Here is a 72,089-nt window from a genome sequence, read left to right on the forward strand (position 1 = left end):
TGGCTGCTGCTGATAAACAAATGACAGTGTCCCCTGAATGGCTCTGTGTACTGCCCAAAGCAGATTTCTGATTTTTTTTTTCCCTGCCTGCCCCATTTGGCCAGTGAAAAAGATTTAGCTGGAGTGGAGTTATTTCCCTCTTAACCAAATCCTTTTGGTGTTTTGAAAACTTTCCAAGTGAGAAAATAAACCCTCTTACTGAGCTTTGAGTCAGGTGCTCAAAACACAAGATAAACGTCGCTGCCTGGAAATAGGTTGCCTGCTTGCCGCTGCGCTGGGATGCTTAACCCTTCCTCAGACCACCCTGGCCCTTGGAGAGCTGCCCCGAGCTTTTCATTTGGCTTCCTCGGACCCAGGCCAAGCTGAGGGGACATTATTCCCTGAACAGTTGAGGGCGATCTGAATGTCAGAGCTTCCTCCGAACCATCTGTGTTGACTTCCCTCCTTGTTTGAGGGTCAGTATGTGGATTTCGCCATCTCTGTCTCTAATGGTAGATGATGGTTTTATTCCTGCCACCCCCTCTCCTTCAGCACAACTGACTAATCAATATGTCTATTTGCCATTTTAAAACAATGTACTTGATGTTAAAAGTTCCTGTTTTGGGTCCTTGGTGGAGGGATGGGGACACCAACTCACCTACTGAACTTTCGATCCCAAATCGCTCCTGTCTAAAAGAAATGCAGGGACGAAAATGTAGCAGAGACTGAAGGAATGGTTGGCCAGTGACTGGTTCAACTTGGGATCCACCCCGTGAGTGGGTACCAATTCCTGACATTATTACTGATATTTTGTTGTGCTTGCAGACCGGACCCTAGCCTGGCTGTCCTCTGAGAGGCTCCACCAGCAGCTGACTGAGACAGATGCAGACACTGACGGCCAAGCATTGGACTGAAGTCAGGGATCCCTATGGAAGAGTTAGGGGGAGGACTGAAGGAACTGAAGGGGAGGGCAACCCCATAGGAAGAACAATTCACCTGGACCCTGTAAGCTCCCAGAGACTGAGCCACCAACCAAAGAGTATACATGGGCTGGTCCTAGGCCCCCCAGCACATATGTAGCAGAGGGCTGCCTCGTCTGGCCTCAGTGGGAAAAGATGCACCTAATCCTGTAGAGACTTGATGCCCCAGAGTGTGGGGATTGGGGGGGGCACCCTCTCAGAGGCAAGGGGGAGAGAGGGCGGGGGAAGAACTCTTCGAGGGTGGACAGGGAGTGCGGGCAACATTTGAGATGTAAATTAAATAACATAATTCTTTCAGAAAGCTCCTGTTTTCTGAACAAAACCATGCGTACATAAGTGAGAAAAGAATACTGCTTATAAGTGAACACCATTCATGTTACTCCCCCTAACAGTCCATGACACTGGGGTTATCGTTAACAGTCTCTGCTTTACAGAAGAGGGTGACACTCAAAGATACTGTGTATAAACTGCCTAAAATCTCATGGCTTGAAAGTGGCAGGCAAGATTTTGAGGTCTGTCTGCCTGGAGGCTGAGCCCCTAATCGGGCCTGACAGGTGCTGGGGCTGGCATCCCCTAGGCTCACCCACGCTGTAACTTTGGATGCCAGCCTTCCCTGACTGAATGCTCTAGGCTGGGGTTTCTAACACATCATCCATGCCCAGGCCTTGAATGGAGGCCAAGATCTTAGTGGCAGGTTGCCATAAGTAAGAGGTTCAGTTATCCAAAAACTGGGTACTCAGACTTCCTGGAGCTACAAGCCTCCCCACTAACCTAGTTAGAGAGGTGACTGAAACGCGCTAAGGAGAATGGTTATCTTTAATCATGCTTAGAAACCGACTATGTTTTTTGGATACTCATCCGAAGTCTTGGGATTCGTTGATTCTTTCCGGAAGTTGGGGCTGGAGATAAGGGAAGAGGGTAATCAATCAAATGGCTCAGAGCAAAGGAAGGTCACGATTCACCTGAAGAACCGAAGTGTTGGAATCCTGGTGTCTGTCTGCGATTTGGGTCATTTTTCTTACACATCTTCTGACACCTGAAGCGTCTGTTTGCAGTTGTTGACATGGGTCTCAGGGAGGAGTGTTCTGTAACTAAGGGCTAGGCTATCTCTGAGGGAAGGACTAGAGGCTGGACCATCATCTCAAGTGAGGCCATGCAGAACTGAAGGCAAGAGATGGAGATGGACGGGTAGATGTGTGAAGGGGACCTTTCCTCCTCATTGAGAGGAGGGGACAAGTTAACCTCAGAGCAAATGCTAGCCGTGTCCTCGGAGGAAGCAGCCACAGGATTTGATCGGCCCTGGTAATTCTTGGTGTTTTTCAGCGAGAGGACTGAAAATGTTAGATATCATTAAGGGCCTCCGAAACTTGGGCTTGGAGAGGTGGCTCTGTGGTTAAGAGTGTGTATTGCTTTCTTGCAGAGGATCCCTGCAAGGGTTCCCGGCACCCACCTCAGGCAGATCATGACTACGCACAACTCCAGTGTCTGTGGCAGGGAAACTGAGATAAAGATAGAGAATGAACTATGAATTAGTTCTAGTGTTGTTCCTCAAGAAAGGTCCACTTTTTTTTTTTATTTTGTATAAAACCTCTTGCTGACCTGGAATTTGACAGGTAAGCTAGACTTGTTGGTCAGTAACCCCACCCCCCAGCCCAAGGATCTGGCTGCCTTCCTCTCCCTAGCACTGGAATTACAAGCACAAGCTACTATGCCAGACGGTTTTAAAATGTAGGTCTTAGCAAACCCAACTCAGGTGCTAATTCTAGCAAGACAGGCACTCTGCCTGCTGTGCTGTCTCCCACCCCTCCCTCTTCTCTTCACTGCCATTTGCTGGAAGTCTGGGTTATATGGGCTAATGGGAGAGAAGGAGGGAGCCACTCCCCACCAAGGGAAGCTTCTGTGTCCTCGCCCGACTTGAGAATGAGCAGTTCCCTCGTGCTGTGTATAGTTCTGATGTAGGAGCCTTAGAAATACCTGATTACTTGAGACTTGACTTTACTTGATGGGGTTGGAATTTCCCACCCATTTTAGCATGGTTAGGTAAGGACTTTGGTTTTATCCTCCATCTTTTTTATATTAGACGGGGGTGGGGGTGATGCTTTCTCTTACCCTGGGAGTGTTAGAAAATTAAGCTCCTGCTGTCATTAAAGCAATGGGTGGGTTCTGTTTGTTTGTACTCCGCTGGTAAAGGCACTTGGGTACATCTTGACAGACATTGATGAATAAAGATACATTGAACCTGGAAATTGAGGAAAAATATGGGGCAGGTTGAGATTAATTAGGAAAATGCTTCCAGAGTTTAAGCCTTAAACATCTAGGAGTGCATTTTGGAAAAGTTGCCTGAAAAGTGCGGGGGTCCCATTTAATCCTGAAGGGGTGCCTCAATGTCAACACCATACCAGACATAGAAATATGAATAGTTATATAAATATTGAGTGCTTTCTGTATTTCAGGCACGGTGCTCAGAACTTCAGGCGAGAGTATCGTTTATTAGAATTATTACAGGTCAATGATAACAGGTTACCACACACTCAGTGTGCTTTTACCATTTACTATACGTTCATGTGTTTTCCTGTAAACATTCCAATGTTGATGGGGTTGGTGATATAAACCCGAGACTTATTCAAAGGTCAGGCAACCTGTGAAAAGTTTCACCAGAGAGAAGTAGCCACCCCAGATTTGAAAGCTAGGAGTGACGTGGGTGCTTCCTTGCCTCTCTTGGTGCTAGCAGGTTAGATCTGATGGATATGTGTGCTAAAGAGAATTGGGCATCTCAGTATTGATCACCACTTTTGTGGAGATGTGAGGCAGAGACATGACAGCGGCCTTTCTTCATTGAACTGGCACAAGCTATTAGCAGCAGATGAAGCTTGAAGACAGAGGGTAGTACACTGGAGGTGAGAGTCAGATTTGAATCCAGGTTTATCAGGTTGTAAGGCTTATGCTGTAGCCACTATGTACTGCTGTGTTCTCCGTAGGAGACCCTTGTTTATCTACATGAATATCCTGCTGTCTCACTCTCCACAGGGACCCCTACGAACCCACATGAGTATCCTGAGTGAGGGAGTAGGAAACATACAGTTAGAAAATACACTGCAAGTAAATGGTGTGTGCAAACGTGTCTTGTAGGTCTGCACTAACTCTATCCAAACAACGGTTCAGACTAACTGCCAAGTTATTTCAAGGAAATTCTCTCCCAACACCACCAACTGGGGACTGAACCCAGGGTCTCTTGCCTGCTAGGGAAATACTGTCACTGACCTATAATCCCAGACTGAAATGAAATTCTCTTAACTGGAAAATCACTCACAACCATTGGATGCACACGTTAAGACCAGGCATGTATGTACAGAAGGACCAATGTAAATTCTGTGAGCTGCAGTGTGTCAGAGATCCGCTCTGTACAGAGAATTTGATGAAGCGGGGTCTGGAAAAGGATCTATTGTTTTTGCTTTAAAAAGATCATGCATAACCTAAGTCTTGGGTTTCAGCATAACGGTGCTGAGACTGACTGGGGATTTAAGAATCAGTATTCACATGTCTACGCTATTGAACCACATTTCCCCCTAAACAGAGCTAATGGAAGCCTCCATCCAAGTATACTCTTCAGATATATTTTTTTAATTTTGTGCTTCTGAATTATCGCTCTTACTCTGACAGTCTCTTTCACATGTGTTAAATGTACCTCAGAACCAGGAAGGCCAAACACACCCCTTAGCATCCCAGCAGTTTTCAAAGAGTTAACGCTTTAAGAACAAGACATCAAGATCTGCCTAGACTTCTGCTTTCTACTGCCTTGGGATTTTGCTTGTTCAACAGGCACTGGGTACTCAAAGACTGAATGGGCCACCTACAAGGGATAGCCTGGGGTTCTCAGATCAGCATCTTTATCCCGATTTTGCCCACAAATCAGGGAGTTTGATCCTATAGTTATCAAACAGATCGGAAGCAGTGGTGTAAGGGGAAATCCATGTAACTGCTACAGTTACTTGCTGAGGCTCAGAAAGAAAAAAACTATAAAATGTAGAAGCAAATGTTCTAAGAGCACCGAGGGCTGAGGTCGGTTCCCGGGTTCAAGAGCAGTGTTCATGCTCAGATAGATACCTCACAGGAACCGGAAGGCATGCACCCCGTCCTCCTGTTGTCTTCCCCACGAGGTAGTCAATCCCGCGGTACCTGGAAAATGGCTGGCATTTCTTTTTCTAAGGTAGAGAAAGTAGTGAAGGACATTTGAGAAAGATCCTCCAGCATAGACAGGAGGTCAGTGCTAAGTTGAGATTCCTCATGGATCATTGGAATTTATTTCCTGTGAATGCTCAAATTCCACTGTTTTGCTCCAAGATTTATTCCGAGACAGAAAAAAAAATTGAAAGAAATATTGTTTGCTCATGACCATAGGTGTGTGTATGTACAAACATATGTTAGTGACTCAACATATGTGCATGTATGTAGAGGCACGCAGCAGTACATAGTGTTCGTAAGAGGCTATGGCACATCTATAATCAGGAGAGCTTTAAAACTACCGTGGTTCAGAAACTGCCTAGGCCTTGGCCTCTGCTACTGCTTATCATTTGGGCTGTTTGTCATAGTTTCTCTCTACATACAAGGAAAGGCTTTCCATACTTAATGTCAAGCACTGTTTGCCAAAAGTTTGAAAAAGTTATGTGGATTTTGAAGCTTGTCTTTGTGGTGAGTAGCCCAGACTTGGGATTTGGGACTAAGAGGCAAAGCCATGATCATATTACTAATACGTTTAGCACCTGGGCCAGTTACAAAGCACGTCTTTTATCTGGAAGTACACCTGAGTAACATAGCTTGAAGTTCGGTGCGTTTCTTATTTACAACAATTAACTTCTTAATACTGTTTATCTGTGTGTGTGTGTGTGTATGTGTGTGTGTGTATGTGTGTGTATGTGTGTGTATGTGTGTGTGTCTGTGTGTTTGTGTGTGTGTATGTATGTGTGTATGTGTGTATGTGTGTGTGTATGTGTATGTGTGTGTGTATGTGTGTGTATATGTGTTTGTGTGTGTGCGTGCATGCATGTGTGTGTGTGTGTGTGTGTGTGTGTGTTGGGGAGGAGGAGTTTCCATTCATCTTGTGGTAAGCTCTCAAGCCTACTTGTCAGCGGTCACATGATGTCACTTCAAAAATTCCTCGACTTCTCATGATTTTCTAATTAGTGTTGAACTCTAAAGACCTGGCTAATCTCAGATTTACTTTTTCAAAAAAGTGAGAGTTTGAGAAGGGCTGTGAACTTCCCAGTGAATTGTTTCAGGAGGCTCACAATGTCTGGCTGTCTTTCCATTAGTGCCCTTAAAATTGATGGATCAAATCAAGGTTGTCAACCTCTAATTCATTCATCATAAAATTTCTCACCAACATTTAACCTATGCTTGGAGAAGCCATTGATCATTGCCTAAAATAGACTCATTGCTTCACTGGGTATTCCAAAATAGAAATTTTCTAATTCCACTAATTCTTATGCAGTTTTTTTCTTTTTTTCTTTTCGCTGAAATCCCATAAAAAGTACTTATCTTTGTCAAGTAACTGGAAACCCTAAAATATGTTTAATAGAGGAGAGGAAGGGTAGCTATCCTAAAAAGACAATGCTTTTTTACAACAGAAGCTGGGCCTGGCTTCAGAAGGTTCTAGAGCCTAGAAGAACCTCCCTTAGGATTAGGAGGAGGAGGAGGGACTTATGCCAGATTGAAGAAGGATTCCCATTGGAAGATGGACTGAGAAGACAGACAGGAGTCTAGGGGAAGGGTACCAGTTTCAGCTGATTTCAGTCTACTCCAGGATGCTAGTGCAGAACAGCCCTGAGGATGATGGGAACACAGTGGGTCATGCTCGTAGGCTGGCCACATGGATGACAGCGAAGGAGGGGGAGGAGGGAGAGGAGGAGTAATGTCTCTGGGAATGAGGGAGTCTGGGGTCTCTACCCAAGCAGAAAGGTAACTGAGGCAGATGTGGTTAGACTCCTCGCAGGAAGTCTTCAGGGCATTCAGAGTAACTCATGAAGGGCCTGGGTTTGGATGACAAAGCATTTTGCCATCCGCCCTGGAGTCCCACCTCTGTCTCAGCCTGTCTAACACAACTGACTCCAGATGGTCCGTATTAGAAAGCACACCCTTTTCTGTGGCAGAACATTCTTCTGGACCCATTCCTGCTTTCCAAAGGAACCTAGCCTTGATAAAAGGCAAAACAGACTACACAGTGTATTCACCGAGACTTCAAATGGTACCCAGTCAATGGAGCCCCGACCCTGTTTTGGCCACATCTGACCCTACTCTCATCTCAGTGGTAAAAGATTTCCAAAGGCAGAGTTGAAGGAGTTCTTTTGTGCGGCACCCTCTGGACCAGGATGACTGAAATGTGGAAGCTCGAAGACTTGCCCCACGAGGGCCCTGCCCACCCTGCTAGCCCCTGCCCCCCAACTCCTTTCCCCTTGGGACCCCAGACATAATGTCTCCTTCTATATTTAGGAATTGACTGCTAACAATCATTACCACCGCAGCCCATTAAACGAAAATTCCTTTTACTGCCGCGTTCCTTACACTAAAGAGCACTACGAATTATTTTTAGACTTAAAAAATAGCAGTTTGCTGGTGCCTGCCATCCAATTTGTAACAGATTTCCAGAGATTAACACTTGCTAGGCTTTTTGGCCACATTTAATCACAAAAGTAATTCTGCATTCCATCAGTATACTGAGCTCCGGGGATAAAAATAGCCGCGCAATCTGGTTTGGTGAGGCTGGGCCACCAGTCTTCGCTTCCCAGTTGCTGTTTTAATGTTAAGAATTGCTGGCCTTTTCTAAGCCCCGCTTGCCAGGCAGCACCCGGGAACGGCTGATGTATCTGACATCTGACGGGCTGTTAGACCCAGCAAGACCCTCATCCCATTACGAAACAAATCCTTCCAAGGAGCAAATGAAGAGAGTGGTTGCGTCTGATTATCTGGCCAGATTTTAGAGCCTATCACCCGTAGAATGCAGGCTGTTTGGGGGTGGGGGGCAGGGGAGACCTTCGATAAAAAAAGTGTTTCAGGGGGGCGGTAGATGACAATACTATAGCCACTGTGGATCTGACTCTTACTTTATGTGGAGGGGCCACTAATTAATTCCCAAAGAGGGCAAGGAATTCCAGTAGGAAGTGCCACTCCATGGGACACCTGGACTTGCTATGGTTTTCTGTTGGAACCCAGCTCTGTAGATGGGGGAATAGGATGCTGCGGGGAGTCACAGGAAATAACCTGAACGTGCACCCGTCATCCCATGAGCGGTGTTTCTACCTCGAGAAGAAAGTGTGAGTCCAGGATCTCCAAGTCCCAGTGGAGGATATTCAGGAAGTGCCCACGCTGTCTCAGAGAGAAGCAGGCCGGGGTTGGGGTGGGGTCTGTCATTCATCTGCTTTTGAGGAGACATCAGTCGTCAGGGCTGCCATCTTGTTCGTCGTCCCTCTTGTGTTATTCCATAGATGAAGGTTCTGGTGGCAACGCTTCTTAACTTGTCTGTAATGCACAGCTCTCCTTTAGCTGTCAGCCACTACCTGCTGTGTTTACGGATCGTTTTAAAAACACACATGCATATGAACACATGCTTATATGCACGCACGCACGCACGCACAACGCACGAACAACGCACGCACGACATATGCATGCATTCGCATGTTTTGGCTGCTCCAAAGAAGAGCGAGTAATCCAAGCTCCCTGATACAATGGTAGGCTTTCCTTCTGATGGTGTCTTCAGGGCACCCTCTACCTTTCCTTCCAACCTTCTATCCCGCTGTCTTCATGAGCATGATCCCTGACTCTTCTGACTTCGTAGGAAATGTATTTTATTCTATTTATTTAAAAAATGAAAAATAAGCTTTATTATAAAAAACACTTGCAAGTAAAATTCACACATCCAAATCAACCCGACTCAAAGTCTTGACATCTCAGCGAACATCAGCGTAGGAGCTTAACGTTGGATTTTACACGTTCACTATCCGATATACTTCTATGCACTTACCTAGCACCAAAAGTGTAAAGTCCGTGACAGAGTTAAAACTAGAAAAACAATTACCTTTATATCCTCTTTCATAGCTCAGGTGACCTGCAATCAGCCCTTCCTCGTGTATTTTTTTTTCAGAGACCAATTATATAACATCTCACATTGATGAACATGAATTTTTTGAAAAATCATGCATTTTAGAGTTGGAGGTAGGGTGGGGAACTTAATGGTCATTAACATGTACCCAAATATAATGGGAGAAGCCCTGAGATGAGCAGGAAGGTAGAAAAAAGATTCATATAGATATATAGATATAGATATAGATATAGATATAGATATAGATATAGATATATAGATATATAGATATATAGATATATAGATATATAGATATATAGATATATAGATATATAGATATATAGATATATAGATATATAGATATATAGATATATAGATATATTCAATATTCAAGTATGAGTAGAGGACAAGATTGAGAAGTCCCAAAACATACCATATACATATCTCAGAGATGTTTGAAGCAACAAGCTGAATATGTTTAACCCACTATTTTCCCAGATAATTGGTATTAACCCCCCACAAAGTGTCACTTGGAAATGCTGGTTCTGTTAAATCTGTTTTGAAACCAAGAAAACTGAGGCTCAAGAGTCACACTGACTTGGCTAAGGGCCGCCGCTCAGTACTAAACACAATGCTGGGGTCCTAGTTTGCACTCCTAACTGGATTAATGCTACGGCCCAGGTGGTCCAGTGTCAACTCCATGACAGACACATCGACAGACCCTGCAGAAGAAGGAATTCTGGTTTCCTTGAATCTCCTAAAGAAAGCAAAGAATATCAAAGCAGCCAATTCAAGCCTCTTTTCCTCACTGCCCCCATTTAGTGTCAGCTTATAGACTATAAAACTGAAATCAAACCCACAAAACCTCCCCATTTCCAGTCCAGGAAGCTAGATTGCTCCGCTGGTCTCCTAGCATACCCTACCTCTCTGAATGGTGTCACTGGTCTTTCTAGAAGTCCTTGCAATCTTCTCTGGGATGTTTCTGATAAAGTATCTGTTTTATTACTGTTTTGAGCATGTGTTAAAATGCCAGAACCACCTGTTTGGCAATGGTAAGCTGTCCTTAGAGCTGTGTGGAGGACTGAAGCACTAGGGCAAACTTAGGCAAATGGAGAAGGCAGAGTAAGGGTGTCTTAATAAGGATTTCACTGCTGTGAACAGACACCATGACCAAGGCATCTTTTATAAGGACAACATTTAATTGGGGCTGGCTTACAGGCTTAGAGGTTCAGCCCATTATCATCAAGGCAGGAGCATGGCAGCATCCAGGAAGGCCTGGTGCAGGAGGAGCTGAGAGTTCTACATATTCAATCTGAAGGCTTCTGGGAGAAGACTGACTTCCAGGCATCTAGGACAAGGGTTTTAAAGCCCACACCCACAATGACACACCTACTCCAAAAGGCCACTTTGTGCCAAAAGACCACTCCTCATTGTGGACCAAGCATACACAAAACATCGCAAAAGGTGAATCTTCTCAGTGACTAATCAGGTCTCACCATGCATTTGTTTCTTGGTACAGTATTCTCCATAAGGATGAAATATAAATAATTCTGTGGTTTCTTGTTTTTTTTAAACCAAAAACAATTATTTTTTACATTTTTGTTCTTAATTATGTCAGAAGTTTTAAAAGTGTTCATTATTTTAAAGATTGTATTATTAATTACGTGTGTATGTGTGTAGAGGTTGGGTATGTGCACATGACTGTAGGTGCCTTCAGAGGCCAGAAGAGGGCACTGAGTTCCCTGGAACTGGAGCCATAGGTAACTGTGAGCTACCTCATATGGGTACTGGGAACTGAACTCAGGTCCTCTGCAATCACAATACTCAGTCTTAAGCACTGAGCCATCCATCCAATCACTCATCATCCATGCATCTGACTATCCAATCTATACATCTATCTAATCATCTAACTACCTTCCTACCTACCTATCCATCCATTCATCCAACTATCCTTCTATCTGTCTATCCATCCATCCATCCATCCATCCATCCATCCATCCACCCAACCACCTATCAGGCCATCCATCCATCCATCCATCTACTCATTCATCCATCCATCAATCCATATCCACCCAACCACCCAACCACCCAACCACCTATCAGGCCATCCATCCATCCATCCATCCATCCATCCATCCATCCATCCATCCATCAATCCATCCACCCAACCAACCACCTATCAGGCCAGCCAGCCATCCATCCATCCATCCATCCATCCATCCATCCATCCATCAATCCATCCACCCAACCAACCACCTATCAGGCCATCCATCCATCCATCCATCCATCCATCCATCCATCTATCAATCCATCCACCCAACCAACCACCTATCAGGCCATCCATCCATCCATCCATCTATCAATCCATCCACCCAACCAACCACCTATCAGGCCAGCCATCCATCCATCCATCCATCCATCCATCCATCCATCCATCCACCCAATCAACCACCTATCAGGCCATCCATCCATCCATCCATCCATTCATCCATCCATCTATAATCTATCTACCTAGTGTGTACATGTGTTCCACACATGTGAGTGTAGGTATGTGTGTGTTGAGTGTATGTGTCGATGTCAGAGAACAACATTTTGCCATCGTTCTCTCCTGTCACCTTTACGTGGATTCTGGGATTAAATTCAGGCATTAAGCCTATGTAGCACGCATTTTACTCACTGAGATATCTCAACTGTTTCTGTCTCATAATTAAAAAAAAATATTCTAAGTATTCTTTTTGCATCAAATAGAGGCCATTACAGAAAGCCTCGCTGCTTGAAATGGAAAACTGACCATGGGGCACCCAGCACCACACACACAGCTCACATGGATGCGTCTCTGACATAGACCTTATACCTAAGGCTCAGGGACCATTGTGGGTGAGGAGGTGGAAAGATTGTAAGAACCTGAGGACTAGGAAGTCGGCTGCGAGATAGTATCTTATATCAATGACAGGGAAGCTGGATCTTTGAAATCTCAACAATATGGCTTGCCTGCACAACAGCTGAAATGCGCTGACACCAATTGGCAGCCGTCGTGGATGACAGAAATCTCACAAGGCTCCATCAGGACATGAAGAGCTACAGACAGTTAATGACTGCTGCTGAGGGGAGACTCAGTCTTCAGGGATGAGCCCTGAATAGGTTATCTAAGTCAGCCCTCAACACATATACCTATAGGTTAGTTACATTTATGTATTTATATGTATGTATACATGTAACAACAAGAATTTAAAAAATAAAAAAGAATGTTTTCAAAAGGAAAACTCCCTTCTACCTCCTTCCTCTTCTTTCTCCCCCTCCACCTCCTCTTCCTCCTATTCTTCCTTTCCCTCCATAGTAAGGCAGGATCTTCCCTGGCTGGCCTGCTACTTCCTATGTAGACAAGGATAGCCTTAAACTCATGTAGATCTCAGGCGAGCCTTAAACTCAGAGCGCTTCCTGCCTCTACCTCCAAGTGCTGTGGCTGCCACACGTCTCAGCTGTGTTGCTTCTCTTCAGGATACTGCACAGATCTGACATGGTTTCATGGGGTGTCCTAGGGTTATTTGTTTTCTAAAAACAAGGACATTATGTGCTAGTTAGATTTTTTTTTCCAATTTGACACGAACTGGAGTCATCAGGAAAGAGAAAATGTTTCTACCCGATTGGCCTGTGAGCAAGTAATTGGGAGCAAATTCTTGATCCACGGTTGATGTGGGAGGACCTAGCCCACTATGGGTGGGGCCAGTTCTGGACAAGTAGTTCTGGTGGTATAAGAAAGCAGATTGAGCAAGTCTTGGGCCAGCAAACCAGCAAGCAGCATTTGTCTGTTGTCTCTTCTATAGTTCCTGCCTCCAGGTTTCTGCATTGTATTCCTGTCCAGTTTCCCATTCATGACAGACTGTAGGCTATAAGACGAAATGCTTACACTATCCTTTCCAAGTTACTTTTGGCTATGGTGTTTATCACAGCAGCAGAAGTAAACTAATACAAGCTCTGAGGTAAGCAATGCCGTTGTCCCTAACTAGACACCCCCGAGGCAGGAACTGCCCGAGTTTCTCTGTGGCAACACACAAGCAGGGGCAATGCTTTGCAGACATTTTAGGTGGGCCAGTACTCTTTGTAGACCTTAGGTGTTCAAACCCAGTGTGAGCCCAGTGTGATTTGGGTCCGAACACTCATTCAACACTCCAGAAACTGATAGTGAGGCGTTTTATGTTCCTCCCTGGTGAGGGGTGTTTAACCTCTTACCCTTTGAACCTCCTGAAATTTGGAAAATGGAAAACTTCCTAAAACAATGACTTGAGGCAAGCCCAAGGGTTGAGAAGGGCAGAGGGTGAGGAGGCCTGGTTACGGTGAGGTGGTTTCAGTGCACTGAGGTAGCAAGGGAGACGGCTCGCAAGCTTCCTGCTCCCAGATCTATGCCTTGCTCACTTATAGGGGATCCATTATGAGTGAAGTGTATCGCGTGCAATAAGGAGTCAATCTGAAATCGCTCCAAATTATTTGTTTCAAGGTTATGGGATGTCACCTAAGGCAATCTTAGAAGTAATCTCCTCGAAGAGTGACTGAGACGTTTAATCCCAGCAAAGTATAAAGGAAAGAAAGAAAGAAAGAAAAAACTCTTAAGTGATTCCACGCTGTCCTTTTCCTATTTAAAATGTTCCTTGCAGTCATGGTGACTAAGTGTATTGTGGCCTGGAAGAAATTCTGACTGGATAAAGGACATTAGGCAAAACCTAGGGAAATGTGGATGAAGCAATGGAGTAGGGTGCATGGTGTTGGTCCATTGGCTGTGGTAAATGTGCTGTACTAACAACGCGCGGTTTTAATGATGAGGGGAGCTAGGCATGGAGTATATGGGAACTCCCAGAGCCATCTTAATGGCTTCCCTAAAGCTGAAACTATTCTAAAATCAAAACATTATCTGGGAAGATACTTTGCTGCAGATGAAGGCAGCTTTGTGGAGCTAGTGAGAGACCAGCATGAAACTGTCATCAGAGCCGTGTCTCAAAGATGACAAATAGGTCCCCATTGCTGCTGCAGAGAGACATCAGATCAAACCCTCATGGGCAGTGGTTTGTAGAGGATGAACAGTCTGGCAGTTTTCCTGTTTGGAGCGCCTGGGAAGAACTGTGGCCTCAGACGTGGTCTCCTCAAAACTTCTCCCTTTGGCCTCCCTAACACCCAATCTCCCTTACAGGAACGGACACATCAAAGCTCTCACTGGCCTGTGCCTTTCGAGAAGTAGCCCTGACTCTCAGGTTCCACACCTGGTAATTCCATTCCCCTCACAGCCAGCAGCACATCAGAAATGACAGTCATTTATAGTAACATATTTTTCTAATAGGGAAATGTCAAAGATGTCACTGACTGACAATTTGCATAGTGAAGAGCTGACAGAATGTTTGACTCAGACCCTAAATGTGTCACTCTCCACAGCCATCTGCTAACAAAGCCCACTGCCACATTTATGCTTCAGGCTACTTCAGGAAGGATCAAAGATGGCTGCTGTCTGGGAGGAGTCAGGCTCAGATCTCGCCAGAGTGCCTGTCCAGAGAGAGACTTTGGCCAGTGCTTTAAGGTCTCTTTCCAGTTAGAACTGTGTTGATGAAAGATGTAGTTGTTCACAGAAGAGCACAGAACACAAACGGGCATGCACACTCTGACTTTCAGACACACGTAGGCTCTCAGTCATGGCTCACGGGAACGCAAAGTGGTAGAGAAAGCTTAGAAGACAGATTGGCAGAGTCAACAAACTCATTCCCCCACTATTATCACGTGACCTGGCTGCACTACTCCTTGGCATCGTCCACATGAGCTGGAAGCTCGGGTCCACACAAAAGACTGCACACAGAACTTTATTCATACTCGTCCCAACAAAGGGGGAAAACGTCCACAAGATTCCCTCTGTGATAAGTTTGAATGAAAACGGCCCCTTAGGCTCATAGGGAGTGGCGCTGTTAGGAGGTGTGGCCTTGGTGGAGGAGGTGTGGCGCTTTTGGAGGAAGTATATCACTGTGGGGGCAGGCTTTGAAGTCTCAAATAGTTAAGCCAGATCCAGTATGACATTTCCTTCCTGTTGTCTGTGAATATGCACTACCGTGAGTTAACCCGGACAGAAGTGATGGACTGTGGGTAGTAACCACGTACCAATGAACATCCGGCTACTGCAATGACTATACTGCTCTGTAGGCTGATGTCAAAGGCATGGAATTCCTGGTACTTTTTGCTCTATCTTGTTGTCAACCTAAATTCATTTAGATAGTGAGTCTATTTGTTAAGTGTTCCTCCAGGATGCAAGGCTCGTACCACAGTTGAACCCACTCGCTCTCTTTATAACTGGGGTATGACAAAAGCTTAGGAGAACTTGTCTGCCGAATCTTTCAACTGTATTTCTACATTTACTCATCCCTCCTGCTTCATCGTTGATTGCCTCCCTACTCTTGAGCATCTCTCCTGTTTCTAGCCCCGGATGTGCCTCCTTGGGTCCGATGGTAGATGGGTCCTTCAACATTCTTCTCAAACATGTTTGCCACTTTCCTGACTCCTCTGCTTCCGGTTCTTCTGGTTACCCTTGTTTCAACAAACCCATAACCTGGTGTCCTATCCCTGTCAGTGACCCTCTCTGTACCTAGAAAGCTCTTCTCAAGGCTGACATAAAGGATGCCTTCCTATAGTTTGCAGCCCAGAGGTAATCTGCTCTCTCAAGCTCCGAACAACTTGTGTTTGGATCTTCACTAGGGAGCCTCAGAGTCACTAAGTTGATGATTGTGAAGAGCTTAGAGAATAGAAACTCTCAAGCCAAAGCCCAGAGTGGCATGTTGCCTGCTCAGGGCCACCTGGAGACATCAGCGTAGACATAACACAGAAGCATGCCCAAGCTGTACATTCACTGTGCAAAAATGTCTTCTCTTCCCCTCTGTAACATATTGTTAAACTGAACTATCAGGCATAGCAGATAAACCTGAAAGCATTAAGTGTTTTAAACATAACATTCAAAAAGGACAAGAAGCAAAATACAGGCGTGAGCTTTCTCGCTGTAGAAGACGCTCTCTTTGCCCAGTCAGCCATATCTTCAGGAAAACTCATCTCCAGTGAGTTTTCCTGAAGACATGGCTGACTGTTGTTTTCAAGGCCTTTCCAAAGTCAGCTGTGATGGTCATAGTTCTTGCACGTCTGTTTTATTCTTGTCCTTCTCTTACAAGTAATGGCACCAAGGAGGCTGTGGGTACCATTTTTCCATAAGCCTGGCGAGGTGCCATCAGGGACTCACCCACCTGTGGGAGTGGGCACAAGAGCACAGTGCAAAGGCCTGACTCATGGTTCGCTCTGTCATGTTGCCAATGCCAAGACAATGCATGCCTTTATCTGTGGTTCCCGACCTTCCTAATGCTGCAACCCTTTAATACAGCTCCTAACATTGTGGGCGGCACCCAACCGTAAGATTATTTTTGTTGCTACTTCCTTACTGTAAATTTGCATCCGTTATGAATCAGAATATGAATCTCTGCTATGTGGGATATCTGATATATGACACACAAAGGGGTTGCAGCCCACAGGTTGAGAAACGCTGGAGAGATAAATCCTGTGGTAGCGTATCCGCTTCACTAACTGGGCTCTACCATCAGGGTTGGTTGCCACAGGCAGCTTTGATTTGAAGAGCAAAAGGAGATTAACAAAGAATTCTCTTTCTGGTCCTTTTTCTGTACTTTACCAGTTTTTACTTAGTAGTTACAAACAGATGTTTGGCTTGGGGCTGGAAGAATTATTCTAAGACACAATAATGGCTCTTCATTCTCTTCTGTCACAGACTTGCCAAGCTCTACCTTAAGCACCTGGGATCATTCATGTCCCTGCCCAGCCCTGTGTGGGCCAGCCTCAGTAGGAAAACTCTCTGTTGAGCCTACAGGTTTAGAAGTTAACATCGGGAGAAGGCACTGTTGGCTAATTGATAGGAGTCATTCATGAAGCTAAGGCTGATGTTCTCAAGAAACTCAGTGAGCCATTCTGGCTACCAGGAATCTCAGAGTGTTCAGGCAGACATGGTGAATAAGTCAGCCCAGCTCCTCTCTGCCATTTCTCCGGGTTTCCTATCTTTCTGCTTCCTTCCCAGGCTCCCAATTCCTCATTTTTAATCCAGTGCCACCTCACCCAAGATGTGTGTGTTCATGTTTCTTAAGCAAGGTTCATTCATGCTTAATGAATAAACCAGGAGAGGCTGAAGGAGGGTCGCTCACACAGTGAGGGAGACCTTCGTTCCAGTATCTACCCTGCCAATGGCCAGGGGAATGGCATTTAAATTGGGGATTTAATGAATGTTGCAGAGTCTGGTTCATCCATTCACAAAGTACAAGAATAATCACACTTCAGAGTTGTGAGGGGGGACATGGTTCACACGTCCCTAGCCTTGGATATGTGGAGAAGACAGTTGCTACTGAGAGTCTACCTGAAGTTTTACACTATGTGTGTATAATTTCACATCACATTTTCTCATTGAACATCCTAATATTACTATTTCCCCCATTCTTAAAAGTCCTCTGTATGCATTTTAAAATGCTAAAAGATAGCATTCAAGGACATATACTGAAATTACATAATTCTTTCCATATTATTGGACCTGAAGTTCCCTCCTTCCTTCCTACCCTCCCTTCTTCCTTTCTTTCCTTCTTCCTTCCCCCAATCCTTCTTACTATAAGGATGATCATCTCTGAGGACACGGGCTCATCTGCTTTAAGGTGCACTAACGTCATCCTTAGGCATGGAACTTCTGTGACAAAGGGTTTGGGCCTTTTTTTTTTTTGTTCTTTTTTTCGGAGCTGGGGACCGAACCCAGGGTCTTGTGCTTCCTAGGCAAGCGCTCTACCACTGAGCTAAATCCCCAACCCCGGTTTGGGCCTTTCTTAAGTATCTCGATACATAGTGCAGCATCCTAGAAAGTCCACCCACGGACTGCTCATATAGCATCTACCTCCTGGCAGCGAGAGTGGACATCACAGGTTGCCTATCCACAAGCCTTGCTCCTTCTTGTCTCCTGTCAGAGCCTTGTCTTGATTAGGCGCCCATGCCTTCTTTGGGAATAAATCGTGAGTGAGGTGAACATCTCACAAAACCCTGGGTGATGAGAGGAGCTGTTCGGTTCATGGATTATTTTTTCCTTAATTCTTGAAAAGAGTCAAACAAGAAAAAGTGTCCACTCTTTCATTGGACAGTGCCATGTCTACATAGGTAACCTTGAACCACGTCAACACAAAGGCAAAACTAGTGAGGGAAGACCATAAAGACCATGTCATTGTTGAACCTTTGAATTAACTAACCCGGAAGCTGCCCTTTTTCCCTGAGACTCTGTTTTCTGTGAAATGATATATTCTACTGGTTGCTTAAGAAATTTGGCTTTGACAGTGTTGTCACAGCACCCTTAAGTGTTATAATTGGGACAACAGCTTTACAAGTATTAAAAATCCTTTCCCGAATTAATTCTCTTACACACAGGCACACGCAAACACACACACACACACAGAGAGAGAGAGAGAGAGAGAGAGAGAGAGAGAGAGAGAGAGAGAGAGAGAGAATGCCATCTTAATTTGACTTCAATTTGATGCTCTTTTATCTAATGATAAAAGTTGATATGTATTATTCATTTGCTTCTTAATAATTTGCATTCTCCTTTCCGAAAGTATCTGGAAAGACCTTTAAAGATTAGTTCTCCTCAGGAGAGGGTCATGCTGCAGGACCGAGCTGACTGGTGTGGAATGAAGGCATGGCTCGGGCCACAATGGAAACGAGTCTGAAAGGCACGAGGACGCCTCCTGCTTGCTTGCAGGCAGAGCTGTCTTGTACTCCATGAAATGGGGCTTCGTTACGTTTGAATGTGAGCTGTCTCCTCCACTGAACACTTGGCCCACAGTCGGTGGTGCTGTCTGGGGAGATGGAAGCAAGTCTGGGATACAGGGCTTAGTTGGGAAAAGGAAATAGGTCACCGATGCGTACGTCTGATGCTCCCTTCTGGCTCTACTTCTTGTCCATCTTGAGATGACACCGCCCCTCCTCCCACACTCCCAGAGCTGGGAACCCACACCCACAGGGTCCGAGTCACTCTGGACTGAATCCTTTGAAACCTTGAAGAAAATAAACGAATCTTTTTAAAGTTGTTCTCTTATTTATTTTAGTCACAGCAATGCAAAATAACTAAAAGGAGCTGATGCCCCCCAAATATGTTTGTTTGTAGAGAGCTAAACATTGGAAGGCTTTTTGTCAACAAGGAGAGTGGTCAGTAGGCAAAGGCTGAGCTGTGAGAGTAAAGGAAATGATGTGGGGCATTGACCAGAGAAGACTACTCAGATACAGCTTTAAGCCAATAGGAAGTCATTAGGCAGCGAGTATATACTGGCTTCTCGGGATCCCAGTGTAGTCCTGAGTCTTTCTCGGAGTGAGGTTTTTAAGCACAAAACCATGTTCTGGGTTGATATACTTCAGTTATCAAGAACGGTTTAGCCAGAAGCAGAACTACAGAAGCCAAAACAAAACAAAACAAAACACAAGGTTACTACATTTAAAGGCTTTCCAGGAACTATAGACTTTAATGGTTTGGGTCTTTTTGTTTTGGCAGATGGTGCTGTCTATGTGCTGAGTTTTATGGCCCGGATGTCACTGCCATCCTGGGGTCAATTGGGCTGAGGTCTGCCCCCAACCCTCCTCACCCCATTACGGGAAAAGTGAAGGGAAAGATACATGCTTGCTGTAAGAAGGGCCTTACTCAGGACCAATCTCTGTCACCCTGGCTTTCTCAGTTTCATTTACTGAGCTCCCAGCCAATCCCCTGCCTCATCCAGCACACCTACAGCTCTACTCTAGCATAAAAAATATCTCATTAGCCTTTCCAGATAGAGAAATGTCTCCAGTCACTCCAGTTCTTGAAATAAACAATGGAGCACTTGACGTGAACTGGAGCAAGAGCCTCTGCTCTTCCTGGAAGAAGGGAACAGTTGAAAGGGAGTCACTGTCTTTCTGTTAGCACCCTGGAAAGCCACAGCACACAGAATCATCCGCAGGAAGTTAGCACATAATGGCCACATAACTAGAAATCCAAATGGCTTGGCTTCTAATGGGAGGCTTTCAGTATTACAAGTAGTCAAGGAAGTCAAGCTGAACTGAGAATTTCTGGGGACAAAGTCTTGCCAGCAAGCATGTGCGCCATACACTGGCAAAGAGGTTTTCTGGAAGATTTATTAACTTTATGGTCAAAACTCTTCAGCTTCTATCAAAGTCTTGTTCTAAGCTATTATAGATTAACAGATCAATAGTTAATAGCATAGCTAGCCGAGTTTAAAGCCAAATAACTCATACCCCAAAACAATTGGATTTTACTCATTTATAATTTGGAGGCACTCGTGCAGACAAGTGGTGTTGGTTTAGCTAATCTGTCTATCTGAGGACTTCAGCTGGAGCTGACCTGCCTTCTTTAAGCCACAGACACCAGCAGCAGAGTGGCTCATTAATCACAGCTTGCTTCTCTTTGCTTGTGGTGAATCTTGTGTTCCTCAGGTCCCCTCATTAATGGCACCTCTTCATGGGATTAAATCGCCCCAGGTAGTGGTGCACTTAACATACCAAAAGATAAAACCACAGAGCCTGTAACATAGCTGTGACCAGGAAAACACTCTAATTCAAATGACAGGGTTAAAATAATAAAGAGAGAACATTTTCAAATAAGTCGAAGGCTGTTGGAGAGTTTCCGGTGCCCTGTTGGTGAGGGCCATCTGGTCGACCTCACGCGCCCTAGGAGTGGTGCCCACCATTTGGTGATTTAAAGCGATTATGGTGCTTTAATACAAAGGTGAGCTGTGTTGGGATGAGGAGGATAGAAGGAAACAAGCCATGTGTGCTTCTGGCTGCCTACTCTTTATGTGCAAAATTATAAAATAAACAGTATCCAAAATGATCTTTGATCTGACCTCAAAGAGATCTCTCTCTCAGCCTTGAATTCTAAGAGCCACACTGGAAAGAATTAGGGAATGGCTTGGGCTCCTGTGAGAAGGACGTAGGAGAAGGAGGTAAAACTGCCTGAGGATTTCACTCAGACTGTCCTATGCGGTCAGCAAGTGTTCCACCACTAAGTCACCCTGCTAACTCAATACATAGTCGATCCTTCATTATTTCCTTTGCAGGGGTTTGGGGGTACAGCTAGAATGGAGGAAGGGCTTAAGTTAGTCCCTAGCGAATCCTTCTGCTCCTTTGACAGAAGAATAAATATCTTGGCTTTAAAGTATGGAAAGTTAATCCCAGGACTCAGAAGGCTGAGTCAGGAGGAAGGATGTTCAGGGTGAGTCCTGAGTTCAACTCCAGCCTGGGACTGAAGAGTGAGAACCTTTCTTAAAAGAGAACAACAAAAACTTAACCATCGATAGAGTTTGAACTAATGGCGTATCGGCAGTATATCAAATTTAAAAATGAATAGAAAAAAACCAGAATCACGTTCCACACATACCACGGAAGGAAGCAGACCTGTGCTCGGGCGGGAAAGGATATGTTATAGCTTAAGTTTTAAAATGTCATTGTGTAATATACCAAAAGGGACAACTTAAATAACAAAACAATGGTAATATTGGATTATAATACTACTATAATCAATAAAACAAAGGGAAATCGCCATTGAAATATGAATATTATATGAATAGTAAGGATAAATGAGGAAAAAAGACAAAACAGCTTTTTCTTACCGAAAAGAATTCCAATTAATAGCTGTGGAATGGATGAGGGAAAGGCAAAAGCGCTACCAGGCTTGCATCCCCATAACCATGGTAGGCAACTTCCACCATCCATGAAGGGTCATAGGTGGTCAAGACCACAGCAAGGAGGCATCCCCTGGCATGCTTCAAGTCTGCCCTCAGGTGTCTGTCAGGTATGCAAGATAAATCCAGTCACTCTGAAGTGGAGAGACATGCAGACGCCCCCTTCACCGAGTGATCAAAAAATCTCCCCCTTAATGAGGCGCGCTGACATCAAGCATTGAGAACCAACACAACACCGTTTCCGTGACTCTTCCCCTCAAAAACACATCATTTCAACTTGACCGTGACAGAGGGGCAAACACAATTTCAGACACACGCACACACTGCAAACTTGAGACAGGAGAAAATCAGTAACTGAGATCCCAACATGGCATTTTAGACTGGATTTTGGAGTGTCGGAAGGATGCTGGCCAGAGCTGGCGACTGACCGACCGACAGAACAAGCACACCACTTAATGACTACCACAGGGCAGTGTTAACCATCGTCATTGTGACACTCTCCCTGCAGGGAGTGTAAATTGTTCTATCAGGGAAAGGTGGGTGAAGAGGGTAAATGCAAGACTCCGTGCTACGTTTGCTCAGCTTTTCGTATCTTAGCTTTTGTAATTGCCTGAAAGTTTCAAAATAAAAATGTTTTAAAATGAAGATATTTCACAAAGGTGCACACATGGGTGCGGGTACACACACACACACACATACACACACACACTCTCTCTCTCTCACTCTCTCTCTCTCTCTCTCTCTCTCTCTCTCTCTCTCTCTCTCTCTGAATATCAGTGTCATCTGGGAGAAAATTGAATGATGCCCCTGAGGTCATTTCTCACAGAGTAACACCCATTACTTTCCCTTTAAACGGGACATTTGTTTTCCTGGTGTGTCTCATCCCTTTCCCCTTCTTATTGCACTGCACGACCATATGTCATCACTGTGTATTATAAACGTGTGTTATGACTGAGCTATGAGCCTGGTTTCAGAAGCATATGCGTTTGTAGTTGCTGCTTTGATCAAAACCCTGGCCCCGTACTCACCTGCTGGTCTCTATGCTTTTCCTGCATTTCATTTCCACGATTGCTCAAGCTGTTACCCCTGTCTAACTGGACTTCCTGCCTCTACCTGTGTTCTCCCTTTCCAGTCTTCCTTCCCTCTAGGAAGTAACTTAGACCCTTCCTTCACTATAGCTGTCTCTATCCACTGAGTTCCTCTCTCTCTTTGTGTGGGGCCAAAAAGCTCCATTTCTCACCAGTCACGTAGTGAACTGTGACTGAATCAATCACACATTATCTTAAGTTCTGCAGACACTCTGTCAGCAAATACCTCATCTTCAGTCATCAGTGATCTTTCATGCCTGGAGGAAAGCAAACAGGAAAACCGGTAGCTAGGATTGAAACGATGTTCCTTCAGTGGAAGGATTCTCGAGGAACACGCATGTAAGTCTTGAAGGGAAGATGAGGGCAGCCTTGGGGGCGTTGGAAGCAGAGAAGGGCCTTCACTGGTGGGAGAAACATAATCAAAGACCTAGCCTACAAAGAAAAGCTGTGATCAGCTTTTGCTGCAGGAGTCTGCCAGGTGGAAGGAGCCCATGCCTCATGCAGTATCCATGTTTCTGTGTGTCTTGTTTCTTTAACTCACATATCAATTCCTAGACGAGTGTAGATACATAGGAGCACCACAGAAATGGACTCCAGTTGTATTCTAAATAGGAAATGTCAGGGAGGGTTGTGTCTATTATGAGCTGCATGACCTTGGAGACATTGTTTAGTGGGTTTTGTCTCAGCCCCTTCCTAGGTAAAACACTGAACTACACTACACAGGGGGGAAGGACACCGACATTAAGAACGGACTCTGAGCAGTGGCAGCCAACACTGGATTCCGACCATGGTCCCGGCTGACCAGGCTCTTTCTACACTTAACAAGCGAGGAAAACGAAGTTAAGAGTAGTTAAGCCTCTTGTCAAAAGGGTCCGTGAGGTCGCACAGGGTCAAGTGAACAATACATATTCAGTCTTTTGTTTAAAACTAATTATGTCACTTCCAAGAGCATGAGAACATGAGAGCAAACATGTGGCCCTGCTCAGCCCTGGGCTCCTCATAGGCAGAGAGGTATGAGAAAACTCAGGCTGTAAGGCCAGCCTTGACGGTGTTTCCAAGCTAGGAGAGTGTGTTGGAAAGAGCCCACGTGCAGGAAAGCATCACCTTAGGGATGAAAGGGGAAATAGCGGACAAGTACGTACCCCTCTGCTGTTCCATCGATGGCAGAGAAATGGCAGAGCCCTGGCACCTACCCGGTAAAGTCAGGAAGCTCAGAAGTGGACAGAAGAAGCCCAACAAATGCATCCCAATTAGTAACCGCATCAGCTAATATTTTGGGAAATATATAATGTATGCTCAGCAGGATGCTCCCTTTCAGCTATGCCCAAGTAAGAAAAGAGAAGGCAGGGAGAGGGTCTGCGTTGATCTGCGCACTGACTTTGTCTCCGGTGCCCTGCTCTGGGCGCCTGCTCTGAGTTTGCTCAGGAGCAGTTTTCCCTGGGCTGCTGAGAAGTCTACCCGGGAAGCCAGATGCTCTCACAATGAGTGTGTGTTTCCAGTTTTCGTGTGGATATGGGATTCTCACACACTTGGAAAACGGCATCTTGGCTAAACAAAAGGACAAGCCAAGGCTCCCCGGCGTTACCTCCAGAGCCGCTGCACAGCTTTGGTAAACTGAATTCTCGTCAGTTCTGTGGGAGGTGAATTAACAAATCCATAAGTGCTTATTTGGTCGTTATTACCTCTCTTTTAGCAGGAGTTAGTGTGGACGGCAGTGGGATCCTTTATGGAGATGAAAGACTTCCTGAGCCTCCCAGAATGAGGCCTCTTAGGCCTCAGGGATGACGTAATAATGGGACGCACCCTTGACAGATTTACTGTTCCGGGGACCCTCCCAACCACCAAGGGACTCTGAGGAGTACAAAAGGAGTTTCTCTACCATCACAGAAGGCTTGGAGTATGAGATGACCAAAAATGGGCGCCTTGATCCATTACTCAGAGGACATTTTTTCTATCAAAGAATTAGCCCGAAAGATGTCCTTCTTTAAGCCAGGGTGTTGGCTGTGGCCTAAAGGAAACATCTCACTAGATTAGGTTATGCCCTTTTTATTTTGAGTAAAAAGAATTTTTTGTCTTGTTTTTTGAGACAGGGTTTCTTTATGTAGCCTTGGCTGTCCCACTCGTTCTGTAGACCAGGCTGGCCTTTAACTCACCGAGATCCACCTGCTGGAATTAAAGATGTGTGCCACCACCCCCTAGAAAGAAAGTTTATCTCAGAAGCGTGAGTAAAACCCCTAGAAGTAGGTCAGCTACGAGAATAGTTCCCCAACCCTGTGAACAGATATTTGGTGGGAATCCTGCCCAGATGGCATCCACGAAGGCTGTGTCAGACAGTGCAGCATGTTGGGGATGGGGAGGTGCCGAGTCTGAGAGTTGGTCCCCACTAGATACAGTTCTTCTTCCTTTCAGTAACAGAATTAAGAATGTGGCTGTTGGCTAAATGCTCATTGCCCACCCCCACTCTGCTTTACCTCAGCCTACAAGGGAGTTTGGGAGTTTTGTGTTTTAAATAAAAGCTTTATTAAAATATAATTAATTTAAGAAAGAAATCATCCCTTAAAAATGTGTGCTTCAAAACAACGTACAGCTTATTTGAAATCGAGTAGCCAATACCGTAACCACTTTTAGGATATCTTTTTTTTTCTTTTTTCTTTTTTTCGGAGCTGGGGACCGAACCCAGGGCCTTGTGCTTGCTAGGCAAGCGCTCTACCACTGAGCTAAATCCCCAACCCCCACTTTTAGGATATCTTTATCACTGTGTATCTTCACCGGTACTCCGTAGTTCCTTTCAAACCTAAATTCTAGGCAACTACAAATTCCCTTTCTTCTAGAGTGTATACATCTCCCTACTCTGGTCAGTTCATGTCAGTGGACACTTACAAATGCGGTCTGTTATGACTGGTTTCCCTGACTGAGCATAATGTCCTCACAGTCTATTTGCATCATAGCAGAAGTCATTTGTCATGTGGTTTTATAGCTGAATAATAAATATCATATCATAATATACATGTTTTAGTTTATGCACTAATAAGCTGCCTAGACGCTGAAATTGTTTCAAATACTTGGCTCTTGTGAATAGTGAATGCCGTTACAAGCATCTATGCTGTCAACACTTTCGAGTAATTACGTTACTATAGACATATACAAATATATATTATGAAAGCACAACCCTCATGATTGGGATTAGTTTCTCAGAGTTGGGGAGATGGCTCAAAGGGTAACACAGTTTTCCACAAGCACGAAGACCTCATTTCACACTCACGGAGCCTATCTAAAGCCAGACATAGTAGTGTGCATCTCTGACCTCACTGTTCCCAGGGCAAGATGGAAGGCGGGGGCGGAGGTGGTGGGAGGCTCCTAAGAAACCCGAAGATGGGCTCTTCTCGTGTGCGCAGCAAAATGGCGGAACTGAGACTCCATTCCACACTAGGTGGAAATCGAGAAGGGACACCAGAGTTTTGCCTTTGACCTTGACACATTCTGTGGCGCGTACGTGTGCACATGCCCATATGAAGTCATCAGAGGCTTAGTTCATCATCCCCCACGTCTAAGGACAAGAAGTCATTGTCTTTGAGCCAGAAAGTGGCCCACACTGCTGAGTCTGCTAGCTGTGCAGTCTCAAGTTACTAAGCATTCAGAACAATGAGAAATAAGTCTCTGTTTCTAAAATGCCAATCGGTTTGTGGCATTTTATAACCACCCCAATGGATGAAGCCTCGCAACATCCCATGAGTTCCGCATGCTGTGTTCACCTCTAAGTCATGCTTGAGAACCACAAGCATTTACCTTCTGGCTTCCTTTTTAATCCATTGGCTCTTTAGGGATGTGCTATTTAATTTCGACATTGCGAATTCCCAAAATATGCTTCTGCTATTAATATGTAATTTATTCCACTGCACAAAAAGGCATCGTAGGATATCAATCTTTTTTACTTTATTGAAACTTCAGTTACAGTTTAACATGCGTTTTATCGGAGGGAATGCTGCGTGCTCAGTTAAAATTAGTGTGTGTGGGGGTGGCCGCTCTTTGGTGGAGTATCCTAGAGGTGCCTATGGGTTTTCCTTTTTTGTAGTGTTGGGATCTTTACTTTCCACATTGGACTTTTGTCTCTCCATTATTAGATGTGGACTATTCTACAATTTCAAACTGCTCTAGCTGAGTGATCAATTTCTTCCTTAGTTCTATTAATTTTTATGTCATGTATGAGTCTCTGTTGACAGGGTCATTCATGCATAGTTAGAATTGCTATGGCATCCTCATGGAACCACCACCTCAGCATAAGAACGTGTCCTTTATCTACAGCCCCAACCAACTTGCTTCAAGTCTGTCTTTCAGTGAGTGGGGGTCACTGGTCCCCGCATTTTAGGCCTGTTTATCTTTGACTCTACAGAACGTCTTTACGCTGTAACTCAAGCTCAATCTACTGTCTCCACCTACTGCTTCTTTTCATGGCTACGATTGCTGTGGGAACGGCCATTTTCACAGCACTCTATACCTCTGGAGAAGAGAGGGGGAAGAGGGGAAGACGATGGTACAGTTTGCTCTAGCCTTCGAGCTCTGTTCAGCTCCTCCAAACACTGTGTTTGGTTAATTACCAGAGTTCTGAAAAGGGCGTTTTAACTATCTTGTCAGCTCTTTGCCTGCCTTTATGGAAGACAGTTTATCCGAAGGTCCATATTCCATCGTGGGGAGTATTTACCCAGAATCTGAACATTAACAAGACCCCTGGGTATTTCTAGGTACGAGTAAGACCGGGAAATTGTGGGTATCATTTTCTCTATGTTTTTCAGATACCTTCATTAGAGGTTATCAAGCGGCTATGAAATTTCAATATTACATTGTGCTTAATATGCAAAGTCTGTAACATATTAACATGTAGAACAGTCTGTAATGTTCAAAAAAATACCTCAAATCTCTGTCCTAATGTTCAGTTCTGAAAATGTGTATGTGAGCCTTGAGATTTTTACTTGTTTATTACTTATTAGCGAGAGCTCACACCTGCTCTTGCTTGCCCAAATCCTCTGGCCAGACATGAGAACCAATTCCAGCACAAAATGTCCTCCACAGGCTCATGTGTTTGGACCCTTGGCCCTGCATGGTGGTGCTGTTTGGGAAAGCTATGGAACCTTTAGGATGCGGGACCTCACTGGAAGAAATAGATCTCTGTGAACTGGCTTCCAGGGTCTGTATCTTGGCCTGAACTGCTGATAGAATGTGACAAGCTGGCCTCATGCTCCGGCCACCATGCCTTCCCCATTAAGATGGAGTTATTTCCCTGGAACTGTAAGCCACTCCCCTGCCTCACCCCTCCAAAAATCTTTCTTCTCTAAGTTGCTTTTGTCTGGTCTTTTTCCACACCAATAGAAACAAACCTAGTACATATAGTCACTCCTCGGTGTCATGGGATATTGGTTCCAAGACCCCTACAGGTACCAAACTGTGAGAGTGCCCAAGTCCCTCATATAAAGTAATGTAGCAATGCGTGTGACTAACATACATCCTTCCCTATATGTTAAATCGCCCATAGGTGACTTACCCTACCTCACGCAATGCAGATGCTGCACAACTCATCTTTCTGCCTTGTTTACTGAGCAAGGTGTGTGTGTCCCTCAGGGCAGACGACTCTTTCCCACGTATTTTCAGTCTTCGATGGATCGACTCACGTGTGTGGAATCTACAGCCACAGAGGGTTGCCTGTGCTGCCCCCCCTGACCTGAGGGCGGTCTGTTTTCTGTGATAAAGTGTTCTAAACCAGCTCTTTCTGCGGTCTGTTGAAACCAGGTCTTTCAGCTCTTTCTCCGAAAGCTGTTGTGTTTCAAAGGACGGCGCACAAAGGGGAGAGCACATCCCCTGGGGCTGTTGCTGCTGACCTCTGCGTGATTTGGGGTGTGAAGAGGAATGAACGGAGCACTCAGTGGAAGCGCAGCCGGGTCTCTCCCTCCCTTATCCTGGCCTCTCAGTTTAGCATCTTTCTTTACACTTCTTCCCTTGTCTTGTGTAGCAGGCCTTACTGTTAGCCAGTGCATAGGACTTTCTGCTTTGGACCCAAATGTGTGTTCTTTTCCTAGAAATCCTTATTCTTTCTGGTCCTGCCCATCTTCTCCATCATGAAACTTTCACCCTGCCTATCCTTGTATTCTGCATGGTTTTAGATGACTCAGTACTCTTCCAGTCAGGTCCTGAGTTCAAATCCCAGCAACCACATGGTGGCTCACAACCATCTGTAATGAGATCCGATGCCCTCTTCTGGTGTGTCTGAAGACAGCTACAGTGTACTTATATATAATAACTAAATAAAAATTTTTTTAAAAAAAGAACTAACTTCATTTGACCCTTCATGTCCTAAAGCCACATGTCCAAGGGCTCTCTTACCATTAGGGGAAAGCACGCCACCCCCCAGTGGAAAAATTATGCTTTTGACCAAAAAAAATATTTCTCTGTGCTGAGGTCTTCAAAGCTAGCAAAACAAAATGTTAATCATTATGTGCCCGAGAAGGAAAAGAAGCTAGAAAGTAGCTATTCTGGGCAAGAGATGGGCAGGCATGGCTCAGGCTGGAAAACATCAGCTTGGATCTAACATATCGATTAAACACAGCTCAGTGCCTTCCGCTGGCAAGAATCAAAGCATGAGGCTAAACACTAAATTAGCCGTGTGCCTGCACCTCACAGCGGAGCGAAAATGAGGCAGTTGTTTTTTCTTTTCTCCCCTCCCCGCTTTTTCCATAGCCTCTCCTCACCTGCCAGGGAGGGAAAAAAATTCAAAGCAAAGCGAGAGAAAATATGCTTCCTGGTGTTTGAGGGAGGTCCGAGATGCATTTAAAAATTGATTTATGCTTTGATCGTGCTCGAAGCTTCATTATTCCAAGTACTGGTATGAAAGACTGTTCTGATCTTGCAGACTCGTTAGGGCGCAGACAGCAGCCACAGATGAGGTGCCTTTTCCTGCACAACCCGACCCGCCGGCTGATTTGTCTGCTTCCGTTTTCATTCCCCTGTCATTGATTTATTAATGATGTCTTACTTATCTGTGGCTCTCTTACAGGGTGGGCTTCCGATGGCACTGTCTAAAGAAAGATGGCCCATCCCTTCCCCCAGCATCAAAAAAACCCAGCCTCTCTCCTCCCATGTTCTTTATCATGGTTCCAGAGGTTTAGAGACTTTAATCATTTAGGAACTGAAATAACATCCACAACTTGTGGAGTTCTGTGGCCAATTTGTCTCTGGCACGCGATATTCAACTGCTTTTCCTCGCTAAGGAAAGGGCCATGCCTCTTGGTGTTGCCCCGTTGCTCTGTGGGCAGTAAGTGAGTTGGCTGCAGGCCCAGGGCAAACTCTAGGTGGCTGCGGGCAGACAGCTCGGGACCAGGAAAGCACAGCTCAGCAGGGCTCGGCACAGCTCAGCATAGCCCAGAGAATGCGCATAGGTATAGCATGGGGTTATTAACAATTGAGTTGCTCAGAGAGGCAGGAGGGGCCTTTAGTACCAAGTACCAAAGAAGGGGAAGGCAAAGAATTGAAGTTCCTCCGGAACAATCTGCAGAACCCTCATGGGGTTGTCTACATCAAAGAGCCTGTTTTGTAGTTCTCAGTTGTTAGTTTCCCAAAACTCCATACATGTTGGCAGGTGTGTGGAACGATGGATATCTTGGCCTCTCTTGAAGGACTCAAGCACTCACTCCCCAAATCTTCCCAAAGCGAACAGTTCTAGTTAAGTCCTTGTCTGGGACTAGCTCAGGGCTAAAGACTGACTGACAGTCATCTCATTAAGTTCACACCTTTTTCTGAGGGCAGCCTTTATTAGACGGCCCTTGGATACCTAGTCCTCTCCTTTCAACCTGAGATTCCCCCACAGGGCCATGCCTTCCTTGGATCTACCTATGGGATTAGTGGGGTTCTTGCTTCTCTTCAATCTAAGTTTATTACTCTCTGTCTGACTGTTTCTGAGGTGGATGCCAAGAGTACCCTCACCTCGCAGTGTGCTTTCTGTAAATCTTTACCTCAAAGCATGCGTCCTCTGGAAGCAAACGGTCAGCCACAGCAAGTGATAAGTCACAAAGAAAGTACGACTGGCAGAAGCCAGAAGCTTTGCTTCACTGAAGAGATTCCATGCACAGCTAGCAGACAGAAGAACTGAGCAACAGGCCAAGGGCAGAACTCTAGACCTGAGAGAACTCAGAGAAGGTTGAGTCCTCAACCTGACTGGTTTGCCAGGGATGAAGTGGAACCTTGCTGGCTGAGATAGGAATATCTGAGCGGATGGACTTAATTCCCAGAGCCTTCCAGACAGATGTCCCAGGGCCCACAGGTATTGTTCTTTCCGTCCTGGTGAGTGCTGGTTCTTTTCTCTTGGCAGGAAGTATTGCGGTTGTCTCTGCCCTGTAAGGTTGCCCGTGCTTTCTCCCTAAAATTCACAAATCCCCTCCCGGTCAACAGACAAAAGAAGAGAATCAGAGAATCGTATCGCAGTTAAGTTGGTTGAATGAGTGCTGGGTTTACTTAAAGGAGAGATGGCTATTCTCTGAGGGAGCTGAAGGACTCGGCTAACTACACAAGCAGAGCCAACATGCCACATCTAGGACTATACCCTGAGAGTACTGAGTAATGGGTATGGGAAGTAAGACCTGGGCAAGGAAGAGTTCATCATCTTGTGTTATATGTATGGCACATTGACAAGGACCTTGGGATAGCACTCTAAACGCTGCTAGAATCTGTTGACTCTTGAAGCTTGAAGAAACCCATGGCTCCCACTATGCAGAATGGAAATGCCATAACTACCATAAGAGATCCTGGTAGATGAGACCAAAGGAGCAAGGACGCTAAAGTGGATGAGTCTGTGAGGCCATGAGGCCTGAGATATGTTGCCTCCAGAACTCGGCTACTCATGAACTGGAAATAGGGAGATACCAAACATTTTAGGAACTGTTGGATGAAGAGGCTGAGCTGGTGTTGCTACTGAGGGAGCAGAGGAGTTAGAGGGTTGAGTCCACAGAAGCCAGGAAATAAGTGAGAAGCAATAGGTCCAACTCTCACTGTGTCTACTAGGTACATGGATCCCTAAGTGATCTATTTTCAGACAGAGGGTATGTATATCATTGGAATGGACATAAGCACTGATCGGGAAGACAGTCATGTTCGTTCCTTACCTAGGAGGCCATCTCTGAATATAAGGCTGAATGGGGAAATGTCGTCCCTCCCCACTGGTCAAGACAGAAACAAAGCAGAGAACTCTACGGCACTATTATTCAGAGTTCTCCACAGAGAAAGAACAAATCCTACATATATATAGATGTTGGAGCAAAGGATGGTTAGGGAAATAGGCTTGTGTGAGAATAGAGGCTGGGAAGTCCTGTGATAGGCAGCCTGTAAGCAGGGGAACCAGGGAAGCCAGTAACACGGATCAATCCAAGTTTAAAGAATTTAAATCCAGAGAAGCGGGTGAAATCTCAACTCTCAAGCTACAGACCTGATTAGCAACTGGAATATCACTGGAACACATCCCAGAAGTCAACAGCCAAAGACCTAGACTTCTGATGTTTAAGAGAGAGAAGGTAGAAAATCCACGTTCACTCTCTTCTGTATCTGGTCCTCCCTCATTGCATTCAGGCTAGTGAATCAAATACCAATCATGAGAGTAGTAGAGGGAAGGGGAACCATAATCAGGATATGTTATGTGATTTTAAAGATCTGTTTTCTTTTTTAAATTTTAACTTTTTGTTGATTCTTTGTGAATTTCACATCATGCACCCCAATCGCACTCATCTCCTGGTTCCTTCATACCCACCCTCTGCCCTTGCAAACTCCCCCACAACAGAAAAAAATCTTGCTGAGAAAGCTGTGGTGTGTCACAGTACATCCCACAGTATTCCCCTTTGTCCACATTCTTCACTTGCAAATGTTGGTTGCAATGAGTCATTGGTCTGGTTCGAGGCCTCTGGCTTCTGCTGCACTATCAATATGGGACCTTCCTTGGGACTCCTCTCAGACATCCTGTTGTTGCCCTGTGTCGTGGAGGTCCTGCAGCTTTGGATCTGTAGGGCCTGCCCCTTCACATGCCCCGGCAGTTCACAGATGGGTAGCTGTTGGGGTGGGCCAACTCAGGGCCCTGCATCTGGCCTGGATGACAGCTGAGCTGCTCAGCCCATCAGCCCTTCTACACGCACGCTAGCAGGGCCAGCTATCGCAATGTTCAGGCAAGGTACAGAGCCTGCTCTCCTGAGTATCAGACACGGGGATGGGTAAGCTCTCCAATTCTTATGCCCCTGGCTCACACACAACCCCCACAACCAGGGCCAGCTCTACTGTGCTACACAGGTAAGGGGCAGGGCCTGCTCTCCCAAGTGTTGCAGCCTCTGAGGAGCAGAGCCAGCTCTCACACTGTTGTAACCTCGGGGCCAGTTCCCCTGCCTTGCATAGGTGGTGAGGGGTGAGGGGAAATTAGATTTTCAATAAAAGAAAAAAATACCAATCATGTTTAGTCAACTTCCTATCATAGTGTCAAGATCAACTTACAAGGAAGAAAGGTTTCTATTGGTTCATGGATTTGACCTTATCACTCTGGGCTCTGTGGTGAAGACGTCTTAGTTCTCAGAGGACAATGCACCCACAAGACAAGCATCCCACTCAACCTGTAGCTGTGACTCCCATCTGAGATCTGCAGGCTTTCTCCGCCATGTGTGCAGTCAACATGTAAGGAGGGAGTAACAGACTCTGGTCAGCAGGAACTAGGAGGGCTGCCGTCACGACACAGGGCAGGAAGCATGTATGGTACCCAGATGATCTGCTTAGACCCAGCTTGACCTAACTGCCTAACCCCAAGCAGTGTCTGTGGCTTTAGAGAGAGGGTCATGATGACCTCCAGCTGTTCAGGGATGAGTACCCATCGGGTAAAGCAGCTAAGCCAGCAGCTGCTGTCTAAAGGGTCCCTAGAAAGGGAGAAGAAAGGAAGGGAGGAGGCTGATTATGCCCTAAGACAAGCCTCAGTGACAGGTTTGCAGTTTATACCACTAATTTTTGTGTTAGATGTGAGAATGGGCCCACATGCCTGTAATCCCAGTACTCAACAAAAGTAGAACGCAGGAGAATTACTTCAACTCTGAGGCCTCCTTTGCATGGTGAGTCTCCAAAATACCATCTCCCAGGAAAAAAAGGCCCTTCAGTATACAGAGAAGTTACTTATAGGATATGGTCTATGAGACAGAGGATCAGAACACTGTGATAGTTGGGTCTTGTCAACTGGACACAAACCTAGGCACATCTTGGAAGAGAGAATCTCAGTGGAGTAGATGCTTGGGGGTTAGGGGTAGGGGCATTTTCTTGATTGGTGACTGATGTGGGAGGGCCCACTGTGGGCGAAGCCACCCTGAGGCAGGTGGTCCTGAGTTATATAAGAAAGCAAGTTGAGCAAGGCATGGAGAGCAAGCCAGTAAGAAGTGCTCTTCCGTGGTCTCTGCATCAGTTCCTACTCCCAGGTCCTTCGCTGACGTCCCTCAGTGATAGAGTAGGGCCTGGGGCTATAAGGTGTAATAAACCCTTTCCTCCCCAAGTGGCTTTGGGTCAGTATTTAGTCACAGCAGTGGAAACCCAACTAAGACAAGGACCAAAGAGGGTGCAGTAGGACACCACCCAGATTCTCTCCAATAAAGCTAATGGCCTCACTTTCTCTGCATTAGCGCCCAACTGATCTAATCTCTGACTCCCTCCAGAACCCTTAGACCAAGGCCGTCTTCTGCTGCAGTCCACATACATTCCTTTCCTTCTGGGTGGCAGGCTAGCATTCCTCCACTAAGGGGCATCCTCCCCACTAAGAGACACCATGGATAGTAAAGTCCTGAGGTGCACACATGCTTCTTGTTTTCCCAATTCTGCACTTTAAGGGGGACTTCCTGGAAACCCAGTGGTTTAGCTCTCCCATCCCTTTAGTCCCAATATCTAAGATGTCCATCTTATTTGTGTCTCATTTTTCTCAACAGTGCAGCACTGAAAGCTTAAAATTTCTTGCTCCTAACCCATACTGGCTTACAAAGAAATTCTACTAGGAAGAGAGAGCTTGGAAACACACTCCCAGGTCTTAGCATGGCTGCAGACACCCAACTGGGTTATTACATTATGATGTGAGGCCAGCGATCCTTGTATATTTGTATGTACTTGAGGACCTTTAAAAATCAGATCATCGCCGCATGGTGGTGGTGCACGCCTTTAAGTCCAGCATTTGGGAGGTAGAAGCAGGCAGATCTCTGAGTTCCAAACCAGTCTGGTCTAGAGAGCGAGTTCCAGGACAGCCAGAGCTGTGCAGAGAAATGCTGCCTTGAATAAAAAACAAAAACAAAACAAACACTAAATTAAACTAAAACAAAACCCCATGAGATCATTTCACATGAAATGCACACTCGACTCAAGAAAGGCGAGGTCGAATTGAAGTACACACTGGGAAACAGTGGCTCAGCTTGAGCGATCCAGCTAACAGGTATCGTCAGTTCTCCTGGTGTGAAAATGGACCTCTCTGAGTCGGTGTGCTGCCAGTAAACTTCCCAAGTTTCGGTTTGGAAGGAGCTAATGTGACTGGCGCACTGTGTCCTGAAATCCCTGGAGTCTCTGGAGCATCTCTGACTCAAGGGATAGGAAAACTGAGAGAGCTCTAGGCAGTTGCTTATTTCAAACGTAGTCAGGCTGGGCTGGAGAATGGCTCAGCGGTTAGGAGCACTGACTGCTCTTCCAGAGGTCCTGAGTTCAAATCCCAGTAACCACATGGTGGCTCACTACCATCTATAATAGGATCCGACACCCTCTTCTGGTGTATCTAAAGACCAGGAGTAGTGTTCTCTCTGGGGTGGTCTGTGTGAGGCTGGCTGATGGTTTCTCTCTGGTGTACACCTTTGCTGTGCCTTAGGTGTCATGAAACTCCCTCCCTCTGTATTCACCCACCTATAGGATGTAATCAGAGTCGACAACTTCCTTTAAGAAGAGGAGCTAAGAAAATAAAAGTTCTGTAAACTTTGGGCGGTTTCATGGATATGCACACACTAACTACTTTTGGAAGGTCATTCTAAGTGGAATCCTTTTGGATCCAAATTGAAACACAAAGCTCGTCCGTTACAAGTCTGACCTCATTTGTCTGTGGTTGAATTAATTTTCTTCCTCTTGCCTTGACCTTTCCAGCAGCTGGGTGACTAGAATAGTTCACATCCGGTATAGTGGTAGTGGTGAGGACCCAGCACAGGGCTCACTAAGCTGATGTCACAACGACACCAGAGTTTACCCGTCTTCAGAGGTTCTAGGAGAGAAACCCATTCCCTTTCGGAGCTTGTAGAGCTCCCTCATCCCTCGCCTGTTCCCATCTTCAGTCACCAATGGCTGGTTGTACGTTTCTCACATTACACCTCTGGCGTTGACTGACTCGTCGGTTCTTTCATGACTAAGCTCCCTGAGGCAGATAGCAGGATCACCTATATCAAGATCAGCACCCATGGACCTAGAGAGCTGGTTCTGTTGCTCTTTCAGAGGACCAGCATTCAACTCCTCCACCCACATAATCACCTCAAACTCCAGCTTCTTCTGGCCCCCTCGGGAACCTCCCTACACATAGTACCTAAATGAAAATAAAATGAATCTTTGAAAAAGAATTCCTCAATCATAGGTAGACAGGCCTGTTACCACATAAAGTAACAAGTCTGTAGGTTCCTGGGAGTCGGATGAGGTCATTTAGGGGAAGGACAGCCCTGCTCTGCTTAGCACAATGACATTAAAGCACAAATACTTGCAAAGTCTCCCATTGCCACCAGTCTGATAAATCAAAGGTTAATGCTCGTAGAAGCTTTAGAGATCAGTCGAGATTATTGTAGGGGAACTTTGCAAACCTCCACTACTACATCGCTTCATCATGAACACTACCCCCTAATTTCTTGAGGAAAGAAAAGGTGTTTTGGATTCAAGACACAGAGGACTACATCACTGTGTCCTTTACTCTGACAAGGAAAAAGGATTCTTCCCCTAATGTCACCATGCAGGTATCTTGATCAAGTTAATTTTCTCCACAGATTAAAGAATTAAAAGATAGGAACCATGTCAGATTGCTTGCAGAGCACAGAGAGAACCACAATCCACTTTCCCCCTGGAGGGTTGGAGTTTTAAGTTTTTGGGGGTGGCTTGGGATAGGCCCACAACTTGAGGTAACTATGTTAAGGCCTTGAACCTATCTGGTCAGCCAGAGAGAGGGAGACAGACTTGTTGGAGGGAGGAAAAGCCCATGCAGCCTTCATCTCAGGTCATGAGGGTGAGGAAGAAACTGGAAGTTTACCCTCTTTGCTTTCTGTCTGTAGCTCCTCCCCCTATCTTTCTGTCAGGGATCAGTCTGTCCGTCAAGCACCTCCATGTGCCCTGAGCCTTGTTGAAGACAAAGCTCCCAGCTCCCCCTTTGCTCTGTGTGGTGATGCTTCGTCAGAGATGTTGTTGCTGTGTTCAGATTCGCAGTACACCTCACTACTCCAACTAGCCAACGTGCTGTGTGCAGCAGCTGCCCGTGTGTTAGAAAATCCCGAGTTTCCTGAGGGGGAATCAGGACCGAATTCAGCTACACCAGCTCCTCCTCCTCTTCCTCTTCCTCCTCTTCCTCCTCCTCCTCCTCTTCCTCCTCCTCCTTCTTCTTCTCTCTCTCTCTCTCTCTCTCTCTCTCTCTCTCTCTCTCTCTCTCTCTCTCTCTCTCTGCCAACACAGCTGCAGCCTGGCTCCTCCATCTAGAAACCTGGCAGTCATCCCAGCTGGAAGCTACCTGCCAACACCATTGTGAAGACCAGCCAGAGAAGGGAAGAGCAGGAGGGCAAAGGCTGAAGGGGTGGAGATGGGGAGGGGGGACGGGGAGAGAGAGAGAGGAAGATGCACCTCTCACTAACCTGCCTCAGTCCCCTCCAGGTCTCCATGCATCCCGGAGTGATGACATCCTTGTATTTAGCAGCCAGCACAATCTTGCTTGGAAAAGACCAATGACATGTTAAGCATGCTTTCCCCAAGAGGTTTTAAACTCTAGAATTCTCCTCCTCTTCCTCTTCCTCCTCCTCCCCCCTCCTCCTTCCCCTCCTCCTCCTCTTCCTCCTCCCTCTCCTCCTCCTTCCCCTCCTCCTCCTCTTCCTCCTCCCTCTCCTCCTCCTCCCTTTCCCCCTCCTCTTCCTCTCCCTCCTCCTCCTCCCCTTCCTCCTCCTCCTCCCTTTCCCCCTCCTCTCCCTCTCTCTCCTCCTCCTCCCCCCTCCTCCTTCCCCTCCTCCTCATCTTCTTCCCCCCTCTTCCTCCCCTCCCCCTCCCCTCCTCCCTTCTCCCTCCCCTCCCCCTCCTCTACTTCTTTCTCTTTACTTTGGGATTTTTCAGAACTGGAAAAATCCCCACCAGCTAGAATGATGCAGCAATCAAGTTGGTATTCTTGTGTCTTTTTAGCCTCACATTCACTGTTAAATTCCACGCCTTCTCCCACCTCTACAGTGAGCTGTATAGCTCTCTGCCAACTCTTCTGTGATGGGGACTTCATGTTAATGTCAAATTTTACAGTCTTCTGACAAGACAGTGACTATAATTTTATGAAGATGCATGATGAAAGGTGTCTGTGTTTTGCAGGCCTCAGGTAACTATGCATCTTGTTCACCACAAAGGTTTCTTTGTGAAATCCAGTGAAGACAGAGTGTGCGTGGTTCCAATACCTGCCAGGAGGCCTGGGATGAGCGAAGGCGGTGCTGGTTGTGGGTGTGAGCTTTGTGCAACACTTTGATGCCTTACAGGGTCAACGGTGCAGAGGAACGGACAATACAGGACAGAAAGAGGGACCAAACTTGCCTGGGTGCGTTTGTGTGCCTCGCTGAGCCTTTCTGAGTGTGTAGAGTCCTCAGAAGGGCAAGGTTGGTGCTGACAGCAGATCACCCACAGAAAAATCACCCTGCTGAGACCTCACTTTCGTGGGTCAGAAAACAAAGTGAGCTGTTTTGCAAGCCAGGACTCTAGCTCCACTCTTTTGGTTCATATTACAAGCCATTCAAGGTAGAGTGACCCCTGGGGCGGCTGGAGCTAACAGGAAAACTAAACAGACAAGCCACTGACCTAGACGGGCAGCCTACCGAAGGGTCTCTCTGGGGAGAGGGGATTCAGCTTCTCCGCTGTCCCACAAATAAGTCAGGGACTAATGAGAAGATGTAGAGAGAGAGAACTGGTTAGCAACACAGTTCAAACTATGAGACCTGCATCTGAACAGCTAGCTAGCTGGCGGGAAAACACTGGAAGCATCTCTCTCCTCCCAATCCCAGAGAAGAGGCATTAACCTTTTGGTTGGAAAGTCAAGAGAGGGTGAGGGGTCCCGGAGTGCCTGGGGTCCTGCAGAACTTGGTGCAGAGACAGTTCAGCAGCCAGGGAGGAAGGTTTCATTACTTCTCTGGAGATCTGAGCCACTGCACCCTGGCTGGAAGCCATCACCAAGAACTTCAAAGGAGGATGGGTGTGCTGCCCACAGAGGTGCCTGCAGTCCCAGCTGCTGGAGAGGCCGAGACTGGACTACTGCTGGAGCCTAGGAGTTGGAGGTCAACTTGGGCAACATCGTGAAACCTGTCATAAACAGCACATGACAATGAGAAGGTCCTGGGTGGCTTGTAAGAGTTTTGGAGCCACGGGGAAGAAGCGCTGGTGAGAGGACTCTGGGGGTAAACTGATCCTTTGGTTTTTTCCCCACCATCAAGGTGACTACTTGAGACCTCCAGGTCTTTCTTCCCTAAATGGAGGGGAGATTGCTTGTGCTGCAAGTCTACTGTGCGCCGGCTACGAGCTTGGCACTTTAAAGCGAAATCTTCCTTCCCCTTCGGTGTAATGGAACACAATGCGTTGTTTTTGTGAGCAGATGATCAAAGAGTGGAGATGTACCACCTGCAGCGGGTAAGGGAAGCCCTGGAGAGATTCCAAAGGAAGCGCAAGCGAGCGGCTATTCGAGGAGGCTATCCATACATATGGGGAAGCGCTTTAGGGGTTTTAAGGGATTAGGACTTTAAGAAGTGTACAGCTGGGCACGCTCAGCCGAAGACCAAGAAGCAAAAACAGCAATGACATTTTAGGGCATGCCTTGCTCAAGGACACAGAATGTATGTTTGAAAGGTCACAGTTTTAGACGGGAACATGGCTGGCCATCAGAGAGATGGTGGACGGGAATGTCTTTGAGCGTGTTCACCTTTCTCCAAGAAGTTTTAGCTGAAATGAAAAGAAACAGTACTTTGAAGATGAAGTACCATTAGACCTTCCCTCTTGAGTTGACTGCCTCTCTTAGCAGCTACCATCACAACGTGGTGGTTTGGGGACGGTGTTATCATTCAAGACTTATGGATGAGGAGCCATATCAGTTCCCCAGTAAAGGGTGGGTGCACATGGGGTCAGCTGGTGCCTTTCCCTCCAGGCACAGCGCAGTGGGACTTTCAAAGTTTCTTATGTATGGGTAGGCGCCAGTGCCGTGTACTCAAATAGACCCACTGTATTCTCTCTGAGTCCTCCCCATCACACTTATTAGTGACAATATTTTTACTTTTATTAACTCAACCAGTAACTTGTCAATTAACCTAAGGTATTGCTTTTCCTGGAACAGGGGAAGAAGCCATGGTTAGCTTCTTATTTAAAATGCCTGCTAACTGTTTGTGGCAGACCTTTGGGGTTTCCTTTGTTTTACTCGAGGTTTCCTTATCAAGTGTGAGAGGTTATCAGAGAGAGAGAGAGAGAGAGAGAGAGAGAGATTGTAAAAGATAATGATTGCAGGAATTCTGTAATGTCTCCTTGGGTTGTTACCTAAATCATTTTCCATGGAAATCAATTTCATGGACTTGTTAATGTAAGCCAGAGGCTCCTGATGGAGATCGTGTTCTTTCATGAACAATTTCCAGCCCCCGCCCCCCATCACTCCTCAGCCTTTTCATCTTCTCCGTGTGTTGATAATGTAGCGTTATTGATGCTCATCAGACAAATCAATACTGATAAATGTCCACTTACAGCTCATTTTATCTTAGATCGACTACAGACTAGGTTGTTAAAAGTGGTACAATGAGAAGAGCCTTTCTGGGGAGGGGGGAAGGTTTGTGGAGCACAATACCATTGTTCCTGATGGAGTCCTCCTTCTCCCCCTCCTCCCCACTCCTTCCCACTCCTCCCTCTCTTCCCTCCTCCTCCGTCCTTCCCCCTCGTTGGGTGGGCTCAGACTCCTCCTTGTGGCTTGTGTCCAGATTTCATGAGCTAGAGAAAAGACTGTTATCTCATCTCAGGGACTGTATACAGGAAATAAAGGAAGGACAGTTTTCAGAGGACTGACTCCAAGGCAGAAGAAAGGCATTTATTTCATTCATGAGCTAGTGGATTTGCTTTCTTTCACCTACATGGAGAATTAAACTCCACAGGCCTGACTGGGGAGTAGTCTCTCTTAACTTCTGAGTTCTCTCTCAAACTCAACAAAGACACTAAGTTTTAAAAGAGACCCCTACTGTCCTTCCTTACTGACTTTTTTTCTTTATTAACTTGAGTATTTCTTATTTACATTTCGATTGTTATTCCCTTTCCCGATTTCCAGGCCAACATCCCCCTAACCCCTCCCCCTCCCGTTCTATATGAGTGTTCCCCTCCCCATCCTCCCCCCATTACCGCCCTCCCCCCAACAATCACGTTCACTGGGGGTTCAGTCTTGGCAGGACCAAGGGCTTCCCCTTCCACTGGTGCTCTTACTAGGCTATTCATTGCTACCTATGAGGTCAGAGTCCAGGGTCAGTCCATGTATAGTCTTTGGGTAGTGGCTTAGTCCCTGGAAGCTCTGGTTGGTTGGCATTGTTGTTCATATGGGGTCTCGAGCCCCTTCAAGCTCTTCCAGTCCTTTCTCTGATTCCTTCAACGGGGGTCCCGTTCTCAGTTCAGTGGTTTGCTGCTGGCATTCGCCTCTGTATTTGCCATATTCTGGCTGTGTCTCTCAGGAGAGATCTATATCAGGTTCCTGTTGGCCTGCACTTCTTTGCTTCATCCATCTTATCTAGTTTGGTGGCTGTATATGTATGGACCACATGTGGGGCAGGCTCTGAATGAGTGTTCCTTCTGCCTCTGTTTTAATCTTTGCCTCCCTATTCCCTACCAAGGGTATTCTTGCTCTCCTTTTAAATAAGGAGTGAAGCATTTGCATTTTGATCTTGAGTCTTGAGTTTCATGTGGTCTGTGCATCTAGGGTAATTCAAGCATTTGGGCTAATAGCCACTTATCAATGAGTGCATACCATGTGTGTTTTTCTGTGATTGGGTTACCTCACATAGGATGATATTTTCCAGTTCCCTCCATTTGCCTATGAATCTCATAAAGTCATTGTTTTTGATCTTACTGACTTTTTTAAAATGTAACTTTATTTTGAAAATCTGTTGCACAATATATGACATGCAAAGAAAAATATGGAGAAACACAACCAAAACCTAGTGCGTGGCTCAAGATTCGGGTGCACAGTTTAAACTGCTTCACGCTCAATGGCCACTTGGTAGAGCTTGTAGCTTCCGCAGGCTACTTGTCAAGCCTGGAGACCCTGGCTCTTAGCTTTGTCTGTCTTTGCAAGGCCACTAGAAGTAGCTCTGTGGCTTCTGGCCTCAATGTTTCTACATCAGGGCCCATATCAGCTTGAAGTCTATGGATTAGTCATACAAAACCTGGATCTAAGCTATACATTTGAAACACTTTGTTTTTCCTGGCTACATTAGATAGTTTCTGGTGACTACACTTTCCAGAAAGTTCATAGACAGAAATAGGGCCAATGATGGGAGTTTTCCATGATGGCCCAAAAGACCTCTAAACCTGACTTGAGCCATAAAGGCATGACATCATACCACAGCTTTGGAACCTCAGCTCTCTACTGCCCCCTTACGCTGGTGAGATGGCCCCTGCTTGAGTGGATGCTAGGTTGAGGAATGCCTCTGATGGCTACTCTTGGTTGTCAACTTGACTAAATCTGACACAAACTACAATCTAAAAATGGAGGTCACACCTGCGACGATTATTTTTGTTTGGTTTGAAGAGGGTGAATCCATGTCTAGAGGATTTCTGAGGTAAAGAGACTCACGCCTTTGATCTGGATCTTGAGATAGTCAGACACACCTTTAACGTGGGCCACACTCTATGGTGGAAGTCATCTTAGGACATGGGAGAAAAAAAAGATTCTGCTCTTCTCTGTTCGCACCCACCTTGCTAGTCAATTCCTTCACTGGTATCAGAGCTTACTTAATCAGAATTCCAGTGTACACTGAAGACCAGCTGAGGCCTCCAGTCTTGTGGACTGAAGGACTTCTGGATCCTTGGACTTCCCATTCGCAGCCTGCCATTGTTGAATTAATTGGATGGTTTAACGTGTAAGTGATTCTAATAAATCTCTAAGTTCTGCTACTCTAGAGAACACTGACTAATGTGTGCCCTCTGTCCATACCCATGGCCTCTCCTGAGCCTCAAGCATTTTTCAGCCATGACACTGTCCTGGTTTGAGAGCGGAGGACCAGTGTGTGTGTTACTTTCATCTGAGCGACAAAGATAGCTTTGTAGGTCATTTTTGGTAAAGAAGACGCTCTAAGGATCACATTTTTCTTTGAATATAGGTTTTGGTTGAAAATAACATAAAGGCCCAAAGGCTTTAAAGATAAGAAAAAAAAAAACAAAGCTCAACGAGTCCCTTCCCCTGTTGTTCCCATATATTATAGCCAAATAAATGCCATCCACGTTTATTTATGTTACAGTCCAGTCATTTCTCCTTACACAGGAACCTTATTAAAACAATAAATCAACGTTAACCTGGCTCTTAAATTGGTCCAATATGTTTGGAGAACTTGCCGGTTTAATTTTCCTATTTTTCATTTTTCAATTAACTAATTTAGCTTTTCCCGGTGAGGATACCACAAACCTGAACACCTAGAAACCAGGAAGTCCCAGCACACAGCCCTCCAAAACAGAAAGAGCAAAGACACGGTCCCTTCATGAGCCATCAAAAAAAAAAAAAAAAAAAAAAAAAAAAAAAAAAAAAAAAAAAAAAAAAAGGTACAGATCCAGAAGTCATCTGCCTGGCTTGCTTGAGCTTCTAGAAGTAATACCACTGCCAGCATGTATTGTCTTCTGAATGCTCTCCATACCTCTTGTGAATGGAATTCTCCACAGCATCTCTGAGGCAAACGGTTTGTATGCCACCTCCCACAAAGTTCCACATGTATACCCAACCCTTCTTGTAATAGCATCTGGAGACAGGGCCTTATTGAAGTTAGGTTCAGTGATATCGTAAGGGTAGGGCCCTGATCCATAAGAGTAACAGCTCTAAGAGATACCAGATACACTGTCTGGAACCACATGCACAGAGGAAATGGGATGCACACGAGCCACGAGAGGAAGCCTTGGAATGAACTGTAATGTGCTGGCATCATGACCTTGGACTTCCTGCCTCTAGATGCGGGACAGAGCAGCCCTCTGAGGTGTGGAGCACTTGTGTTGTTTAAGCCACAGTGCTGCACGCTGTGCTGGGAATAAGCAGAACAAGACAGTAATCCAGTGATGCTCTCTCAGGAATGTACAGACAATTGCTGGAGATCTGTGTCGCCTCACAGAACAAGGCAGGTCTTGCCTGATACCCAGGGACCTGCACCATCTTGGGTGGGTTGCCACACTGACTGACAAAGACCTTGGAGTATTATGAGGCCAGCTACAAAGGGAAGCTATTTTTTCCCTCACCAACCTGAGAGCAGTGTGTGCAAAAGTGTGTCCAAGGTGTCTTCAACCCAATGCTGCATTGTGATTTGTCTTTTCTCTGAGGTTAAAGTAGCTTTATTAAGTCTGGGCCATAGGAAAGAATGGACTCAATGTGTGCTGTGTTTTCTGGGCAGTGTGAACAGCACTGGCTTTGCAGCCAGACAAACCTGGATTCAATTTCCAGGGGTTTCTTGTACTTCTCTAAATACCCACTAATGGCCGCATGATGTGTCTGAGAGACCTAGATACTTGTTTTGCTTTTAGGAATGGCTATATCTAGATCCTTAAAGGATGCTGTCTTAGTTAGGGTTTCTATTGCTGTGAAGAGATACCGTAACCATAGCAACTCTTTTAAAGGGAAACATTGAATTGGGGTTGGCTTACAGTTCAGAGGTTCAGTCCATTTTCGCCATAGTGGGAAACATGGCAGCATGTAGGCAGACATGGTGCTGGAGAAAGAGCTGAGAGTTCTATATCTGATTCCCACAGGCAGCAGAAGACTGTGTGCCACACTGGGGTAGCATAGAAAACCTCAAAGCCCGCCCCTTGGTGACACACTTCCTCCAACAAGGCCACACCCACTCCATCAAGGCCACACCTCCTAATGGTACCAGTCACTCCCTATGGGCCAAGGATTTAAACACCTGAGTCTATGAAGGCCATTCCTATTCAAACCATCACAGATGTCATAGAAATCATCTCTTGGACATGAGGACAAGGCTTCCCTCCGGCTGATGACACAGTTCTCATGTGAGGGATGGAGGAGGAGGGATGGAGGAGGATGGATGTACTGTGTTAGAGCAGGGATCTCGGAATGTATGCCAATTGTTCCAGAGTCACACATCTATTCCTGGGCTTGGAAAGGAGGAGGAATCAGTCCCCCTTGAACGAGAGAGAGAGAGAGAGAGAGAGAGAGAGAGAGAGAGAGAGAGAGAGAGAGAGAGAGAGCGCTGTTGCCTAAAAAGAATACTAGGCAAGAAAAGTCAGCAGAAGTCTACCACAGAGACATGAAGGGCTGTGTGACTCTGGGGAACTTATTTAACCTCTCTGATCCTTACACTTGATCCTTCTTAATGAAATGGTTAGAGCACTACCTCTGCAGAAAACTGAGAAATATTTAATAAGTCCCTAGAATAGTCAAAGCCACAGTGTGTGTGTGTGTGTGTGTGTGTGTGTGTGTGTGTGTGTGAAAGAGAGAGAGAGAGAGAGAGAGAGAGAGAGAGAGAGAGAGAGAGAGAGAGAGAGAGAGAGCTGCTCATTCCCTTCTTTCTTGCTCTGCTCCTGGCCCTCCTGAAAGCCTGGCTAAGTTACCATGGTTGGATACTGTTGAAGGTATCATGTTATTTCAGGCTAGGAAGCTTTGGGTAACAAAAAATTCAAGACCCACACACTGGGGCCTGTCATCTAGGTTCCTCTGGACAGGGGACAGGGTCTCAGGATAGAGGTGAGGGACAGAGGATTCCCGGGCCAGGCTCAGCCATAGGACACTGAGTGCACTGGAGGAAGCATTCCCAAGGACTGGAGAGTTGGCCACTTGCACTAACTTTGTGGAGCGAACAACCAAGTCTTGCACTGCGTATGCTATTGTGAGCAGAACGAACCATCTGGTTTCTGAGGAGTTCTCAATGGAGTAGCCATGACACTCCCTGACTGCAACCACCAAGAATCTTAATGTAATGATATCACTCCTAAAAGAGTCCGCAACGCTGCGGTCACGGGTGGGTTGAAACGGGCCAACTTCTCTCCCCCTAACTATCATCACACCACTTTGTGACTCAGCTGTCCACAAAGTTAGAAGAATATGAGTACGTGTACCCTCCGCGTCTAGCTTTCCAGTGAATCATGTCAGGGCTGTGACTCTCCGAGGATGGTGACCTCACTTGCGCCCCCTAGAGGTCTAGTGCCTTCAATAGCCCATTTCTACTCCTCATTCTCTCCTTCGACCCACGTGTGCCCACATGCTCCTGTATGTGCGTGCCTGTGTGAAGGTGTACACTTGTGCCTGTCGGTGCATATGGAAAACCTTGGGCGTCACTCCTTGTTTGCCCAGACAGGGTCTTTTATTGGCCTGATACTCACGAAGTAGGCTAGGAAAACTCAAGGATTCACCTGTCTCTGCCCTCCCCTGGCTCTGGAGTGACAGGCACATACTATTATGCCGCCTTCTTTTTTTTTTTTCTTTACATGAATTGTGGGGATTGAACTCAGCTCGCCCTGCTTATGTAACAAACACCTCATCAGTTGAGCGCTCTCTCCACCTTCGCCTTTCATTCTTTTTTAAGCTTTTTATCTGTCTGTCTGTCTGTCTATTGTATATGTGTGTATGTCCCTGTATGAGTGCACAGGTACCTGCACAGGTCAGAAGAAGCACTGATCCCCTGGAGTCACAGGCAGTTGTGAGCCAACTGATATGGATGCTGGCAAAGGAACCTAGGTCCCTCTCCAAGAGCATCAGGCTTAACCACTGAGCCATCTCTCCATTCCCTGCCCCTCGTTCTCACACATTACCCACAGACCCCTAGGAAATCCAAAAGGTACTCAACAAAGAGGTATGACCCAGTATCTCCTCTCTGGATAATCAGTGGCTTGAACCTAGAGGCTCAGGAAGCCGATTCAGAAGCTGGGCGTGGTGCACGCTTCTGCAATCCCAGCACTCAGGAGGCTGAGGCAGGATGTGTATAATATGTCACGGGTGAGCCAGAGTGTGAGAGCCTGGATCGAAAATCAGAAAGCTCTCCCCACCCATAAAAAAAGAAGGTGTTTCTGGTAATAACTTGGGACTCAGGCTTTAGATGGGAGGATATGCTATAAGGTGGCTTCACATGCGAACATAAGTGGTTCTGGGGATAGCCCTTCCCCCAGTGAGTGGCAGTGTTTGGTGCATAGATTCACCAAAGTAGGGCCTTGGAGTCTGGGGAGAGGTCTGAGCTGTGTCAGGGCCTGACTTGAACCCTCTGAGGGATTCAGGCAGTTTCCAATTTGTGTAATTTGGGCCTTTCATTTAAAAATCCATTTTCTCAGGGCAATTCCATTATGTGGCACTTTCTTGCGTAAGTGCCCATTTTCAAAGGACTTCTCTTGACAGGGCCAGGAAAAGCCCTTCATGTGCATTGCACTGGGGGAGTGGGAATCGGGGCATCTTCTTCAGAACACTGCTGTGTCATACCTAGTGGAGGTGAATATGCAAAATCCCACCATCGTATTTTATAATTATCCTCTACTCATACAGTAGTATGTGTGTGCCTAGGAGCTGTGTATACAGCCCAGGAGTGGAGTAAACCCGAGCCCTGCTTTGTACAGAATGGGTCATGACTCACTACAGGACCCTGTGGCTCCGTGAAATTTTAGAGTAATCGATGCTGACTTTATCTTTTGTTTAATTTAGATTTTTGTTGTTTTTTGCTTTGTTACTGTTTTTGAGATGGGGTCACTGGGTAGTTCTGGCTGGCCTAGAATGCACCGTGTAGGCCAGGCTGTGCAGGAACTCACAGTGATTCACCTGCCTCGGCTCCATAGGTGCTGGGATTCAAGGCCTGTGTCAGCACACCTGGATATAATCTAAGTTTGTATTAATGGAAAAGAGCGAGACATGACGTGCTGTATATAATGTACTTCCGTTTATAGGAAAAAAAGGCAAGTGAATGCATCAAAATTGTTAAAGGGCGCACTAAATGTTGCTATCACGGTGACAACACAATACTAGGAGTCTGGACCAAGAGAGACATTACTGTTTCCCTAAGACTAAATATACTGTTTTCATTTTTTAAAAAAAAGTCTTGGGGCTGGAGAGATGGCTCAGTGGTTAAGAGCACTGACTGCTCTTCCAGAGTTCCTGAGTTCAAATCCCAGCAACCACATTAGTGGCTCACAACCATCTGTGATGGGATCCGATGCCCTCTTCTGGTGTGTGTGAACACAGTGACAGTGTACTCATATATAATAAATAAATCTTTAAAAATTATCTTGGGGGTTGGGGATTTAGCTCAGCGGTAGAGCGCTTGCCTAGCAAGCACAAGGCCCTGGGTTCGGTCCCCAGCTCCGAAAAAAAGAAAAGGAAAAAAAAATATCTTGTCTATACATTTCTCTTTTAACTAGGGAAAGGCACTAAAGAGACAAAACAAACAAACAACACCAACAAAAACCTTGATGTCTATCCAAGACAACACTGCCTCCATGCAGGATGGGCGGCTGTGTCCCGTGCAGAGGGATGCTGGCCTCCCTTGGCCTTTCCGTCTTAAAGGCCACATTTGTCCCCTGAAAGAAAGAACAAATGTAATTGTAGTTCTGTCGCTGTCTGGAGAAACATGGAGATGCTCCCGTCTGTCACTCTGCCGAGCCACTCTGCCTCGGGGTCTTTCTAGTTCCATTCAAAATGTGCGGGCTCATGGGCCTGAGAGAGGCATGGCTCCAGAACTCCTTCAGATCGTGTGTGGACAGAAGAATCCAAAGGGTGTCCTCATTTCACAGAGGACAGAGTGATGGAAGGGCGGGTCCTCCTTCTCGTGGGGACAAGGTCGTGGAGGGGAAAGGAGGGAAGGGAGGGGAGCTAAGGAACTCTGAGAGCTGGGGAGGCTGGGGAAGGAGGAAAAAGGGCAAGAAAGCCAGGAATGTCACAAGAGCCAGGAGAGATTATCAGTTCCGGGATGTTCTAAACCTAGGAAACCGAGCGGAGTCCTTTCTGTTTCCAACAGGAATACACTGCGGTCCTATCTGATGATCTGTAAACTTACATGTCTACAGCTAGAGAAAGCTTTAAACAGTGCTTAGCTGACTTTGTGACGACTGCTTACCTTAATTCTGTGTCCGGGGCCACCCGGCCTGCTTACGCCTTTCTTTGCTTGAGCTAGGCGTTTTCTACTTCATGGGCCCTTGTTTCCAAGTAACATACGTGAGGGTTAGCACCAGCCAAGAATACTGGAGACTTCCTGGTAACTTGCTTCTGCACTAAAATGAGTTTCACTCTATTGTTAGTTAGGAGCTCCGGGGAAATGGAAACTTATTATAGGTAAGAAGTTTTTGGGAAATCATTGGTTTCCGATGTGATGTATGTTTATTGTTACCCTGACAACCGGTTTGTGCTGTGTGGTTTTTCTGCTTATAAGCAAGCGCTTTTTGCTTGATTAAATGAGACTTGATCAGAATACTGTCTTGTCTCCGTTTCTCGCACCTCTTGTCCCATCTGTCCCACTCTCCTCTCCAGGGTCTCCGTTGATGTTCCCGAGGGCCAGGATAATTTTGTTAATTACTTTGTTAATTGTCATCTGTGGCAGTTGAGATGGCACCACAGACAAGTGCACGGAGTGACACACCTAACGACATGCATTTGGTCCTGAAACCCACCTGACGGAAGGACAGACTCTGACCTCCACACACATGGATGGCACCTGTACCCCCTCCCCCCGCCACACATGCACGGATAATAAATAAATGTAAATAATAAACGTGATATGTTGTGAATTATCTTTTATATAAAACGTTACAGTTCTTTATGTAAAACTTTATAATTTTATACAAAACTCACATTATAATAAATCCAGATGTAGGACACTTAAACATCTCTGTCAGTTTAGTAACACTTTAAAAGTTAGTGCTTACAAGCCTAAGTAAGAATCCGCACAGAGAGAGAGAGAGAGAGAAGCTAATGCATATAATTGTAGTAGGGCACAGCGTGCCAGGCTGATTTCACTGGTCATAATTAAGATATGCACAGACTCGACCCAGCAGTTCTCTCTGTAGACATTCATCTTGCAGGAACACCCGTGGAGATGAAAGGAGTCTGTTGGAGAAGCATCTTCTTCAGTACTTGGCCCCTTCAGGTCATCAGAAAGAACCAGCAACAGCTGGTTAAACATTCCCACACTTCCGCAGCGGGGCTCTGTGCTGGTGAAGCAAGAGGCGTGCCCATGTGCCCACAAGACGCACATAGACAGACGCATGCTGTTGGGATGTGAGCCAAGCACCGTGGCTCTCCAGCATTCGTGGGCCAAGGCAGAGGGATTGCCACAAGTTCAAAGCCAGCCTGGGTTACATAATGAGTTCCAGGACAGACTGAGACATAGTGTGACAGACTGTGGTGGTGGAGTGTGGGGTGGGGCTGGGCCTGGGGCTGGGGCTGGGGCTGGGGCTGGGGCTGGGGCTGGCTGTGCAAACCTGGAAACCTAAGTTTGAATCCCCAGTACCAACTTAAGGCCCAGTGTGGCCGCGCATGCCTGTAACTTCCTTACCTATGTTCACTTACAGATGTGTACTCTTGCAAGGACACATGCACACAGACACACAGACACCACACACACCCAAAAATGAAACTTTAAAAATTATGAGAGAGAGAGAGAGAGAGAGAGAGAGAGAGAGAGAGAGAGAGAGAGAGTCTTGTGGGAGCACAAGACTATTATCCCAGCACTTGGGAGATGAATAAAAGCCAGGAATTCTAGGTTATCCTCTGCTACATAGTGTTGAGACTAGCCTGGGCTACATGAGACCCTACCCCTCACAAAAGGGAGGAAGAATAAGATCCAAATTAAAGGGAGAAAAACTTAGGGGAGAGCGACACTCTGCGTACTCTCGTTTGGATTTACAAGTGCTGTAAAATGTCTTGATGAATACTGACCAAATTGTGAGGGGCTGTAGGGATTTTCCCTCTTCTGGAGCACACATGCTGTAACTTTCCGCATGGCCATGTGCTAGTTTTATTAGGAGAGATAAATGATTATAATGTAATAAGCAAGAAGTTCTCTTGTCAGAGAAAAGCACCGCTCACCACCGAATCTTAAAAGTAGCTCACCCAGGGAGCTCATACATGCGATTCTTGAGAGCAGTGTCACCTTCTGAACAGAGCATCAGTGGCTGGAATGTGGAGCTCATACATGCGATTCTTGAGAGGCGTGTCACCTTCTGAACAGAGCATCAGTGACTGGAATGTGGGAGATAAAGCTCTATTCTCCAGCCGGTCACACCCTACCACTGTGGACCTTTGCATGTGCCGTCTGCGCCAGCGGGTGCCTCGTGTGGTAGAGGTACTTGCTGACAGCTCTAATAACCTTGAGTTCGATTCCCAGGACTCCCAGGCTGAAAGAAGACTCCTACGAGTTGTCTTCTGAGTGACACACACACACACACACAGACACACACACAAACACACATACACACAGATACACACACACACATACACACAGACACACACAGACACACACACAAACACACACACATACACACACAAAGACACACACACAAACACACACACAGAGACACACACACAAACACACACACAGACACACACAAACACACACACAGACACACACACAAACACACACACAGACACACAAACACACATACACACATATACACACACATACACACACACATACACACACACATACACACAAACACACACATACACACACAAACACACACACATACACACACATACACACATACACACACATACACACATACACATACACACACATACACATACACACACATACACACACATACACACACAAACACATACACATACACACACACAAACACACACACACACACACACACACATCAAATCAAATACGCATTTTCCATTGGCCAGGGAAGCAGAGACCCGAGGCTTCACTTCCTAGCATGGAGCTTGAAAGCCTCACGATTTGTTTTAAGATATTTATACAAACACGACTTAGAAAGCAGCAGGCCTCTTTATTCGCGTCAACTTTTATTTCAAACAAACGAGAAGATAGAGGAAGAAAGGGAGGCAGAAGGCGTTTGGAAACATCTAGAAGTCTTAGAGAATGTTTGTTTCCACAGCCGTCCATTGAAATAGATGGAGTCAGCTTCTCCTAGAGGATGCCTTGTTCAGCATTCCCCTTGGAAGATTCCTTCCTCCCCTCCCCCTTTTTCTTTTTAACATTCCGTGCCTCATGGCTTTTGGCAAATTAAAGTTTAACTTCTAAAACTGCTGCCTGACAGTAGGGGAAAAATAAAATCTGTTCTTATTGAGTGGTTTATGGGGCCCTCTCTCGGCCTTGAAGTTCCCAGGCTGGCACATGGCCTTGACCTCTCACAGATGGACCGGCAACGGTGGCAAGGTTTAGGTTCCTTGTTTCACTGGTTGCTTGTTGGCACCAAGCTATCCTTTGAGGGGAAGGACTCCCAATCTTCCTGTCACTTGTCTGGTCTAGGATGCTGAAAGGGACTAAGCTGTTGACCTGTTCTTGCCTCAGGAACCTCAGGGGTGAATTGCAGCTGAGTCCAGGCAGGGGCAGCCTAGTAATCCAGCTGCTAATCCGGGACTCTCTCCCACCGTTGCTTTGCCCTTACCAGGATTTGCAATGAAAATAACTCAAATGAAGATTTATGTCTTCACGTTGGTGGAATGTCTCAGGGGTCTGAATCTAACGTCCTGCTGCCCTTCGGCTCATGCAGTCTGCAAGCTTCTATCAGCATATTCTGCTCAGGTCGGACCCTTGGAGCACCGGCCTCTCCCCTAGTAAGACAGGGCTTCACTTTACCCGTACAGCCTAGGGTCTTTGGTACAGGAAGGCACTCTGCACACTACCAAAGGAGAAACACAGACACCAAGACAGTCACAAACCCTTTGATCTCCAGTGGTGCCGGGCCTGCGCGTTATCCTAGCGTAACGGTGGCATGGCACACAGCACAGGGGAGTAACCAACCAATAACTGACTTGACTTATGGTCCACTCCGTGATGTAGAACCAATACCTGACCCAGCCTGAGTGACTAAGAAGCAGAGACTAGATAGCCCAGGGACATAGGGTAAAACCAAGTAATACTGGTCTTTAAAAAGAAAAAAAAAAGGAACAAAGACACAGTGATAAATGACTCCTAATGACGTTCTGCTGTACTCATAGACTAGTGCCTTGCTCAGCCATCGTCAGAGAGTATGCCAAGAGCGAGAGACCTCAGAGCACTTTGCCCTAAATTGGACACCCCTGGAAAACAAGGCCTTTTAAATCAGCATGAGGAAAACATATAAATTCACAGAGTCTGAGGTAGAATGCACAGGGCCTGTGAGGGTCTGCCACAGGTCATCTGCAATTGTATTATGGCTTCTGGTTTAGTGTTTTCATGGGATTCCTGAGTGGGAGAATGAGTGGTCTCTGATTGTCGTGCCTTCTCTTGGACTCTTCTTTCTGTCGGTTTGCCTTGTTCAGTATCAGTGTGGTAATTTTTGTTTTAACTTATTGTAGTGGCTATTCCTGGTTGTCAGCTCGACTGTATCTGGAATGAACTGCAATCCAGAATTGGAGGGCTCACCTTTGACCCTGATCTTGAGGCTGGGAGATAGAAGTTTCTCACCTGGATCTTGGCATGGAGAGATCTTGAGGCATCCTGGCTATGAATCCCAGGAGACTAAGGCAAGGAGATCTCTGAGTTCAAGGTCATCTGGGACAAAGCAAGTCCCAGATCCAGATGTGGTGGTACACACCTTTTATCTGGGACACACCGCTGGAGACCTACACAAGGGGATTGGAAGAAGGAAGACTCTTCTTCATTTGCTTGCCTTGTGGGACTGAGCCACCGCTAGGTCCTTGGATCCGTTCACAGCTGCTGCTGACCGTTGTGGGGGAGTTGGACTACAGACTGTAAGTCATCAACCAATTCCCTTACTATAGAGAGACTATCCATAAGTTCTGCGACTCTAGAGAACCCTGACTAAGACACTTACTATGTTTTATTTTGTGATATTTTAATGTTATCTCTTTGGAAGCCTGTTTTTGTCTGATGAGAAAGAGGGTGAGTAGATCTGGATGGGAGGGGAGGCGAGAAAGTACCAGAAGGAACAGAGGGGAGACACTGTGACCAGGATCTATTGTATGAGTAAACAATCTATTTGCAACAAAAAGGGGAATAGGGAGACAGGGCTTCAGGTCCAAGAGCTGCCTGATCCTGCTGCCCTGCCAACATTGGCCTGGGTCACAAGGCCATCACACTGCTGCCTTCTACTCTCCAACCTGGGAGATCAGAACTAATGTGCTTCGGACGGCAGAGTGACAGCTTCTTAGAGGGCAATAGCCAGGGCTGAGCTGCAATTCTGAAGACTCTAGATGAGGCCTGGAGCGGTCAGCTCATTAGAAGTCAAAGGATTTATGCCTGGGGCTCCATGTCTTTAGGTGTGGCAAGCTATAGTCCTCACCATGCTGGGGCCCTCCTCAGACTCTAGTTCGTGAGTGCCACCACAGCTAAACTAAATTTAAAGCATTAAAAAAATGCAGTCATGACCCAAAACAACTGGAAATGGCCTGGGACCATCCATTCATTACAAAAGAGCTACATCCTAAAGATATGTCCTGAAGGTCTCTCCAAGTGGGACGAGTGCCTGAGAGTCACACAATATTTCCAATGATGAACTGTGAAAGAGAAAGGAACCGTTATGGCATTCATACTAAAAGTACATTTTTACCTACAAGTTTAAGAAGAAAAGAGTTCATTTCCTAAAATATTCTTAGCAAACTCTGCTGCAAAGCCATTGAGATATGGGAGTCAAACAAAGTAGCGAATTCAGCCTGCGAGGACAATTGGCAGTGGGAATTAGAAAGTTATGCCAGCCTGGCAATATGTCATTGTTTTGGATCTTTTAAAGTTTATAGAGCTTACTACAATTTTTTTTTAAAGTCCTGATTTATTTTCTCCCCCGAGTCCTTTAATTGGCAACTTTACACAGCCTGGAGTTGTCTGCAAGGGAAGCCTTAATGGAGAATGTGATTGGTCAGATTGGTCTGTGGGCGTGTCTGTGGGCGTGTCTGTGGGGGTTTATCTTGATTGTTTTTGATGTGGGGGGGTCCAGTCCACTATGGGCGACACCATTCCCTGTGCAGGTTGTCCTGAGTTGTTTAAGAAACCCACTTGAGCATTAGCCCGAGAGCCAGCCAGCAAACATTTTCTCATGTTGTTTGCTTGAATCCCTTCCCTTTGATCCCTCAGGAATGGACTATGACCTGGAACCATAAGCCAAAGCAATTCTTTCCAAAGTTACTTTTGATACGAGTGTTTCATCACGCCAAGAGGATGAAACTAGAACACCCTCTAAATAAACATTTTTTTGGTACCTAATTTTGAACTCTTAAAAGGGACCTGACATTATATAACGCTGTGCTCCCATAAACCCAGATCAGCTTTCATAGTCCTTCCTTGTTCTGATTCCCAACTGCACATGTAGGTCAAGTCAGCCCAGGCCAAGCATGGTCCTGCGGTTATCCCTCGTGTCATCAGTGGTGGCAGCGGCGGCGGCACCCTCCACAAGTGACTATTGCTCCTGACTTTTCTTTTTTCTTTTTTTTTTTTTTTTTTCGGAGCTGGGGACCGAACCCAGGGCCTTGCGCTTGTTAGGCAAGCACTCTACCACTGAGCTAAATCCCCAACCCCTGCTCCTGACTTTTCAAAGCAGTCTTATGCCTATAACCTCAGATCTAGTTAGACAACCAGTGCTTTGTATCCTGCAGTTGTTTAAACTCTTCTGACCTCAGTTTTTTCATCTGTATAGTGGGGTGGTCCTGTTTCATTGCTTATATTTTTATGGAGATTGAGTTAATACATAGAAGGTTTTTGGAACCAGACCAGGCACAAAATTTGGACCATGTAGGTGTGTGCTGCTCTTTGTCTTATTTATCGCCTGCCGTTTACGCTGACTCAACAGTGGACAATAGAAGGAGCCCTTGCCTCCCCTTTCTCTAATATGATTGTATTGGGAACAGGGAAGGGGCGGGGAAGTAGTTTTAGGACTTGGGGGAAAGGCAGCAAAATCTTTGTCACAAATGATGCCAACAGACAAAATAAAGAGGCATAAAAAAAAAAAAAAAACGTGGTGGGAACAGAACACAGAGCCCTGTATTCTGTAAATACCAGAAGAAATAGCTAAGAGATTTGAATATTGTGGCATGTGAGGAGGTGACAGAAAAGGGTGTGAGAAACTGATGATTTCCATCAAAAGCCTTCTATCTTTTCAGGATGAACATGTAGAACGTTGATTTATTATTATTATTATTATTATTATTATTATTATTATTATTATTTTAAATGCCGTTTTTAAATGTTCCAAACACAAATGTTTGACCAAAAATAACCTTCTATGGAATACTTTTGATTGTAAGATGTTGGTTTATTCCCTGCTCCCCACCCCTCTGCCCCCCACCCCTCTGCCTCCCCTACCTCTCTGCCCCCCACCCCTCTGCTTCCCCCACCCCTCTCCCACCCCTCTGCCCCCCATCCCTCTATCCCCCACCCCTCTATCCCCACCCCTCTATCCCCTACCCTTCTGTACCTCTACCCCTCTGTACCTTACCCCTCTCCCCCACCCCTCTATCCCCTACCCTCTCCCCCACCCCTCTCTCTCCCACCCCTCTAACCCCCTCCCCTCTCCCTCCCACCCCTCTATCCCCCACCCCTCTTCCCTCACCCCTCTCCCCCACCCCTTTATCCCCACCCCTCTATTCCCCACCCCTCTGTACCCTACCCCTCTGCCCTCCCTGCTCTACCCCCACCCCTCTGCCCCCCACTCTCCTCCCCCCACCCCTCTCCCCCCAATATGATATCAGCTCTCTTGGTTACTTTTTGTAGTCATTTTAATTAAAAAATTAATAAGCAGCAAATTGCAACAGAAAGGACAGGATTTGTTTAGGTAAATCGTAAGCAAGCATTCCCTGTAGGAATCTTTGCCTAATTGGGCTGCAGCTGGTCTTAATTCATCCCCTTCTCTGTATCTCATTTTGGTCTTAGGAGCAGACCTGCCTGTGCTTGCGCTTTAATAAACATCACATCATTGGAGCCATTTTTGCTGGCATGAGTTGGGCTATGACTGAAGGGGATCCTGAGGCACTTATCCTAAAGAAGGGGCTACTTTTCTCTTCAGCTTCCTCACAGACATCCCCGAGCTACTGAGCTGCAGCTGGGAGGAGCTAGGCTGGGTTTCTGTGTGGTCTGACCCGATCTCAGCATCACATGGCATTGTTGGCTCCGTTCATTCCAGCCCGTCCCATTCAGAACTTAAAGTGTTGTGAAGGAGGGCATGGCTCGGGTTAAGAGCAGCTCTGATTGGTTCAGAGGCATATGTATACCCTGGTCCACTGACGGCTCCAACCTTCTTCTGGGAAAAGTGCTTCTGGGCACCTCGGGGAGAGACAGTAGGCTAAGCTTGATAAATGGAAAGTTATCATCTGGGTATATTTTTCTTGTGCCTAGGACTGTTTGTGCTGGGTCTGAGGGACATCAATTACCTGTCATTATTCTCTAACAAGTGACATCAGCCATGGACTCATCTCTCCGTGGCTCATGGGAGGCGGGACAATGACACATACATTTAGTTGACGCTTTCCTGTATGGGTACATGGACTGCCCCTGGCTGCATTACGGAACTACATGCAAATCAGTCGGAAGGCATGAAGTGCTTGATGAGTATCTGTATAAGGTAGCACCGGACCAAAATAAATACATATATAGATATATGTAGAGAGATAGATAGATGGATAGATAGATAGATGAATAGATAAATAGATAGGGAGGGAGATAGATAGATAGATAGATAGATAGATAGATAGATAGATAGAGAGGGAGGGATATAGGTAGATAGATAGATAGATAGATAGATAGATAGATAGGGAGGGATATAGGTAGATAGATAGATAGATAGATAGATAGATAGATAGATAGATAGATAGATAGGGAGATAGGGAGATAGATAGGGAGATAGATAGATAGGGAGGGAGATAGGTATGGAAATAGATAGATAGATAGATAGATAGATAGATAGATAGATAGATAGATAGATAGGGAGGGATATAGGTAGATAGATAGATAGATAGATAGATAGATAGATAGATAGGGAGATAGATAGGGAGATAGATAGATAGATAGGGAGGGAGATAGGTAGGGAAATAGATAGATAGATAGATAGATAGATAGATAGATAGATAGATAGATAGATAGATAGAGATAGATAGGGAGATAGATAGATAGATAGATAGATAGATAGATAGATAGATAGATAGATAGATAGACAGATAAACGAAGAGGAAAGCAATACAGCCCAACTGCCAGCTGCTTTACCTATTGGTTTTTACCGTTTACATTTATATGTCGCTGGGGATTAGATCCAGGGCCATTGTGTATGCTGGGGGCAAGTGTTCTGTCACTTTCCACCACTGAGTGACACCCCATCAGCTATTTTGTAGAGAAAAGCTAGGGCTCTCTTGAGTTTGACACAGGTTAAGCCACAGAGCAATGTATACGTGACTTTCTGTGAGAGACCCAAGAGTGAAGGGTCAAACGTTACTTTGCTTAAGCTCAAAGTGACACTGATCTATGAAGGCCTCATGTGAAGTAAAGTGAGTCAGGGTACAACACACAAACCCATGTTGATTTCACTTGGCATGGGGTACCCAGCCCAGGGAAGTCCGTAGAAATAGAAGGAGCCAGGGACCACAGAGGGAATGGGGAGTCACCTTGTTATGGGTGCAGAGTTCTGGTTTGGGGTGAGAAAGTTCTAGCTGTGCGTGGTGGTGGTGATGGCGTACCACTGGGAATGTTTTAAATTCCACTGTACAGGTTAAAATGGCATATTTTAGAGCTATGGAGATGCTTGCTTGGTAAAGCCCTACTCACATGCATGTAAGGACCTGCATTGGGATTCCCCAGAACCCAGGTAAAGCCAGACAACTTCTATGTGTCCCTAGGGGGAGATGGGAGGTGGAGACAGAGAGTCCCCAGAGAGTCCCCAGAATCTTCCAGGCCATACGGCCTCATAAACACAGGGTCAAACCATAAGAAATTCTGCCTCAAAAAGGTGGAAGACAAGGGCTAGTTCCTGAGGTTTCCTCACCTCCACAAGCAGCCGTGGCATCTGCATACCGCACTCACACAGACAAACACGCACACACGGATATCACACACTACACACTAGCAAATGGCACACTTGCATGTCCTTCGCTACAACAGCAAAAACGTAAAAAACTGAACATAATATGGTGTCACACACCTTCCGTCAGAGCACTCCTGAGGCAGAGGCAAGCGCATCTCTGAGAATTAGATGCCAGCTTGGTCTACAGAGCCATGTTCTGGGCCATCCAGAGCTACAAACCCAGACCTAGTTCACAAAATAGGATAAAGTAAAAAACAACCTTTCTTATAGAAGGCCAGGACAATGTATAGGAGTAAACACACTGTAGAGTTTTGTAACACTCGGGGATACTTACCGTTTCCCGCAATCCTCCCTCACCTTTTGGCCCTGCCCTCATATCGCATAGGCAAGGGAAAGAAAAGACACATTTACATATATGATTACTTCTGATTGTGGGCTTCACCCACAGTCCTCTGGAGACATGAAGCTTAGTACAGCCTGGCCAGCATTTCTGCTTAGAAATGATTATTGGGTTCAAGGTGACAATGTATGTTTGGGAGTGTGCAGAAGGTCACAGGCCTTCCAGCTCTCCTCCAACCACGATCAACCTCCCTAACAGCTGCAGAAAAAAATTTCCACAGAACCTCAGCTCGGGGGAATCAGCGGGAATTCTCAGGATTGGGGCTGGGATGTGCGGCTCTGACAGAGGCCAGGACTCTGCACATGGACTCATAGACTCCATGTCAGGGAGAGGTTTCCTGAGTGAGCATAGCGAGCTCTCACAGATGTTTCCTTACCTGGACATCTTCCTTTCCCTGTCAACGAGGGTGCAGAGGGTACCTGGAAGAGAATAGGGGACAAGAGATGCAAAGAAGGACGCCAAGAAAAGAGTCTGGTCAAGGTGACAATTTTATTTTTTCCCAAGGCTGAATTTATACCATAACAGGGATAACAGAGAGAGGGGGCAAGTGGCAAACATTTACGCAGGCCAAGGACACAGTATTCGTGTGGTCAGCTGATGTCAACAGGATGTTGGTTTCTCAGAAAGGTTACAGGTCATATTATTGGGCATCTTGACGTCAGATGCATTTCTCAGCAAGGTCACAACTTTATCATATTATTATTCATCCTGACCACCAGATTTGTATTAGTCTTCTGCAGCTGGCTGGGGATTTTCCATGAACCCAGTCATATTTAACTCTAACTATACTATTCACCTCAATAATGGAGGGTTTCAAGGGCATCGCTCCCAACATTTCCCCACAGTGCAAAGAAGCCCAGGCTGATAGAAAAGGCCCTTCTGTGTCAGGCAGCAGACCAAGAGGCTCTGTGGGCAGCCTCAGTGAGGGGACACTGCTCCAATGTTCTATACCAATAGTCATCTGCTGCCCCAGGCCTGGGTTTTGCTCCAGAATGATCCCTATGGAAAGTAAACAGCCACTTTTGTTCCTTTTACAGCCTTGCAGTTATGTCCATGACACAGAGGAACCAAGGATATCTCAGCCCTTCTTATGGTGTTACAGTAGCATTGTGTCAAGTCCAATGGATGGGGAGGTCCCTGTGCCTATGGAACTCTATTAATAAAGTGTAGTTTTGGAGACCTTAGCCAGTGACCAGTTCTTCCAGGTTGCACCATATTGCAGAAACCATGGCCAGCAGCATTTTGTTCCCTGTATACACGTGGAATTCCTGTTCTAGGAGGGTGAGTTAATATAGCTGCCTAGGAATGTATTACCCTAAATAAAATATAGAGAGTTGAGAAAGGGTTAAAATGTTGGGATCCAGGAGTCGCTCCACAAACCATACGAACACCAATCTCAGTCCAACAGGGATGGTTTATTAAATCCACGCTCTAATATAATACTGATCAATCACGGCAGGGCAGCAGCTATGGCCCTGAATATTTTTTTCTCTGTCAGCTTATAAAGGCTAAGCCCACAAAAACCACAATGAGCTCATGTGCAAACATAGGAAGTGCCACCCGGTGGCCAGCTCTGACTCATTTAGACAACCCTTCATATTGACCTTCAAATTGATAGGTCCAATGTAAAGCTTTGTGGAGTTCTCTAAGACTAACGAACCTCATAACATACAGAACACAATAGGGTGTGTGGTCATCATCACCCTCTGAGTGAAGTTGTTTTTCTGTGTCAATGACTGGCAGGCAGATTACAGCAACGATATGAAAGAGCTGGCAGGCATGGAACTAAATGGCTACAGCTTTGCTGTGAGGGAGGGGGCAGACCTCAACAAAAACTCATAAATGTGTTAACTCCACTGTACTCTAAGTGATAAGCTTTGTCATAGAAACTATTGCCCAGAAAAGAAGAAGGAGGAGGAGGAGGAGGAGGAGGAGGAGGAGGAGGAGGAGGAAGAGGAAGAAAGGAAAAAGAAAAAAGAAAACTAGAAAGAAAAAAGGAAGAAAGAGAAAGAAAGAAAGAGAGAGAGAGAGAGAAAGAAAGAAGAAAAGAAGAAGAAGCAGCTTAAATGATTAACTAGAGGAATTTAGAGCGAGATGTTTTCAGTTTTCTGATGTTGAGATATGATATAAAAGAAATGTGCACACATCTAGGTTTAGAACTAGGAAAGAGTCACATACTCCTCCTATACCACCCTGGAGTAATGTCAACCTAACGAGACCTAGTTCTCTGTAGGGAATTTCTGTAGTTTTATAAATAAAAGACTTCGAGTAACTTTAAAACAATGCAAATGGTTGGTGTCTGATAGAATGAATTAACTTTGTCCACTATCTTGCCTAGTCTTCTATTGCTGTGATAAAACACCTTAGCAAAGGCAACTTATGAAATGGAATGCTTAATTGAGCTCACAGTTCTAAAGAGCTTGGGTCCACAAGGGTGGAGTGAAGGCAGGGTGGTGGGCACAGCTCAGAGCTTACATCTCCAATGCAAGTAGGAAGGAGAGAGCATCCTGGGAATGGTGCAAAGCCCACTCTCCAGTGACGCACCTCCTGCAACAAACCCACGCCTCCTCATCATTCCAAAATAGTTCTACTAACTGGGGACCAAGTAATCAAACATATGAACTTATGGGTCCACTTTTAGTCAAACACAACAACCAAAGAGATAAAAGTTCCTTTTTGGACTGGGCAGTAGAGGCATCTGCCTTTAATCCAAGCAGAGGCAGAGAAGGCGAATTTTTGTGAGTTCAAGGCCAGCCTGATCTACAGAGTGAGTTCCAGGACAGTCAAAGCTACACATAAAAACCCTGTTTTGAAAAACAAGCAAACAAACAAAAATCCTGCTTGGTAAAGGAGAATACAACCCCAATATGTAAATTGTATTATCCATCATAGTATTAACCATTCTATTATATATTTTATTTGTTTGTTTGTTTGTTTGTTTGTTTGGAGTGGGCATATGTTTGCAGGCCATAGAACAACTTTCAAGAGTCAGTTCTCTATTTCCACTATGTGAGTTCCTGAGGGAAGACTCTGGTAGTCAAGCTCTGTAGCAAGCACCTTAATCTACTAAGCCATCTTGTCGGGGAATGGTTTTGTGCACTGTATATTCAGATGCTGATGGATGTGCCCAGAAATACGGTTGCAGTCTGGATGTTGGCCTTGTCATGATATTTGGAGCATCTCCTGTCTCAGTGAAGTGTAAAAATTCTTTCCTAACACCTCTGGTTAATAATGAGCGGATCCAGCCTGTAGCTGAGCAGAAGAAAATAGAGCGAGACTTACAATCCTAGTGGGGGAGGGAGGTGACCCCAAGCAAAAGGAAAGAGATATAAAGGAGGAAAAGAGAGAAGGACCAGAGGGAGAGAAGGACCAGGAAGGAGGATTCATCATGAGCAGATGGTCAGAGGAGTCACCATGAAGACACACGGAACAGAGCGAGCCAGGGAAAGACTCATACTGCAAGTAAAGGACCACATGGCTGGGAAGTAGGAGGCCATAGAGGGTTAGAAGAGATGTCTTCCCAGAATACTGCCTGAAGCTTGTTAATACATGTATTAGGTCTCCTTGTCATTTATTCAGAAGCTAATACAAGCTATAATGGGCGTGGACATGCCCTGTCATTACTTGCGAGCAAAAAGGGTAAAGAAAACCCCCTGGAATTACAGTTATACCATCTTGCTGGCCCACATTAACTGATTTTGTGTCTAACTTGGTAATTTTTATGCCAATGTTGTATATTTCAGCGACTACAAATATGGCTGTTTCTGCCCTGTTCCTCCACAGTTTAACCACCCTGCTGGACTTTCATTAATAAGACAATTAATATGTTCTTTCTTTGGTTTTGTATGACCCTCGAGTCTTGTCTGTATTACAATTGTGAGTGCAGGTGTGCAAACACATGTGTGAGCGTGCCAGAGGTGAGCATGTGTTGGGTGTCTCCCTTCACAGCTTTGCTGCCTTGGTGTTGTTTTGTTTTATTTTATTTTTTGAGACAGTCTTTTAGTGAACCTGAAACTCACTGGATTTGGGTCCCATCTCTACCTCCTCAGTACTGGAACTATTGTCCCTTACCAACATACTCAGATTTTTACATAGGAACTAGGGAATCTGAACTCAGATCTCTGCACTTGCAGAACAACCGCTTTATTGGCTGAGCTCTTTCCAGCTTTGACACTCATGTTTTTTAACCTCCTGAAAATTATACTTCAATACTAATGTGCTTCTCAGAGCCTACAAAGACCAGGTACCAATGGTCAATTGATGGTGCCAATTTTCTCACCATCAATTTTGAATCAGATATTCAAAAATATTCCTCCAGATAAGTTCCATGAAACAACACTGCTGATGATTTTTCCACTATACCCAGAGTTTCAGTAGTTTTTAAATTATCTAGGTTTCAACTGAGATATTCTAAGTTTATTGTCAAAGACAAGGATGCTTGGAGGAGAGAGATGAGGGGCTAAATGAAAAATTGTGATGTGAGAAGATTCAGCCCACTATGGGTAGCACAATTCCCTATGCAGGAGTTCATGAACTCTGTAAGAGCAGAGAGGATGAGCTGAGTACAAGTATGCATATGGTAAATTGTTCTTCTTTGCTTCCTGACTGTGGATATAATTGTCTCATGCCTCTATTGCTATGACTTCCCCAGGATGACAGACTGAAACCTGAAACTGTAAGTAAGCTACAATAAGGCCCCTAAGTAGCTTTGTAAAAAATCACAGCCACAGAAACAAAGCTAAGACAAATATTGTCCTATCTAGACTTTTTTACTAAGTGAACCAGAACATGGGGCCAGTTTGCTAAGAGTTACAAAAGCAAACCGGAAAGGTATGGGCTGTGCTGTGTGGTCTCAACTCTGGGGTGCTATTAATAACCAAAGCTGAAAAAAAACAATGGAAAGGAATTCTTTACATTTGAAGAGGAAGATCAGTACTCTCTGACCCTAAGGGATTGTGAAGGTGGAAATGTATGACCTTAAGTAACAGTACTCATACTTAGGAATTTTGTGTGTGTGTGTGTGTGTGTGTGTGTGTGTGTGTGTGTGTGTGTGTGTGTGTGTGTTGTAATTCACATAGGAGAAGAGTAATTCACATGGTGGGAAAGAGTAACAAACCACAACTTCTGAGATGGCTAAGCCTAGGTCTTCCCCACAGCTAAGAGGAGGATTTAGTCTGAGAGATGAACTTCCCTCCTCTATTGGTTCCAAGAAAGTTTAACTACAGAAGTATGTATGTGGAAGAACTCAATACATTTTTCTTTCTTTCTTCTTTGTTATTTATTTAATTTTTAGATAGGGTTTGCCTGGAACTTGCAATGTAGAACCAGGCTGGCCTTGAACACCCAGAGATCTGCCTGCCTCGGGGATGCTAGGATTAAGGCACGAGCTACCATGCCCAGGCCCATATATTTATTTAAGAAAAGAAATCTGAGTTACGTAAATATACCTTTAAGTTCTAAAGAACTCAATCAGAGCACTCTGTGTGAACTAAAATAGCAAACTGAGTTTCATGAATATGTATAATTAACATCCGATAATGACAGGACCTAGAATGACATCAGCCATAGATGGAGGATTGAATCCATCAGACTCCATCATTGGTTCACAAATACCTATTGTCTTGTGGTTTGGGGGAACTGGCTCTAAGAAAGAGTTCCTGATCACCAATATAAAGCAAGGGTCAGGGCCTCCTCAAACCAAGAGCTCTCCTGGTAGGTTTGTTCTATGGCATACAAACCCCAGCATCGGGTACTTGAGAGCAGGGCTGGAGGAAATGAGATATTAACCTCTGGTGGGGTTTCGTTTACACAAAGTTGTAATCAGCACAGTTCAGACACATTGTGAGGCACTGGGAACGTGTCCATGCTTGTGTGCACTGACTATTTTGGCTGTTGTGGGGCTGCCTGAGGGATATTGACTGCTGTAGGGAAGGGTTTTCCCATTCTGGGACTGGGTCGTGATAAATAGCAAAAATCCAGCATTCTGTGGTCCTGGGGAATGCTGAACCTTGTAGCTACTACAGGAGGCAAGGTTTTCCTGTGCCTGGCTAGAAGACCTTTTGCTTTGGCCACAGCCTGTAAAGCAAGGGCAAGGGTTTCCTGGGAATCTTTTCATTTCCACTGTTTGCTCTGCACTCCATTAACTTGGGTGGTCCTGAGTCTATTTTGTTACAGTTTTCTGTTTATCCTTGCATCTCTAGTAGATCTTGGAAGTTTTTTGTTTTCTTTTCTTATTTTTGGTTAGAACAGGGCGTTCACAGCAAGACAGACTGAAGGCACTCATGCAACTTCTTTCTTTTTTTTTCAGAATAAATGTTTGCCTCAATAAAGTGTCTAGATTTATGAATCGACTGGTTCCGTTTTTATAAAACTAATTTCAAAATTCCTTTTGCCATGTGGGTACCTGACACCGTTGGTCTTCTAAGACCTTTAGGTCCTTGGGGTCTTATAGGAACTTGGTAAAGTCCTTTATGTCTGTAAAGGACACCAATACCTGCTACCCTCCCTGCCTGATATTTGACGATAATGCTTCAACTCAGAAAAGCCCAAGAAATCCTCCCTCTGTCAGGACAGGACAGTGGGGATTTCAGAGTTGGTCTCAGGTTTCCTAACAGCCCTCTGTTTCCCTTCACATCTGCCATTAATTCATTTTACAAATTAAGCAGAGCTGTAGTCTCCTGTTGGGTTCTGGGGGCTACAACAGTACCACCTTCTGCTGAGAACCAAAGGCCGGTGTTTAAGTAGGAACCAAGTGCATGGGGATGAGAAGGACTTGCTGACCGCCTCCCAGAATTCCGCTGTTGTGGTTTGAATATGAAACGCCTCCTGTTGACTCAAGGGTTTGAACATTTGATTCCCAGCTGGCCGTGCTGCTCGAGAAGGCGGTGGGACCTTTAGAAGGTAGAGGGATTATGTCGCTGGCCAACTTAAAGGTTGTTTTAGACCACCCTTGCCGTTCTCTGTCTCCTCCCAGAGTGTGGTAATTGTGAGGAACCAGCATCCTGCTCTGGTGCCTTCTCTGCCTATGCCCACATCTCTTCCCCATGATGGATTCTATGCCCCCGGGACTCTCAGCCAAAATTAACCCTTTTACACTTGAGCTGCTTTTCTCAGATATTGTATCACAGCACCGGAGTTGAAATGAGCACACCATGGAATGGCCGTCTGGGGAGTTCTGCTGGTTGTGTTTGCACACTTTTCCCTAGTTTTCCTCTTCTCCTCGGCCTCGTCTCCTGTCTTGTGAGTAGCTCTGTCCTTCATCTCGGCTAAGCGTGAGAGTTCCTTGACGCTTGGCTTTGGCTCCTTTGCCATAGCTTTCTTTTTTTTTTTTTTTTTTTTTTTTTGGTTCTTTTTTTCGGAGCTGGGGACCGAACCCAGGGCCTTGCGCTTCCTAGGTAAGCGCTCTACCACTGAGCTAAATCCCCAGCCCCTGCCATAGCTTTCTGTAAGCAGCCATCTTCAAAGGCTGTCTACGCCTGGGTCATCACTGATGGGCCTTCCTCGATCCACTCCTCCCACCTCACTGTGCATACGACGTCTCGGGTTCTCCACACTCTACAATACAAAGCGTATATGATCTTCCTGCCTCCCCTAGATTCATTTTCCTCCAGGACTTCCTATCTACCAAGCCTCTTCCAAAGTCAGAATCTATAAGTCACCCCAGATCTTCCCAATCTCCTGTACTCCCCAGCCTGCACATCTCCAAGTCACTTCCGACCCTCTGTTATAGCTCACAATGCACACGGCCATCATTTCTCCTCCAGACTTGCAACAGCTAGCTTGCTCTCAGGTCCACTCTCGTTCCTCTCTCTCTTTACTTCAGCGGCTCTCAATGCACCCATCTCTGACCGAGAGGAGACTCACCAGAAAGCACTCGCTTTCTTCCTTGGGCTGCAGCTGCTCTTGGCTTCCCTGCAACAAGCCATGTTCCCAGACCTCTGCACCCCAGCCTATCACAGTCTTCTTTCTCTTTCTCCTCCTGCCTGCAGACCTCCTACCCAGCACACAAGTGTACACAAGCTCAAGTTACCATGCGTGCATCCTGCGTAGCGTGTCTCAGATATCCTCTCCCCACACCCATTTCCTGTTCCTGAGCTAAGCACTCACACAGGATCTTATTCTGGATGTGTGTAGCTCAAGTTTAGAATTATAGGCAACCTTCCACATCCACTGCGAGTTACCTAACTCACAGACTGATTCATCCATGGATTAAAATGTTTGGAACATTTTTCAGCTGTATATGGGACAACTATGTATTCATATCGTTAGATATGATCAGTGTCCTGGAGATGACTGAAGTACACAGTATAGTCTGTGCCAGCTATATGAAATGTGTTTCCATTTTATATAAGAGCAGCTATACGTCATGGAATCTTTAGAAAGTAATGGAGCCCTAACCCCTAGGAGTTCTAAGGGGCACCTGTATATGTGCATTCAGTTTGTGGCCCTTATTAAAGTATCTGGTTTATGCCAGACATTGTTCTGAATGCTCAAGAATTACTCAACCAATAGAAAAGTAAACTTTAGTATATTTTTACCCAATAGTTTAGATCTACTATTTTTTTTTCAGAGCTGAGGACCGAACCCAGGGCCTTGTGCTTACTAGTCAAGCGCTCTACCACTGAGCTAAATCCCCAACCCTCATTTTTTACTTTGTGTGTGAGTGTTTTGCCTGCATTTGTGTGTATGTACCATGTATATGTCTGGAACCCACAGAAGTCAGAAGAGCACGTCAGATCCCCTGGAACATGGTGGTTGTGAGCCACCATGCAGTGCTGGGTCCACTGGAACAGGAGTCAATGTTCTTAGTGCTGGGCAATCTCTCCAGACCAAACTTGAATATTTTTAAATACCCTAGAAACAGAAAGTTTTAAATTACTCATAGTAATTATATTCTTTTAACCATTACAAGTTAATTTCCACGTTTTCCATTTCAATTCCATCCCCACACTGGGCTCTGTACTTAATGGGAACTGGGACTGCGTCTGTTTTGCTGACGAGTACTGTTAGCCTCCTGGTGATAGGATCTGTCAGGGACTCCACACCTGGGAAACTAATGAACATTCAAATCTGAACACAAGCCAACGAACAAATGAATCATTTTAATACTTGAACCGGCTTACAGGGAACTGTGATACTTTTAATACTTCCAATGTTGTAATAAATGACCAGGGTGGGAAGTGCTCTCTAATCTACAAGGAAGCCTTTCCCTTCTCCATTAACCTGTAGCTCTTCCTGCCGCCCTGCATCTGAAGGAGCAGTTGAACATTGCTGCCATCTTCTGACCAAAGGCAGCACCACAGGAGCTTTTAAAGCCACAGCTCGAATATCAGATCCTCATCACTGCCTCTGAGGAGCTGTGAAAATCTTGCCACTGAGGTCGATCTTTGCCTAATAAAATCATTTGCCAGCTCAGAGGCAAAACAATGCCCATGTTCAGTGTCTGACTCAACTCTCTTTAATCCCTCTACTTCTGCATCCCAGTGCTGTGGTATAAAGCCTTGAATGTGTGAACAACTGCTTTCTATTAGAATATCTGGGGCTCGGTCACTCTGTAGACACTGGATGCTCTTACAACAAACTCCCTTCTCCGAAAAGACTGGTCCTGCTCAACCGTGAGTTTAAGGAACCCACCACACACCTATGCAAGACGCCCACCCCTGCCCTTCCTCCTACTTGCCTTCTCTTTTTCTCTCCTAGCTCCTTCCTCAGCCACCTCTCTTAGTCTCAGCCCCTTTCCCTGCCCCACTCCTCTTTCCTGGAATGTCTATCCAAACTGCTTTGGAGGGACGCTACCTGCATCCTGTTCAGTAAACCTCCGATTGCAAAGGAATCGGAGTTTCCATTTAAGATCTCCTGCCACACCCAATAAATGTATTAAAGAACCTTCTAAAATAAAACACTGGGAGACATTCTGTACATGGTCTTTGAAACTACGTTAAGAAAATTATGACAGATTCCCAGAGCTGTAGGAAACATCTTTAAAATACTGATTTGGAATGAGAGGCTCAGTGGGTAAAGACATTTGGGGCCAAACCTGAAGGCCGAGATTAGATCCTTGGAACCTACGTGGTGGAGGGAGAGAACTGATTCCTGCAAGTCGTCCTCTGACTTCTATACACATGACACGTGTGTACACACGTATGCACTCACACACACACACACACAGGTGCACATACATGGAAAATATTAAACATATTTATTTTTAAGTAAATGTTTGAAAATTATATTCCAAATCTAGCTGTGATACCAGGGGGCCTTTGCATATTTCAGCATCCCAAAAAACTTGACATCTTCCAACAGCCAGAGAGATGAGGTGCATTGAAATGTGTTCATGAGGGTCGCCTAGCTCTGGAGGTCACATGGGCAGGCACGTGATACGGAGACCTGTTCAAACCATAGCCAAGCTTCAGCTTCTCCAAGAGATGTTTCTAGCAGAGTCTGTTTTCAGAGAAATGAAAGTATTGGATAATATAAGAAAACAAAACTGTAGAGCTAAGAAGTTTCTCACTTTCTGATCAAGACAGGGAATCCATTTGTAGCCAGGGTGACCATCTTGTCATGTATATGGGCCTTGTGTGTTGACAAATATCTCCTCACTTGAAGGAGGATTTTGGAGTAGGCAGATGCTAGTTTCTGTTTACTGTTATATACAGCTCCTGACATAGTTCGAATGACTCCTAATTGTCCAAATTAAAGGTTTACTTTTAAACTCATGATTCTGAATAGTCATGTTCAAGGAAAAAAAATTATGTTTTAAGTAGCAAACTTCCATTGTGAAGGAGAAAATGAAAACAAAAAAGCATCAGTTTCTCTGATTTTATATTCAGAAGCCACACCAATGTACTCCTCTCTGATTTACGGGGCATACTGCCCTTCTGCGCCTGCCACAAGTATTTGGAAACCTTGACTGGTTGGTGCCTTTGCGGCTTCCTCTGGGTGGCATAGTTCACCAGAGGTGGGGCAGCTTTGTGCAAAGGTTCATTCAATCATGACCCAATAGCACTCAAAGCTCAGAGCAGCACACCCTCTGTATTTCTCCTGCCCCCCTTCGTGAAACAAGACACCCACCAGCAATTTCCTGTGCTGACAGACTGGGGACAAAGCCCCTGAGCGGAGGAGAAATGGAGACCTTGCTGGCTTTGCTCGTTATTTGGCAAGACTAATGCTGGACATGAAGCACCTGCCTGATACCACCTAGCCATTTCAGAATCTCTCCACAGCTCCGCACTCTCATGGGACTCTGTGTGGGAGACAATGACCCATTCATTCCTCTCAGGATTAGCTTTCTGGAATGGCCCTTAAAACAGGAGGCTCCTCTCTCTCTGGAGAGCACTAGGTCCTTGTGGTGTCTTGGGTGCAAGGGATGGGAACTCACTGATGAAGGTTCAAATGTCTCAGATGCAGAATAATGGTCCTTGGGTGGGAATGCCTGGCAAACATCTGGTGTTTCTTTACTTTGTGAACATCTGGTGTCACATGAGTTCTACCCGCTGACCCAGTCACACTCCCCGCAGCCCGCTGAGAGAGAGACTACTGAAATCACAGTCCCACCACCAGAGACGGTGGCGTAATTTCTTGTGTTTTGCTCTGAGCCAGGTCTGTTAGGCCTCCTTGGGTGGTTTTGATATGCAGTCAAGATGAGAAACCTGTGTGTCGGCAGAAGGAGACATTAATGGATTAGGGAACATGATTTATCGATGTGAAATGTTGAAACAAGTTGAAGAACTATAGTTGTCTATTGAATCGTATCAGGTGCTTGAAACATTTGGAATAACTTTATTTACACTGAAAACAGTCATCTTGAGAGAGGGGCCGTAGACACACAGAGGCCCACCTGCCCCCTTTTGGTGCAGTGCAGGAAGGGGGAGATGTCCAGAGACACCCCCACTGTACCACCATGCCTCATGGTGGGCTGTAGACATCTAAAGGCCCACTTGCGGGAGGGTAGAGAAGGTCACCCAGAGGCTTGTCAGTCACATGGCCCACTCTCAGTGGCAGCCACTGCAGTCTGCAAGTATGTGATGGACAGAGAGGAAAGGGAAACGGAAGAGCTTGAACATTATGAAGAGAAATGGAACTGAAGACACAAGGGTGAAGAGGAACAGCCTGCTGTGAGTCCAACACCTGAAGCCATGATGAAGTCTAGCCCATGCAGCTGCTGAGGGCCATGTCTGAGTCCATGGCCAGGCAGCAGCAGGG

At 45.7% G+C, this 72,089-nt stretch overlaps 1 long non-coding RNA gene across 2 annotated transcripts; it reads right to left on the reverse strand.

Annotated features, from left to right (window-relative positions):
• Positions 1-19,148: 19,148 nt before the first annotated feature.
• On the reverse strand, positions 19,149-24,796 carry LOC102554413 (uncharacterized). 2 transcript variants are annotated; one of them, XR_010057906.1, is made up of 4 exons: positions 24,571-24,796; positions 23,115-23,289; positions 21,729-21,903; positions 19,149-19,515 (listed from the first exon to the last, which is right to left on the reverse strand). It is a non-coding gene; the product is annotated as an uncharacterized LOC102554413 (long non-coding RNA). The 2 variants fall into 2 exon arrangements; XR_010057905.1 differs by lacking the exons at positions 21,729-21,903; positions 23,115-23,289.
• Positions 24,797-72,089: the final 47,293 nt, after the last annotated feature.

Source organism: Rattus norvegicus, chromosome 15 (genome assembly GCF_036323735.1).
Source record: "Rattus norvegicus strain BN/NHsdMcwi chromosome 15, GRCr8, whole genome shotgun sequence".
NCBI classification, from domain to species: Eukaryota; Metazoa; Chordata; class Mammalia; order Rodentia; family Muridae; genus Rattus; species Rattus norvegicus.